The 72,089-nt window shown below is 44.4% G+C and overlaps 1 long non-coding RNA gene across 1 annotated transcript; it reads right to left on the bottom strand.

Moving 5' to 3' along the window:
• Positions 1 to 27,385: 27,385 nt before the first annotated feature.
• On the bottom strand, positions 27,386 to 43,953 carry LOC133249418 (uncharacterized). Its single transcript, XR_009736945.1, has 5 exons — positions 43,707 to 43,953; positions 35,803 to 36,167; positions 29,540 to 29,707; positions 29,356 to 29,406; positions 27,386 to 27,885 (listed from the first exon to the last, which is right to left on the bottom strand). It is a non-coding gene; the product is annotated as an uncharacterized LOC133249418 (long non-coding RNA).
• Between the last annotated feature and the right edge of the window lie 28,136 nt (positions 43,954 to 72,089).

The following is a 72,089-nucleotide window of genomic DNA, read 5'->3' as shown; positions in this document are numbered from 1 at the left end:
AAAAGCAGAATTGAATGATCTGATTCCCCAGCCTCCCATGCTCTTTCTACCTCCCAATCTCCCTTCCAGCCTTTACAACCTGGGTGGAGGCTCTGGGGGTGGGGATAGGGGTGCAGATTGGGAAGGAGCTCTGTAAAACCCCTGGGATTTCTGAGTTGTGGCCTGCAAAACTGAATCAGTCCTCATATTCAGAAAAAAAGAAGAAAAATACATTTATTGAAGATTTCTATTATAAAAGGAATCTATGGCTGTTGTGGAAATTGTGACATTTCCAAAAAAGGAGGGAAGTTACTGTCAGTGAATAGTCACTATGACGAGTTTGGGTGCTTTTCACTCTAGTTGTTTTTTCACACCCAGAGGTTTTTTGTTGGTTTTTAATTTTTGCCTGGGTCTGTGTGCCACCAGTGAAGACACCTTCCCCATGCATATGGAAGGGGGCGGCAGGACTGGGCCTGCGTTATATAGTACAGTGAAGTCGCTCAGTCGTGTCTGACTTTTTGCCACCCCATGGAGGCTCCTCCGTCCATGGGATTTTCTAGGGAAGAGTGCTGGAGTGGATTGCCATTTCCTTCTCCAGGGGATCTTCCCGACCCAGGAATCGCACCCGGGTCTCCCGCATTGCGGGCAGACGCAGCCTGTGTTAGAGCTGCACAGACTTCCATCCATGCTGCGCTGATTCCACAGACCTGGCTCCATTCCGTTTGGAATCACAATCATCCTTTTTGGTGACCTCACTGTTTACCATGGATGAGCATAAGCTGCAGACTCAGGGCCTTTGGGAGAGATTTTGATGGGAAAGCAGGTACTACACTTAGCCCCAAGTAAGCCCAGAGCTAAAGCCACCACATGGATGTCCAAGCGTTCAGCCACAAGTCAAGGGAGAGCAGGCAGGCACACTCCAGTGGCAGACTGCAGACCACTGGAGGGCTTTAGCATTTTTTGTTTGAGTAAGTGAGCAAAGATCTCTAACTCCCCCTGCCTTCTCCTCAGCTAACAATACCATCTAATCTTTATTAGAGGGTCTAATCTTTATTAGATCCTCTCCCCTCCCTCTTCTGCCCTGCTCCAGGACAGCTCTCCCAGTCATCCTCCTCATTGACCTCTCATCTCCCTCTACTGTCCCATTTCTCTTTCTCACCTTTTAGTAAATTCCTTCAGTCATCCAGACCCTGTCTTTACTTCTCTCCTCCATCCCAGTCTCTCTGGAACCCATTCTAACCAGGTTTTGGCCCCCTATATGTCACCAAAAGTACTTTATCAAGGTCCCCATTGCTTTCCATGTTGCTAATCTCATTTTCAGTGCTTGGTTGCCTCACTCAATCTTGTGATAGCATTTTTGAGGCACACGATCTCTCTCTCTGATTCAAATACTTTTCACTGCTCAGCTTCTTAATGTTCCTCTTACATCACTCCTTCTCATGAGTTGCTTGTTGGATTTCTTTCCTAAACTTTATACCTCAAAGTGCCCCAGGGATCAGTCTTCAGTTCTCTTTCACTCAGCCCTTAGCTAAATGACCTTCAAACTTTTGACCATGACTCTCAGACAGTAAAGAATCTAACTGCAATGTGGGAGACCCAGGTTCAATCCATGTGTTGGGAAGATCCCCCGGAGAAGCGAATGGCTACCCACTCCAATATTCTTGCTTGGAGAATCCCATGGACAGAGGAGCCTGGTGGGACACAGTCCGTGAGGTTGCAAAGAGTCAGACATGACTGAGCGACTAACACACTTTCACTTTCACAGTAAGAAATACATTTTACATCCGGACCCAGTTTGTGCGTGTACATAAACACAACTGAAATCAAATATTTCACAAAACAATGACCACATACTATGTATAACACACTGTGAAATTTCTATTTTACTCACTTTTTTTTAATGCTGGTCAGGATTACCACTGGGGCATAGGTCATTAAATGCCTTTAAATGCCCTCACTCTGCTGACAACTCCCAAATATTTATTTCCAGTCTGGAACTATCTGAGTTTCAGACATGAATTTCCAACTGCTTCTCAACAGTTCCTGTCATAGGTATATCCCACCAGCCTTTCAAACTTGACATGACCTAAATTCCACTCCTGACTCCCCCAGCCTTCCTGATGTTAGTAATGAGTTACTCAGTTGTTCACATTAAAAACTTTAGAGCATAACATTAGAAAGACACAATACCTATCCTTACCAAATTATTTTTTTAAATTGAAGAGGAAGGAAAGCTTACAAACTCATCCTATGAGGCCAGCATTACCCTGATGGCAAAATCAGACAAAGACACCACCAAAAAAAATAAATAAATAAAATTGAATGCCAATATCCTGGATAAAAAAAATAGTTGGAAAAACAAATCCTCAATAAAATATTACCAAACTGAATTCAATAATACTTTAAAAGGAGTATACACCATGATCACATGGACTTTATGCCAAGAGTGTAAGATGATTGAATATTCATAAGTCAACATGAGTCATCACATTAACAAAATGAAAGATAAAAATCATATAACCATCTCAATATATGCAGAAAAAACATTTGACAAAGTTCAACATCCACTTACAATAAAAACTCACAACAAAGTGAGTGCAGAAGAAACACACCTCAGCATACTAAAGACCATTTATGACAAACCCACAGCTAACATCACACTCAATAGTAAAAAGTTGGGAGCTTTTCCTCCAAGAACAGGAATAAGACAAAGATGCCCATCTCACCACTTTCATGCAGCATAGCATTGTAAGTCCTAGCTACAGCAATCATAGAAGAAAAATAAGCGAAAGCCATTCAAATCGGAAGGGGAGAAGTAAACCTATCACTAGTGGTAGGTGGTACTATATATAGAAAACTCTAAAGACTCTACCAAAAAACTCAGTAAAACTGCAGGGTACAAAATTAATATATACAGCTTGCTGTACACCTGAAACTAACACAATATTGTTCATCAATTATATACCAATATAGAAGAAAAATAAAATAAAAATTAATATACAGAAATATGTTACATTTCTATACACAGATAATAAACTATCAGAAAGAGAAATGAAACAACATCATTTATAATTACATCAAAAAAAAAAAGAATAAAATACCTAGGAATAAATTTAATGAAGGACGTAAAAGATCTGTACTCTGAAAACTATAAAACAATAATAAAAGAAATTGAAGACAACAAAAGTAAATGGAAAGATATTCCATACTCATGTTAAAATGCTTATATTACCCTCAAACTATCTACAGACTCAACACAATCCCTATAAAAAATAGCCATGAAATTTTCTAGAAAACTAGATCAAATAATTCTAAAATAGAACTGCAAAAGACCCAAAATAGTCAAAGCAATCTTGAAAAGGAATAACAAAGCTGAAACCATTACATTTCCTGATTCCAAATTATACTACAGAGTTGTAGTAATCAAGATAGTATAGTACTGGCACAAAAGAGACACATAGATGAATGGAGCAGAACAGAGAGCTTAGAAATAAACCTACACTTATACAGTCAATCTATATGGACTCTCTATTCTGTTCCATTCTTCTAAGGTTTTATTTTTGTGCAGAACCTGCCTGCAGTGCAGGAGACCCAGCTTTGTTCCCTGGATTGGGAAGGTCCCCTGGAGAAGGGAATGGAAACCACTCCAGTATTCTTGCCTGGAGAATTCCATGGACAGAGGAGACTGCTGGGCTACAGTCCGTGGGGGTCACAAAGAGTCAGACTTAGCAACTGACTCTTTCACCCGTGGTCAATCTATGACAAAGGAGACAAGAATATACAATGAGGAAAAAGTTTCTTTAATAAATGATGCCGGGAAAACTAGACAGCCACACACAAAGAATGAAATTAGACCACCTTCTTACACCATACACAAAAACACATTCAAATGGACTAAAGACTTAAATACAAGACCTGAAACATAATACCTTTAGAAGACAACATAAGGAGTAGGTAAACCTTTTGACATTGGTCTTAGCTGTATCTTTTTGGATCTTTCTCCTCAGGCAAAGGCAACAAGGCAAAAATAAACAAATTGGACTATATCAAACCAAAAGGCCTACAGCAAGACCGTAGGTGCTGGAGCCATTGCTGTGTGGCCCTGGAGCAGCTGTGAGGAGATAGTCCACGCCCAAGGGCAAAGGAGAAGCCCCAGCAAGATGGTAGGAGGGGCGAATTCACATTTGGAATCAAACCCCATTTCCACCAGAGATGTTCAGAGGACTCAAACAAACCTTGTGCACACCAGGACCCAGGGACCCCACAGAGACTGAGACAGACTGTGTTTGAGCACCTCCTGTGGAGATATATGTCAGCAGTGGACTGCCACAGGAACAGGGGCTCTGGGTGCAGCAGGCTTGGGTATGGCATATACCCTCTGGGAGGAGGTGCCATTAACCCCACCATAGAGCTGCCAGAACTTACACAGGACTGGGAAATAGACTCTTGGAGGGCACAAACAGAACCTTGTGTGCACCAAGACCCAGGAGAAAGAAGCAGTGACCCCACAAGAGACTGACCCAGACTTGCCCGGGAGTGTCCAGGAGTCTCCAGTGGAGGCGTAGGTCCATGGCAGCCTGCTGCTGGGCTGCGGGCATTTGTAGCAGTGCATGCATGGGACCCTTTGAAGGAGGTCCCCATTATCTTCATTAACTCTACCATAGTTTGAAGTGAAGTCGTTCAGTCGTGTCTGACTCTTTGCTACCCCATAGACTGTAGCCCACCAGGCTTCTCTGTCCATAGAATTCTCCAGGCAAGAGTACTGGAGCGGGTTGCCATTCCCTTCTCCAGGAGATCTTCCCCACCCAGTAATTGAACCTGGGTCTCCCGCTTTAGTTTGGCCACAGGTAAATAGCAGGGAGGGGACACAGCTCCACCTATCAACAGAAAATTGGATTAAAGATTTACTGAGCATGCCCCCGCCCATCAGAACAAGACCCAGTTTCCCCCTCAGTCAGTCTCGCCCATCAGGAAACTGCCAGAAGCCTCTTATCCTTCTCCATCAGAGGGCAGACAGGCTGAAAACCACAATCACAGAAAACTAACCAATCAGATCACATGGACCACAGCCTTGTCTAACTCAATGGAACTATGAGCCATGCCATGTGGTGCCACCCAAGATGGATGGGTCATGGTGGATAAGTCTGACAGAATGTGGTCCACTAGAGAAGGGAATGGCAAACCACTTCAGTATTACTGCCTTGAGAACCCCATGAGCAGTATGAATAGGCAAAAAGATAGCACACTGAAGGATGAACTCCCCAGGTCAGTAGATGCCCCATATGCTACTGGAGATCAATGGAGAAATAACTCCAGAAAGAATGAAGAGATGGAGCCAAAGCAAAAACAACACCCAGTTATGGATGTGACCAGTGATAGAAGCAAAGTCTGATGCTGTAATGAATAATATTGCATAGGAACCTGGAATGTTAGGTAGGTCCATGAATCAAGGCAAAAAGGAGATGGCAAGAGTGAACGTTGGTGTTTTAGGAATCAGTGAACTAAAATGCACTGGAATGGGTGAATTTAACTCAGATGACCCTTATATCTATTACTGTGGGCAAGAATCCCTTAGAGGAAATGGAGTAGCCCTCATAGTCAACAAAAGAGTCTGAAGTGCAGTATTTGGATGCAATCTCAAAAATGATAGAATGATCTCTGTTCGTTTCCATTCAGTATAACAATAATCCAAGTCTATGCCCCAACCAGTAATGCTGAAGAAGCTGGAGTTGAATGGTTCTGTGAAGACCTACAAGACCTTCTAGAACTAACACTCCAAAAAGACATCCTTTTCATTTTAGAGGACTGGAATGCAAAAGTAGGAAGTCAAGAAACACTTGGAGTAAAAGGTAAATTTGGCCTTGGAGTAAAGAATGAAGCAGGGCAAAGGCTAATAGATTTTTGCCAAGAGCATGCACTAGTCATAGCAAACACCCTCTTCCAACAACACAAGAGAAGACTCTACACATGGACATCACCAGATGGTCAATACTGAAATCGGATTGATTATATTCTTTGCAGCCAACGATGGAGAAGCTCTATAAAGTCAGCAAAAACAAGACCAGAAACTGACTGTGACTCAGATCATGAACTCCTTATTACAAAATTCAGACTTAAATTGAAGAGAGTAGGGGAAACCACTAGACCATTCAGGTAGGACCTAAATCAAGGCCCTTACAATTATACAGTGGAAGTGAGAAATAGATTTAAGGGATTATATCTGATAAACAGAGTGCCTGATGAACTATGGATGGAGGTTCATGACATTGTACAGGAGACAGGGATCAACACCATCCTCAAGAAAAAGAAATGCAAAAAAGCAAAATGGCTGTGTGAGGAGGCCTTACAAATAGCTGTGAAAAGAAGAGAAGCAAAAAGCAAAGAACAAGAAAGATATACACATTTGAATGCAGAGTTCCAAAGAATAGCAAGGAGAGATAAGAAAGCCTTCCTCAGTGATCAGTGCAAAGAAATAGATGAAAACAATAGAATGGGGAAAGACTAGAGATCTCTTCAAGAAAATTAGAGATATCAAGGGAACTTTTCATTCAAAGATGGGCTCAATAAAGGACAAAAATGGTATGGACCTAACAGAAGCAGAAGATATTAAGAAGAGGTGACAAGAATGCACAGAAGAACTGTACAAAAAAGATCTTCATGACCCAGATAATCATGATGGTGTGATCACTCACCTAGAGCCAGACATCCTGGAATGAATGTGAAGTCAAGCGGGCCTTAGAAAGTATCACTACAAACAAAGCTAGTGAAGGTGATGGAATTCCAGTTGAGCTATTTCAAATCCTAAAAGATAATGCTGTGAAATGCTGCACGCAATATGCCAGCAAAGTGACTTAGCAGCAGCAGCAGTGGCCACAGGACTGGAAAAAGTCAGCGTTCATTCCAACCCAAAGAAAGGCAATGCCAAAGAATGCTCAAACTACCGCACAATTCCACTCATCTCACACAGCAGTAAAGTAGTGTTCAAAATTCTCTAAGCCAGGCTTCAACAATACATGAACTGTGAAATTCCAGATGTTCAAGCTGGTTTTAGAAAAGAAAGAGGAATCAGAGACCAAATTGCCAACATCTGCTGGATTATCGAAAAAGCAAGAGAGTTCCAGAAAAACATCTACTTCTGCTTTATTGACTATGCCAGAGCCTTTGCCTGTGTGGATCACCACAAACTGTGGAAAATTCTGAAAGAGATGGGAATACCAGACCACCTGACCTGCCTCTTGAGAAATCTGTATGCAGATCAGGAAGAAACAGTTAGAACTGGACATGGAACAACAGACTGGTTCCAAATAGGGAAAGGAGTACATCAAGGCTGTATATTGTCACCCTGCTTATTTAACTCATATGCAGAGTACATCATGAAAAATGCTGGGCTGGAAGAAGCACAAGCTAGAATCAAGATTGCTGGGAGAAATATCAATAACCTCAGATATGCAGATGATACCACCCTTTTGGCAGAAAGCAAAGAAAAACTAAAGAACCTCTTGATGAAAGTGAAAGAGGAGAGTGAAAAAGTTGGCTTAAAGCTCAACATTCAGAAAATGAAGATCATGGCATCTGGTCCCATCACTTCATGGGAAATAGATGGTGAAACAGTAGAAACAGTGACAGACTTTATTTTCTTGGGCTCCAAAATCACTGCAGATGGTGACTGCAGCCATGAAATTAAAAGATGCTTGCTCCTTGGAAGAAAAGTTATAACCAACCTAGACAGCATTTAAAAAAGCAGAGACATCACCCTGCCAACAAAAGTATATCTAGTCAAGGCTATGGTTTTCCCAGTATTCATGTATGGATGTGAGAGTTGGACTATAAAGAAAGCTGAGTGCCGAAGAAATAATGCTTTTGAACTGTGGTGTTGGAGAAGACTCTTGAGAGTCCTTGGACTGCAAGGAGATCCAACTAGTCCATCCTAAAGGAAATCAGTCCTGAATATTCATTGGAAGGACTGATGCTGAAGCTGAAACTCCAATACTTTGGCCTCGTGATGTGAAGAACTGACTCATTTGAAAAGACTCTGATGCTGGGAAAGATTGAAGCCTGGAGAAGGGGATGACAGAGGATAAGATGGTTGGATGGCATCACTGACTCAATGGACATGAGTTTGAGTAAACTCCAGAAGTTAGTGATGGACAGGGAGACTTGCTGTGCTGCAGTTCATGGGGTCGGAGAGAGTGGGACATGACTGAGTGACTGAGCTGAACTGAACTGAACCCAGAAATTTTAATTTAAAATAATGATTGCATAATTGATGTAGATTTTTGTGAACTTAAATTGAAATTTTATTCAGTTTTTAAACCATATCAGAACACTTAAGAGTACTTAAAATTCATTATTTTAAGGTTTAATTTGTTAGATTCATAAAAATGAGGTAACTATCTAGTTATTATATTCGATAATCACAATGACTTAAAGAAACCAAATATATTGAAAGTGCAAATGAAGTTTAAAATGTAAATAAAGTGATTTTTAAATTAGTTGTTCAAACTTTGGTAGGTTTATACATAGTAAAAAGATATTTTAAAACTGAATTTAAGATGAAGTGAGAAGGGAAATTCCCTGGTGGGCCAGTGGCTAGGACTCTGTGCTTTCACTGCTGAGGGCATGGCTTAAAAAAAAAGATGAAGGGAGAAGTAGAGGTTTTAAAAATTGAAACTTAAATCTTTATAGAATAATCCTTTCCATAAGGGATTATCTTTTCAGAATAATCCTTTTCATAAAAGAATCCTTTCTAAAAGCCAATCTCCAGGGCACACAAAAGATAAACAAACAAAAAAATATCCATTTGACAGCTGGGTTGAACCTGAATGAAGTTTTTCAGAGTAGGTGGATTTGTGCATTTTTCTAAAGAGTGGGTCTGATCTTTTTTCACATCTACAAATGTCCTTCATCCCAAAAGCTTAAAAATCTTTTTCTGTGGATGGAGTGACTTATACCTCTCTCTGCCCAGCCCCATGGGTCCTAAAGCTGCCCTGGAGCCTCACTTGGACCTCCCACTAGTGCCCCACATGCAACAGTCTGCAAAACCATTTTATGAGTGTGCATGCATGCTAAGTCTCTTCAGTCATGTCCAACTCTGTGTGACCTCATGGACCGTAGCCCACCAGCCTCCTCTGTCCATGGGATTCTCCGGGCAAGAATACTGGCAGAGTGGGTTGCCATTCCCTTCTCCAGGGGATCTTCCTGGCCCAGGGATCAAACCCACATCTCTTGGGTCTCCTACATTGTCAGGCAGGTTCCTTTACCCCTAGCACCACCTGGGAAGCTCATTATTTTACGAGAAGGACCCTCCCAAACCAGTCCCTCCCACAGAGATGCCTCTCCAACCTGCAACCCAGAGGCTCTCAGCTATCAAAGCCCTTCTTCTTTGCCAAAAAATCTAACCAATGTCTTAATTCTATTGCTCTCTCTACTGGCTTTCCCTGTGTTATTGATTTCTGCAATTGCCTAAACTATTGATCAATTCTAATTGATTCTATTGGAGATCAATAGAATTAGGCAACTGGTTGGTTATTTCCTTCCCCTTTGCCACAAAGATCCAAATTTCCCCCAAGCCCTAGTAATTCTCCCCTCTGAGTATTCACCATGTTTTCCTTTCTCCCAGTACTCAGAGAAGCATCAGTGCTGCAGCAGACTGATGGTTCTCCCCACCACCCTGAATGACGTTCCCCACCACCCTGAATGACGTTCCCCCCAAAAGCCCTCAGGTATGTTGCTCTAGAGCCTTCCATGGTTCCTGGCTACCTCTGTGGAGGTCTCATCGCCCAGGCAATGGTGACTTTATGCAAACTCTGAAAGTCATGCCAAGGACAGATCACTGAGTGTAGCTGTTCCTGCCTTCATCCTCCACATGCAGGGAATGCCCTTGGAGTGTCCTTAATTTTGCCTCTGGAAATCCCATTTTCCTTCAGGACTTAACCTACTCAGGGGCCCTCTTTTCCTTTAAATGATTCAAATAACAACCACAGGTCCTCCTTCTGTTGCTGTGTTCTCCAGCCCCTAAGTACTTAAAGCCTCTGGAGGGTGGAAACCATGGCTTCTGCCAATTTGAAATCTGTGAAGGGAAGCCTTGTTTCCACTTATTTCTTGAGCACCAACTGTTTGCCAGGCACTGTTCTAGGTGTTGGGGAGAATGAGGGAAAGAAAGTTCCTACTATCAAGGAGTTTACGTCTTAGGGGAGTAGAGAGGTGAAAGCCAATCAACAAACATATATACACACACAATTGTTTAAGTGGTGACTCGTACATGAGGAGAATAAAACAGAGTTATGGGATAAAATGTGACAGTTTGGGGGGGGGTGTGGTGGTGGCACTTGAGATCTGGGTGGTAGGAGAGCCCTTTCTGAGATGGTGACATTTGCACCAAGACTGGAATGGTGAGAAGCAAGCCCCATGTGGAGACCCGGGGACAGCATCCTGGGAAGAGGGGGACAGTGAAGGCAGATGTGTGTGGGGTGAGGGGACTTGTCATAATGAGATGGTGGTTCCAGAGGAAGTGCTATAGCAGAGAGGCCAAGTGAGGCCACAGCCCATCACATGAGGCCTCGAGAGGACATGCTGGGGGGAGCTGTGGGTTTAGGGGCATCAGAGGGTCTCAAGCAGAGGGTGCCATCCGAGTCAGCTGTTTGAAGGCTCACCCCGCTGCAGTGTGGAGCATGGCCGTGGGTGCAGAGTGAAGGAGGGAGATCAGCTAGAGAGTACGAAGTTGTGCGTATCAGACAAGTGTGGCCAAAGCAGAGTAGGGTGACCGACTGCCCCTGTTGGCCTGGGACTAAGGGGTTTCCTGGGACATGGGACATTTAGTTCTAAAATGGAAAAATCCCTGGCCTGGGTGGTTGGTTATCAGGTTGGTTATCATAGGCCACCACGCTTGGAGGCAAGACCATCTGACTCGCTGATGGATGGGATGGAAGGAAAAAAAGGAAATCTACAGAGAATGATGGGAGTTAGCTTGAACAGCTGGGTAGGTAGTGGTGCCATTTACTGGTGGATGAGAGAGAAACAAGTTCAAGGATCAGATCAAGAGTTTGACTTTCTGAGTGCCCCAAAATGAGCTCCATAAATCTACCAAGTGGTGAAGTCACGATATAAATTGGGAGGGCGTTACTGCTATCCTACAAGGACAGAGGACTAAAGGGTTAGTCACTCAGCTGTGTCTGGCTATTTGTGACCCCGTGGACTGTGGCCCACCAGGCTCCTCTGGCCATGGGATTCTCCAGGCAAGAATACTGGAGTGAGTAGCCATTCCCTTCTCCAAGGGATCTTCCCAACCTAGGGATGGAGCCCAGGTCTCTTGCCCTGCAGGTGGATTCTTTACCATCTGAGCCAACAGGGAGAAAAACAAGTTCAGGAATAAAACCAAGAGTTCAAATTTATGAGTGCCCCAAAATGAGCTCCATAAATCTCCACCAAGTGGCAAAGCCACTATAATAACCTGGGAGAGCATTACCATTATCCCAAAAGTAGTGAGAACTAAAGTGGATACAAAAATAGGCATTCGGTCAATAGCAAAATCACTCTGGAACCTCTTAATTGCTAACAGTCACAGAGGAGCCAACCTTCCCAGAAAGAGTGGATGAATCCATTTCCTGCAGATGTGATGTTAATGAAATCCAGAAGTGGACCACGGACCACACAGACCCTGGCCTCTGCAGTCTTGTGACAGGCTTCACTCCCAGCAATTTGTGATGGTTGGAAATGTAATTTAAGATGAAGATGGAAAGTCACAAAGAGGCTTCACATGGAGTTCCTGCAGTAGCATCCTTCTCTGTCTCCTCTCTTGCATCCAAAATCCTCCACCAGGCTCCAATTCAGTGCTCCTTCCTGTGTTACACAATAGCTTTCCCTTTCCTCTGCTTTCAGCTGCCAGTGAAACCCTGACTGCAGCCTGTACAGTAAATGGAGTTTTTGAAGCATTTCTCAACAGAGATGTCCTCTCTCCCACTGATGTTAAGAGAAAACGCTCTCTTGTCTCCTGTTCCGGCCTTCCTCTCAAAGTCTTCCCCTTGCTAGCCATGCAGGTTTCTGGGAGAGAATACCACCTCTTAGAATTACTCTAAACTCAGCAATTCCTTCTGCTTTGCAGCAGCTGTTCCTACTTCGGAGAAGGCAATGGCACCCCACTCCAGTACTCTTGCTTGGAAAATCCCATGGATGGAGGACCCTGGTAGGCTACAGTCCATGGGGTCGCTAAGAGTCAGACACGACTGAGCAACTTCACTTTCACTTTTCACTTTCATGCATTGGAGAAGGAAATGGCAACCCACTCCAGTGTTCTTGCCTGGAGAATCCCAGGGACGGGGGAGCCTGGTGGGCTGCCGTCTATGGGGTCGCACAGAGGTGGACACGACTGAAGCGACTTAGCAGCATTCCTACTTCTCCCAGAGATTGCTCAAAGCTAAGGAAAACCAGGATAGACCCCTGGGTCCCAACTGGTGGGAGGAAGAGAGGCCAGCCTCCCTGTCTCCACTGACCAGCCTGAGACGCTTCATGATTTTGCCTCATTGTGACACGTTCTCATGGCATGAGGAGGGGAGTGGTGACCCACACAGGAATTGACTCTTTAAATTTTGTTATTTTGTTCATCATGACTATTTTACATTAATTTTTGTTATTTTTAAAATACTGCCTTAAAATGTAATTTCTCTTGATTACTGAGTGTTTGGGCATCCACTTAAATTTTGGGCCCCAGGCAAGTACCTTACTCATTTCATCCTGATCTGGACCTTCTCCTTTGCCCTTTTCTGGGAGGTGGATCTTTCCATTTTAAAACTAGGGTGGTCCCGGGCAAATCAGTTAGAGTTGGTGTCACCCCTGGACTGCCAGATATCACATCTTGGTGTGGCTGCTCTGTGGTTGGGGGACAGCCTCTCTGTGCTCCCATGCCCCCATCTACACAGCAGGAATGGAGCAGCAGCCACCTCAGAGAGGGGCTATTGTGAGTCTGTCTGCAGTGAGCTTGGTACAGTGCCTGGCCCATAGCAAGTGCTTCACAACATTAGCAGTGATGGTGATTTACTGAGTGTCTGCCACCTGCCAACTTCTGTGCCAGGACAGGGCATCCAGTGGTGCTGGTGACAGACACACCTTGCCCTCCAGGGGGCCATGTTCTCGTGAGAGGGTCAGGCTGTGAACGGGTGATATCAAGGGTTGTTTGTGTTTGACAGACTCTAGTTTCACCTACAACTCTACAAATGCCCCAGTTTTGTTCCTTTTTATGGCTGAATAATTTTCCATTTTATATATGTACCACATCTTCTTTATCTCTTCATCTGTTGATGGACATTTAGGTTGCTTCCATGTCCTGGTTATTGTAAATAGTGCTGCAATGAACGTTGGGATACATGTGTCTTTTTGAATTATGGTTTTCTCAGGGTATATCCCACAGAGAAGGCAATGGCACCCCACTCCAGTACTCTTGCCTGGAAGATCCCATGGATGGAGGACCCTGGTAGGCTGCAGTCCATGGGGTCGCTAGGAGTCGGACATGACTGAGCGACTTCACTTTCACTTTTCACTACCATGCATTGGAGAAGGAAATGGCAACCCACTCCAGTGTTCTTGCCTGGAGAACCCCAGGGACGGGGGAGCCTGGTGGGCTGCTGTTTATGGGGTTGCACAGAGTCGAACATGACTGAAGCACTTTAACAGCAGCAGCAGCAGCAGGGTATATCCCAAGAGTGGGATTTCTGGGTTGTATGTAATTTTGTACAGGGTGAGGTAAGTAAAAAAGAGGAAAACAAATATTGTATATTAATACGTATATATGGAATCTAGGAAAATAGTACAGAGGAACTGGCTTGCAGGCTAAGGATAGAGACGCAGACGCAGAGGACAGACACATGGACACCAAGGGGAAAGGAGAGGGTAGAATGCATTGGAAGATTAGGACTGACATATGTATACTCTGCATGTAGAGTAAATAGCTAGTGGGAACCTGCTGTATAATGCAGGGAACTCAGCTAGTGTTCTGTGATGACTTAGATGAGTGGGACAGGGGTTGAGGGTGGGAGGAGGGTCCAAGACAGAGGGGATAAGTGTATACATATGGATGGCTGATTCACTTCATTGTACAGCAGAAACTAACACATCACTGTAAGTCAAATATACTCCAACTATATATATATATACACACACATATTAAAGACTGGTTCCAAACAGGAAAAGGAGTACATCAAGGCTGTATATTGTCACCCTGCTTATTTAACTTATATGTAGAGTACATCATGAGAAATGCTGGGCTGGAAGAAGCACAAGCTGGAATCAAGATTGCTGGGAGAAATACCAATAACCTCAGATATGTAGATGACACCACCCTTATGGCAGAAAGTGAAGAAGAACTAAAGAGCCTCTTGATGAAAGTGAAAGAGGAGAGTGAAAAAGTTGGCTTAAAGCTCAACATTCAGAAAACGAAGATCATGGCATCTGGTCCCATCACTTCATAGGAAATAGATGGGGAAACAGTGTCAAACTTTATTTTGGGGGCTCCAAAATCACTGCAGATGGTGATTGCAGCCATGAAATTAAAAGACGCTTATTCCTTGGAAGGAAAGTTATGACCAATCTAGATAGCATATTCAAAAGCAGAGACATTACTTTGCCAACAAAGGTCCATCTAGTCAAGGCTATGGTTTTTCCAGTGGTCATGTATGGATATGAGAGTTGGACTGTGAAGAAAGCTGAGTGCCAAAGAATTGATGTTTTTCAACTGTGGTGTTGGAGAAGACTCTTGAGAGTCCCTTGGACTGCAAGGAGATCCAACCAGTCCATCCTAAAGGAGATCAGCCCTGGATGTTCTTTGGAAGGACTGATACTAAAGCTGAAATTCCAGTACTTTGGCCATGTCATGCGAAGAGTTGACTCACTGGAAAAGACTCTGATGCTGGGAGGGATTGGGGGCAGGAGGAGAAGGGGATGCCAGGGGATGAGATGGCTGGATGGCATCACTGACTCGAAAAACGTGAGTTTGAGTGAACTCTGGGAGTTGGTGATGGACAGGGAGGCCTGGCGTGCTGCAATTCATGGGGTAGCAAAGAGTCAGACACGACTGAATGAGTGAACTGAACTGAACTGAAAGAATTATTTGTGTAATACACATGCCCCAGAATGTACTGAGGATGCATGTGATGTTGCGTAACCCTCTCAACCTGCTTGTAAAGGAGGTTCTCTCACTGCTCCCAGGTCTTGAAGACTGGGCCAGTCAGTGCGAGACCAGGACTTGGCTGAGATCCTACAAGGAGCGAGAGACAGCCTCCAGGTTCCACACCTGCCCTCAGAGCCGATCTTCCGCCCACTGCCTCCCGGCAGCTCTGGGAGGTATCTGGAGCAGCTAGGGCTCAGGAGGAATGAATGCCAGCTAACACTGTCTTACAGAAAATTCCTGACACCAACAGTAACCCGTGCTCATCAGGCAGATTCTCCCCTCGAGAAAGCAAATTACCCATTAGCACTGACTGCTTTTACATGATGGAGCTGGCTGCCTGGGGAGGGGTGGGGGCGGGGGACAAAAAACACTGTGCTGTCTACCCTTCTCACTTTTGAACTTTGAGCCATCTGAATATAATTATTACCTATTTTAAAATAAATGCTAATATTAAAGTTCAAAAAGAAAAGAGAGACTTACGAATTATCTTCAGGAGAATCCTGGAGTGGATTAGCCCCTAAATATGTTCAGTTTCAGCAAAACCTCAGTGGATGCCCTAGTATGGTCTGACTGGCTGGGGAGGGGAGCCAGTCTCTCCTGGGTGAATTCACCCTTGGGATCACATTCTAGATTCTCCGGATGTCCAAATTTCTATTTCTCTCAGATAGACCTGGAGTGACATTGGGCCTGCAAGATTTTCCTCAGAGCCTCAAATGATCCAGACACAAGAATAGGCTTCACAGGACAGCTCCTGAAGCATGTAGAGGAGTTGTAACTGGCCTGGACCACTATCTCGGTTCATTGAAGAGGAGAAAGAAACACTACAGTCAATAACTCACATTTGGAAATAACTATAGAACCCAAGGGGCTTCCCAGGTGTGCTGGAGGTAAGGAACCCGCCTACCAAGGCAGGAGACATAAGAGACGCAGGTTTGATCCCTGGGTCAGGAAGATCCCCTGGAGAAAGGCATGGCAACCCACTCCAGTATTCTTGCCTGCAGAATCCCCATGGACAGAGGAGCCTGACGACTGAGCTAAGCACAGCACACACATAGAATCCAAGGTGACATCAAACCCACAGCCCTTCTGAGGGAAGATCATATCCTTCCCTGTACTTGGGTGAGAAGCTCAGAATAAAGCATTATTCTAAAATGAAACACAGGAGATAGTGTATGAGGTGAGGAGTGTCCCAGGCAAAGAACCCAGAGACCAGTCGGCAGGCCCGAGCTCTGTCACCAACCCAGGGAGGGCGCTGAGGAAGGCTCCACATCCCCGGGGCTGTGAGTCTGCGGTGAGGGAGCTGGGCTGATGTCCCTCAGGCCCCTCCTGAGTTCTAACCCCTCATTCTGGGCTCCAACTCTCTCCTCCGTCCCTGGATTCACTGCCTCAGACCCCAGGAACCAGAGTCCCAGCTACCTGCCTGTGTGTCGGGGCACAGCTGCCTAGGGCAGAGTCATGCCTTCATTCACTTTGTACATCTTCTCACAGAACACACAGTCCCAAATTCTTCTCATACCCCTCCCCTTCCCTCCTCCTCCGATATCTCCAGGGCTGCCTCAGCCAATTCGGGGTCACTCCTGCCTCTGGTCTCATGGGACACGTGTTCTGTCATATCTGTCCTGCTGAGCTGCGAGGGTCTCTGAAGACTTTTGATACTGGGAATGACCCCAGACTAGGCCAGCTCTCACCTAGGTGGGTATGGAGATGTCAAAGCATTGAACCACGATTGCGGGTAGTTTAATACAGGCAACGACTTACAAATTCCACCCATATTCTAGGACAAGTTCCCAAGCCTGTCCTGCAAATTGCTCCATTCTCCCAAATCACATTGGTGGTGTTCAGATCGTCTCCTCACCACCAGCCCCGCTCCGCCCTCCCCAGCCTCAATTGATTGGAGCAAAGTAGACAACTGACCTGAGCTGGACCAATCAGTTCCTTGTCTGGAAAACGGAAACTGTGCTAAGAGATTCAGCCCAGCTGTGGCTGGTGTGTGTTAGCCACTCAGTTATATCGTACTCTTTGAGACCCCATCGACTGCAGCCCGCCAGGCTCCTCTGTCCGTGGAATTCTCCAGGCAAGAATACTGGAATGGAGTTGCCATTTCCATCTCTAGGGGATCTTCCTGACCCAGGGATTGAACCTGGGTCTCCTGCATTGCAGGCAGATTCTTTTACCACTGAACCACCTGGGAAGCCCCCCAGTCAACAAATCTTGAGGCTGTGGCCAGCCACTTTCTACCTGATGCAAAGAAAGTCAGTTTTCAGGGAAAGAGAGAGAAATGAATGAAGCAGAAATATAAAGAGGGCTCAAAAAATGGGAGTGGGAGACAGTCTCAGGGGCAATCCTGTCCCTGGTCAGTTCATGGTCAAGAGCTGGCAAAGAGCAGGTTTATGTGCTTTCACGATCCAGTGCCCATCGCCTTCCAAATTAAGTCTTTGTTTCCTTTGGAGGAGTGACCTCTCTCCTCTGTGAGTCACTGCAGGGATAAGTCATTCCAGGCACGGTCTCACTGTGTTAGTGGGGAAACAAGATCCTTCTGCCCACCTCAGGGACCTCCACTTACAGGCTTTATGTCCGGAGCTGAACAAACACAATTGCAAGTGGCTGACCAGGGACGGTTCACCCATGTCGACTGAACAGCTGCTGCCTGCCCAGGCTGCTGGTGCTCAGCCCTCCTCCTTTTGTTTTCCAGGCACCCTGGGGCCTCACCCTATCTGCAATTGGCCATGCGTGCGCCCCCATCACTCTTCCTTTACACTTCTTTTCATTTCTTTTAAAACAGGAGTGGCATTCTCTTGTTCACAAGTAAGAAGTCCTGGTTGATATTCACAGTTACAGCATATGCTAGGGTTCCATGCGACAGCAGGTATCCATCAGCCTTCAGCGAGATGGTGTGGATTTCCGTTTCTCATGACCAAGAGTCCTTACAGGTTGGGGTGGCTCCTAGACAAACTGTTTAACCTCTCTAAGCCGGTTTCCTCTTCCTGAAAATGGTGTCACTGATTCCTGCTGTACAGACAAACTGGAAGGATAAAATAGCAACAATAATGAAGTCACAGAGGCTAACTTTTAGCTACTGCTTAAAATGTTCCATTACCTGTCCAAAGAGCCTACACAGAGTAACTCATTCACAACAACCCCATGAAATAAACCCTTTTACTCATTTTAAAGGTTAGGAAACTGTGAATCAGAGAGGCTAAGTAATTTCTCCAAAGTTGCACAGCTAACAAATGCCAGAGGGCCTCATACTTGTTTTGTTGTGGGATAGCTGTTATGTGTGTTAATCAAAGGATTTTAACGAGCCCCACAAAGTCAGTGTATGACTTAGGTAGCATTCCATATGCGGGGAAGGGTTGTGCAGGTCTCCACCCAAGGCAGCTGCAAAATTCGAAACAACAGTCTGTCTCTCTCTCCATTCACACAATCCTCCCACTGACCTCACCACTCCCATGGCTTCAACTGGACTCTCTAACCACGCTCCCCACCCCACCCAGCTGTCTGTCAGGCACTTCTGCATCAGTAGCCCATGGGTGGCCCAAACTCAGCACGGCCAATGATAAACATTCCATTTTCACCCCAAGCCTAGTCTGCCTGCAGAGCTTCCTGCTTCACTGAATGGTGTCGCCATCTGTAAAGCTTCTTAAACCACCTGCCCAGGGTTCACTTCTCTTCCTCCCTCACCCCAAATCCATTCAATCCACCTCGAAGCCCGGTGCATCCTGCCTGGATAATCCTCATCTCTCCACTCACTACAGCAGCCCACATTCACTGTTGCCCCATCACATGACTGTTGGTCGCCAACCTCCTCCTCCCACTCCAGACTCATCCTACATCACAGCCAAAGTGATGCTTTTAGAACACAAATCTGGGACCTCCCTGGTGGCCCAGTGGTTAAGAATTTGCCTGCTAAGGCAGAGGACACAGATTCGATCCCTGGTCCAGGAAGATTCCACATGCCAAGGAGCACTTGAGCCCCTGTGCTACAGCTATTAAGCCTGCACACCACTAGAAAGTCACCCCTGCTCACCACAACCGGAGAAAGCCTGCTTGCAGTAACAAAGACCCAGTGCAGCCATAAATAAATGAATAAGTAAAACTTAAAAATAACAACAAAGCATAAATAAAGCTCAAATCTGGTCAGTTGTTGCTCGGCCTAATTTTTAGTGGCTTCCCCTTGACCCCAAGATAAAGTCCAAGCCTTTTTTTATGGTCTATGGGACTTCCTGATCTAACCCCTGCCTACCTCTCCATTGTAAATTATGAGATTTTCAGTCCAACACTTCCTGCTTCAGACGTGCTAAACTTTCCCCTGGGGTTTTCACCATTCACTCACTTACTAATTCAACAGATTTACTGAACCTTTGCCATGAGCCAGGCACTGGGAGGTCAATAAGATAAACATGATTTTGTTCTCAGGAGGCTTGTGCTGGTCTGGTTGATTTCTTTTCATCATTGAGATCTCAGCTTTCCCCCCACCTCCCCTGGTAGTGCCACATGGCTTGTGGGATCTTACTTCCTTGACCTCGAAGTCCTAACCGCTAGACCCCCAGGTAATTCCCTGAAATCAGTTTTTACATGAGTTCCTCCAGGAAATGCTCCCTCTCCCCTAACTAGGGTAAGTCCCTTAATCTGTGTCCCTGGGATACCTTATTCTCTGTTTAACATACACCACACCTTACTATTATTTAACCTCTCTCTTTCCCGCCATACTGTCAACCCCATGGGGATGGGCACTGGCTCATCTTGCTTACTTCTGTATCCCCAAGCCTGGTACATAATAGACTCAAAAATAGCTGATGAATGAGTGAATACATGAGTGAATAGCATTATTATACTCAGCACATACTCATACTTCTGATTTTCCTACAAGATTGTAAGCCTTTTTTTTTTTTTTTAAATAGAATAGATCATGTCATGTTTATATTTTTCTCCCAATGGCTTCTACATTAGTGCTCAAGGAGTTTTGGTTGAATGGATGAACAAGAGTATCTTCATGTACGAAAATGAGAGTTAAAAATGATGGTCAAAGCAGGAAGGCAACATCCTTAAGAAAATGAAGAGTGTGGGGACCTCTGACTTACAATCACATGATCTGATTGATTGTTCTCCAAAGGGGCATGGAGTTCTTTGCTTCTCAGTGCTTGCTGTATGGTGGGTTCACATGGTAAGGTTGACAAAATTCTGATGCCTGGGCCTCTCCTGCAGATTCCAATTCGATGAGTCTGGACTGAAGCTAAGCAATGGGAAAAAATTTTTTCTTTTAAGTTTCCCAAGTGATTCTAATATATAGTTTGGGATGGACAAGTGCGGGGGCCCCCTGGAATCTAATTTGGACGGATCTGTCTGCAGATAAATAGATAATCTGTCAGGGATTCCTGGGATTGGATATGGGCCAAGACTTATGACTCAATCAGAGGTGAATGAATCAAGAATCAAGGGAATGAAAACACGAGAAAGAGTTCAGGACCAATTATTAGTTATCCCTTCTAGATATACACTTATTGATGAATGAGTGGACAGGGAATGAAAGAAATGGGCAGGCAAGAGTAGGTCCTTCAAATTGCTGTGAACTCACTGGGAGTAGCTTTCTTTATGGACACGGAGCTGCTAACTCAGTTCAGTCACTCAGTCGTGTCTGACTCTCTGCTACCCCATGAACTGCAGCACGCCAGGCCTCCCTGTCCATCACCAACTCCCGGAGTTCACTCAGACTCATGTCCATCGAGTCAGTGATGCCATCCAGCCATTTCATCCTCTGTCCTCCCCTTCTCCTCCTGCCCCCAATCCCTCCCAGCATCAGAGTCTTTTCCAATGAGTCAACTCTTTGCATGAGGTGGCCAAAATACTGGAGTTTCAGCTTTAGCATCATTCCTTCCAAAGAAATCCCAGGGCTGATCTCCTTCAGAATGGACTGGTTGGATCTCCTTGCAGTCCAAGGGACTCTCAAGAGTCTTCTCCAACATCAAGTTCAAAAGCATCAATCCTTCGGCGCTCAGCCTTCTTCACAGTCCAACTCTCACATCCATACGTGACCACAGGAAAAACCATAGCCTTGACTAGACAGACCTTTGTTGGCAAAGTAATGTCTCTGCTTTTCAATATGCTATCTAGGTTGGTCATAACTTTCCTTCCAAGGAGTAAGCGTCTTTTAATTTCATGGCTGCAGTCACCATCTGCAGTGATTTTGGAGCCTCAAAAAATAAAGTCTGACACTGTTTCCACTGTTTCCACTGTTTCCCCATCTATTTGCCATGAAGTGATGGGACCAGATGCCATGATCTTCGTTTTCTGAATGTTGAGCTTTAAGCCAACTTTTTCACTCTCCTCTTTCACTTTCATCAAGAGGCTTTTTAGTTCCTCTTCACTTTCTGCTATAAGGGTGGTGTCATCTGCATATCTGAGGTTATTGATAGTTCTCCTGGCAATCTTGATTCCATCTTGTTTCTTCCAGTCCAGCTGCTAACTACTCACAGGCAATTAGGAAAAAAAAATCCTAAAAAGATTAAACAGTATTAAGCTGGTAGAATCTTCTGATATCATAGACCCCCAGGGGCTACAGGGCCATCCACTCAATCCCTATTCACCCATTCAGCAAACATCTACTGAGCATGTACTGTGTGCCAAGCACAGTTCTAGATGCTAGGAAGGATACAATTTGTTTGGGGCTTTGCCTGGAGAATCCCAGGGACAGAGGAGCCTAGTGGGCTGCCGTCTATGGGGTCACACAGAGTCGGACACGACTGAAGCAACTTAGCAGCAGCAGCAGCAGAACTGTTTCCACTCCGATTCACATACTGAAGTCCTAACCCTCAGCATCTTACAGTGTGACTGTATTTGGATGTAGGATTTCTTAAGAGGTTCTGCTTTACTGAATTCCAAAGCCTTGACTGTGTGGATCACAATAAACTGTGGAAAATTCTGAAAGAGATGAGAATACCAGACCACCTGATGTGCCTCTTGAGAAATTTGTATGCAAGTCAGGAAGCAACAGTTAGAACTGGACATGGAACAACAGACTGGTTCCAAATAGAAAAAGGAGTACGTCAAGGCTGTATATTGTCACCCTGCTTATTTAACTTATATGCAGAGTACATCATGAGAAATGCTGGACTGGAAGAAGCACAAGCTGGAATCAAGATTGCTGGGAGAAATATCAATAACCTCAGATATGCAGATGATACCACTCTTATGGCAGAAAGTGAAGAGGAACTAAAAAGCCTCTTGATGAAAGTGAAAGAGGAGAGAGAAAAAGTTGGCTTAAAGCTCAACATTCAGAAAATGAAGATCATGGCATCCGGTCCCATCACTTCATGGCAAATAGATGGGGAAACAGTGGAAACAGTGTCGGACTTTATTTTTTGAGGCTCCAAAATCACTGCAGATGGTGACTGCAGCCATGAAATTAAAAGACGCTTACTCCTTGGAAGGAAAGTTTTGACCAACCTAGATAGTATATTGAAAAGCAGAGACATTACTTTGCCAACAAAGGTCTGTCTAGTCAAGGCTATGGTTTTTCCTGTGGTCACGTATGGATGTAAGAGTTGGACTGTGAAGAAGGCTGAGCACTGAAGAATTGATGCTTTTGAACTGTGGTGTTGGAGAAGACTCTTGAGAGTCCCTTGGACTGCAAGGAGATCCAACCAGTCCATTCTGAAGGAGATCAGCCCTGGGATTTCTTTGGAAGGAATGATGCTAAAGCTGAAACTCCAATACTTTGGCCACCTCATGCGAAGAGTTGACTCACTGGAAAAGACTGATGCTGGGAGGGATTGGGGGCAGGAGGAGAAGGGGACGACAGAGGATGAGATGGCTGAATGGCATCACCGACTCAATGGACATGAGTCTGAGTGAACTCCGGGAGTTGGTGATGGACAGGGAGGCCTGGTATGCTGCAATTCATGGGGTTGCAAAGAGTCGGACACGACTGAGCGATTGAACTGAACTGAACTGAACTGAATATAAATGATGTCATTAGGCTTATCTTAATCCAATATAACTGGTGCCCTTATATGAAGAGGAAATTTGGACACAGACATAGAGGAAAGACCATATAAAGACACAAGTAGAAAATGACCATCTACACGCAAAGGAGAGAGGCCTTAGAAGAGACCAATATGCTGACACCTTGATCTCAGAGCTCCAGCCTCTAGAATTGTGAGAAAATGCGTATGCGTGTGCATGCTCAGTTGTGTCAACTCTTTGCGACCCCATGGACCGTAGCCCTCCAGGCTGCTCAATCACTGGAATTCTCCAGGAAAGAATACTGGAATAGGTTGCCATTTCCTTCTCTAGGGGATCTCCCTGACCCAGGGATGGAACTGCATCTCCCGTGTCTCCTGCATTGGCAGGCAGATTCTTTACCACTGAGCCACCTGGGAAAGCCCTGTAAGAAAACAAAAGTCTATTATTTAACCCATCAAACCTGTGGTACTTTTTTTGCAGCCCTAGAAGACTAAGATTGTATCTGCAAAAGAGACCAAGTCCCTGTTTTCCAATGCATATATCCACCAAGCATTCATTTTTCGAAGGGCTATGTGCATACTTAAGGGGTATTTCTCTATTGCTATTTTTCAAGGCCTTATGGTCAATAGTTGCATTTAATAAAATCCACATTCATTGAAGGAGCTCCTTGACTCTAAGTGGCATTTTGTCATTATATATCTTTTGTACTAGGTAAATTCTCAGTTGGCTGCTAGCGTGTCTTTAGCACCTGTCTTACACTGGCTAAGCTCTCTCGTATACAGAAAGCCTCAGGCTCAGAACTGTCCCCAAGCAGGAATATCTGGCTAGAACTGAATGGCATCACTGTTTTATTTTTTCTATTATATATATTTGCACAGGTACTTGTATTTAATAGCAAGTTTTAATGGCTTTCCATTTGTAGTAATTATAGAATGTTTTCATTTCAGATACATTTTTACGGCAAAAATCAAGTGATTGTACTTTAAGAATGAATATTCAACAAATAAGGGTAATGTCATTTATATATAAGGCAAAAGTCATGATATGTGTGTGTGCTCAGTTACTCAGTCATGCCCAACTTTTTGCGGTCCCATGGACTGTAGCCTCCCAGGCTCCTCCGTCCATTGGATTTCCCAAGCAAGAATACTGAGCAAGTTGCCATTTCCTTCTTCAGGGGATCTTCCTGATCCAGGGATCTAATCTGAATCTCATCTCTTGCATCTCCTGAATTGGCAGGCAGATTCTTTACCTCTGACTAAACCACTCAGGAAGATCTAAAACTCATGACATGGTATGCCAATGACAAAAGATTGGTAAATACTGAGTGAGGTGATTTCATAGAAATAGATAGCTTTATTATTATCATTCATTCTCTCACTTTTTCATTGCATCAATACTGATCACTTCATGGCAAATAGATGGGGAAACAATGGAAACAGTGAAAAAGACTTTATTTTCTTGGGCTCCAAAATCACTGCAGATAGTGACTGTAGCCATGAAATTAAAAGACACTTGCTCCTTGGAAGAAAAGCTGTTTAGTACAATAGACAGTGTATTAAAAAGCAGAGACATTACTTTGCAGACAAAGGTCCATATAATCAAAGCTATGGTTTTTCCAATAGTCATGTATGGATGTGAGAATTGGACCATAAAGCTGAGCACCAAAGAATGATGCTTTTGAACTGGGATGTTGGGGAAGACTCTTGAGAGTCACTTGGACTGCAAGGAGATTAAACCAGTCAATATTAAAGGAAATCAATGCTGAATATTCACGGGAGGGACTGATGCTGAGGATGAAGCTCCGATACTTTGGCCACGTGATGCAGAGAGATGACTCATTGGAAAAGACCCTCATCCTGGGAAAGACTGAAGGCAGGAGGAGAAGGGGACGACAGAGGGTGAGATGGTTGGATGGCATCACTGACTCAGTGGACAAGCTCCAGGTTTGAGCAAGCTCCAGGAGATGGTGAAGGATAGGGAAGCCTGGCATGCTGCAGTCCATGGGGTCTCCAAGAGTCAGATACGACTGAGAGACTGAACAATAATGACAGCACTGATTGAGCACATACTAGCTTCCAGGCATTGTACTAAGCACTTTCTCATAAGATATCTTATTTAACTGCAGAAATTTCAGAGAAGACAGAAACGGTATCTGTCCTGTTCATTGATGCACATCCAGCACCTAGTGAAGTGAAAAAGCACTAAACACTTTTCCTTGGAAAGATACATGTGCATTTTTGAGTCAAGATTCAACCTACTAAAGGATACTATTCAAACCCAAAGTGCCTCCCACTAAGAATTAGTTGGAATGAAGGGCCAGTTTCTGATTTTCTCTACTCCCTCCGTCTATATTCTCTTTTGAAAGAATTATTGTTGTGAGACTATGGTGCTTTCTTGAGACATTAGGTGAGCTGCCCTACAACCTGAAATGGGCCTCTCTTCCCATCTATCCATAATCCACCATCTATCATCCATCCATCCAATGAAGAACCTGTGAAAAAAAAAAAACCTATATCTATCTCTGAAGAGAACTTGATTAGCATCTGCAAAGCAATTAATTAAATTCCATTACGTGCCGGGCACTGGGGAGGAGAGAAACTGACTACCATGACCCCTTTTTCCACCTTCAGGGAGCAGTCCAGTCACCCTCCCCCCCTACCCTTCATGGTGATGCTCCAGGTCATTCAGAGTAAGTTGAATTTTGTGATTATCTTCTATATTTGGAAAGCACAAAACCAAATAACTCATCTTAGTAAAATTTCTAATCCAGATGTCTAAAAACTTTTTTAAGTATGAGTCTCTGTAGAACATTCACACTCAGTGCATACATACATTCATTCAAAAAATATTTATGAGCCCCTGCCATAGACCACGGAGAAGGCAATGGCACCCCACTCCAGTACTCTTGCCTGGAAAATCCCATGGACAGAGGAGCCTGGTGGGCTACAGTCCATGGGGTAGTGAAGAGTCGGACACGACTGAGCGACTTCACTTTCACTTTTCACTTTCATGCATTGGAGAAGGAAATGGCAACCCACCCCAGTGTTCTTGCCTGGAGAATCCCAGGGACGGGGGAGCCTGGTGGGCTGCCGTCTATGGGGTCGCACAGAGTCGGACACGACTGAAGCAACTTAGCAGCAGCAGCAGCAGCCATAGACCAGGAACTGTCCAGTGCGAGAGCACAGAGGGGTGACGAGACAGCTGGGGTCCTTGTTCCACTGGAGTTTACATTCTGGGTGGGGAAATGACCTTAAGCTAGGAAATACTTCAGGGAACAAGGTAAGTTTAGATAAGATGTTAAGTGCTGCAATACATATAAAACTAGATCAGACTGCTGTGTCAGGATTATGGGGTAGACAGTGCCTAGGGTGGGACAGCCATGAAAGGCCTCACCGAGGAGGGACATTGGGAGCCATTCCCATCCCTCATCCCACCCTCTTGGCTCCCAGACATGCCCCTCCCCAGCTGGAAGAATCCTTGTCTCACAGAGCCACTGAGAGACTTCCCTGAGGTGGGGAGAAGAAAACAAAACAACCACATTCTTTGAAGAGGGATTTGCCCAAGCTCGAGTCCTGCTTTCTAGAAGGAAGTTTTTGCAGTACCTGAATTAACACATCTTGCAGTTAATCTGAAGGCTGTCCCAGTATGACCCAGAGTACACATCAGAGACAGGTCATCTGCTCTCAGTGGAGTGGGTTGTTTTATTTCCCTTTGTTTAGCAACCAAGGCTCTGCTCCCCTCCCCTCAACCCAGAAGTTAATAACCAAACAGCGACTGTCACTAACTCAGCAGAAGGATGGGTTCTACACTCAGTCATCCAGAAATTAGCTAGGACCAAGGCTTTTCATGGCCTGACACTTGGACACAAAGCCTGACACTGACAAGCGATCTCTCAACAATTTCTCCAGGGCCAGCAACCATCTCAGTCTGACTCCAACGTGTAATCTGTGATTCCATTCGTGCCCTCTGCCTGCCAACCCTCCCAGGAAGGTCACTTCATTTGCGTCTGGGCACCTGGTTGTGCTGCACTCAGTTGTTTCATTCATGTCCCCCTCTTTGCCATCCCATGGACTGTAGCCTGCCAGGCTCCTCAGTCCATGGGATTCTCCAGGCAGGAATACTGGTTTGGGTTGCTGTGCCCTCCTCCAAGGGGTCTTCCTGACCCAGGAATCGAACCCATATCTCTGGCATTTCCTGCATTGCAGGCTGGTTCTTTACACACTGAGCCACCTGGGAAGCCCTTGGGCACCTGGCATCTTCTTTTAAAGGCCGGTTAAAAAGCTTTCTGGAGAAGACAATGGCAACCCACTCCAGTACTCTTGCCTAGAGAATCCCATGGATGGAGGAGCCCGGTGGGCTACAGTTCATGGGGTCGCGAAGAGTCGGACACGACTGAACAACTTCATTTTCACGCATTGGAGAAGGAAATGGCAACCCACTCCAGTATTCTTGCCTAGAGAATCCCAGGGACGGGAACCTGGTGGGCTGCCATCTGTGGGGTCGCACAGAGTCAAACACGACTGATGTGACTTAGTAGCAGCAGCAGCAAAAAGCTTTCACCTGCTTCCAGTGAGAATGTTGGAGCAGATTCCTGTTTCACTTCACATCCCTCAGGAATGTGTGTAATCCCATTTAAGATGCTTGATTAAGTCTTTAGAACCCAAATCAAGTTGGGGACTTTTCAATGCCAAGAGCATGGCCTGTCATGAGATGGAAACGTTCCTAGTCAAACATTGTCCTGGAGAGAAGTCTGTTTTTTCTGGTTCGAAGCATACAGAGATGAGTTCCTGTAAGAAATAGCAGCCATTGCCACATACGAATTCTTCTAAGCCAACTCAGATCCTTCAGCCAAAGAGGGCACATGTACTGCTAGACAGACTTGGCCTCTGACAGAATCCAGAGAGAATGAGCTGCATCCTCAGACCTCATTTTGCAATGCACTCTCCCCGGCTGCCCAGCCGTGCAGGTGGAAGAACTTAAGAATCAAATATGGGACTTTTCTGGTGGTGCAGTGGCTAGGACTCTGCACTTCTAAAATATGGGACTTTTCTGGTGGTGCAGTGGCTAGGACTCTGCACTTCTAATGCAGGGGGCCCAGGTTCGATCCCTGGTCAGGGCTCTGGATCCCATACGCTGAAACTAAGAGTCTGCATGCTGCAACTAAAGATCCCCCATGCCGTAATGAAAATGAAGAACTCAAGTGCCACAACTAAGACGCAGGGCAGTCAAATAAGTAAATAAATATTTTAAAAATAATTATAATGATAAAAAAGAGAACCAAATGCACTGAGCAATTATTGATATGAAAAGTATGCTACCACATCCTGGAACAAGTCAGTAGGAAAGTCTCCTTGATCTCTCCCTCCAAGTGCAACAGCAGCACCCATCTATAGAAGCTATGAAGCAAGCGGAGATGCTACCAAGGTAAGTAGTCTCAACCCTTGCAGAGCCCATGCCATCTCCCAAAGCCAACCCAAGGAAAGTGCATGGCTTCGAGGTAGCAACCCAAGGCGTCAGAGTCCTCATCGCAACGTGGAGGGAAAGCAGAGGACCTGCTTTAAGACCACATCTGGGTTAACGTGAAAACTGGTGTGTATTTCAACCGGCAAGAATTCACTTGCCAAGTTCTATCAAAGGACTGTTTTTCCTCTGAGAGTACCTGGTGTGATTTGGCATATATGAATACCTGAATAGTTTCCCTCCAACACTGCTGAGCTGGAACTAAAGGGTCTATAAACTGTGAAATGAGAAAGGGACGTGGTGCAGCTTAATGCTAATGACCACTCAGGTGATGGGGCTGGGCTTCCACATCCTTACAGCTCCCAGAACCAGAATCTGATCAGTAACTCTTTTAAGGCTGAATATACAGTCTGCCCCAAATGCTTCTAAATAAAGGGAGTGTTACGGGCTGCCATCAGTCTTTCCCTCCTGTTAATCATTCAAGCATGCACATTGTGCACACAAGGGGACTATTAAGCAATTAACCCTTTAAGGGTATTTTTTTTTTAATTTCAAGATTTGGCTGAACTTGAGGATGATCCTCTTTTCCCCTCCCCATCCCCATTCCTTTTAACTAAGGATCTGAATTCATCTACTACAACAGCGGTCCCCAACCTCAGGGATCTAAGGCCTGATGATCTGAGGTGGAGCTGATGCAATAATAGAAATAAAGTGCACAATAAGTGTAATGTACTTGAATCATCCCCAAACCAACCCCCCTCCCCCCCAGTACCCAGTCCATGGAAAAATTATCTTACACGAAACTGGTCCCGTGTGTCAAAAAGTTTCAGTGACTGCTCCAGTATAGTCTGTTAAAGGTGTAAATAAACAAGTTACTAAATAACCTGGTGATAAAAGCCAGGGAAATTATTTCTATTTTTACAAAACGTATTTGTATTAGGATCACTGCCCTTGATTACAGAACTAGAAGCAATTATAGACCTGAAATTTCCTTTTCTCAAGTTGTGTTGTTTTCATTGCTTCTGGAGTGGAATAGCTGACCTATTTGCTTCATTGTGGAACCTTGCTTTTCAATTCTGTGCATTTCTGCGAAAGAGGTTGGCAATTCTTTTGTGTTTTTGCTTATGTGGTGATTTGGGAGATGGGATCCTGATGGGGAGGAAGGAAAAGCATGATGTAAAAATTGGTAAAGCATTAGTGATACAGAGCTCATCTTATAGCTTTCATTTTAGATTTACTTTACTTTATAGATTTGCAAAATTACTAATAATACATGTAATCTTTCCCCCAAAACTGGCTTTTTTTTTTTTTAATGTATCTGTGTATCTACTCAAAGTCAGAAGCCAATTAGTCATTTTAGGATTTTCTTTCAATTTTAATACCCACCCACCTCAAACCAATTACCAAAGCTAGGTGATTCCACTTCTGAACTCTCCAGGAGAAGAGCCAGGTGCCCTGCTGTCATTCAGGACCCAGTATTGTCTCCCAGGGCAGCGTTCAGTCCCATAGCCAGGCTTCCTAGTACCAGTCTGACCTTCCACACACCCAGCCTCCACACTGTGCCAGTATGATGCCCTAAGAGCCCAACTTTCTACATCTACAAAGCCCCTCCTCAGAACCCATCCATGATCCCTTCTTGCCTCCCCCAGACCAACTAGGGGCCCTTCTTCAAAATGCTCCTCACCCTCCTCCCTTGTAAGGGCTTTCCTGGTGGCTCAGTGGCACCCCACTCCAGTACTCTTGTCTGGAAAATCCCATGGACGGAGGAGCCTGGTAGGCTGAAGTCCATGGGGTCGCTAAGAGTCAGACACAACTGAGCGAATTCACTTTCACTTTTCACTTTCATGCATTGGAGAAGGAAATGGCAACCCACTCCAGTGTTCTTGCCTGGAGAATCCCAGGGATGGTGGAGCCTGGTGGGCTGCCATCTATGGGGTTGCACAGAGTTGGACACGACTGAAGCGACTTAGCAGCAGCAGCAGCAGCAGCAGACCATAAAGGTAAAGAATCCACCTGCAATGCAGGAGACACGGGTTTGATCCCTGGATTGGGAAGATCCCCTGGAGGAGGGTTTGGCAACCCGTTCCAGTATTCTTGCCTGGAGAATCCCATGGACAGAGGAGCCTGGCGAGCTATACAGCCCATTGGGTTGCAAAGAGTTGGACACAACTGAGAAACTAACACTCCTCCCTTGTAAGGGATCACAGTGGAATTTAATTTTGCTTGTAAAACTATCTCCCTCACTAGACTGTGAGCAGTCCAAAGTTGGAACTGTGATTTTTCCCAGGGCCCCACATAGAAAATGCTCCACAGATGCTCGTAAGAAAAGGAAAGGAAGAGGGACGATGGGAACCTTTGAGCTCTGTGTGTTGTGATACCCCAAGATATGGCTTGTCACCCTACTCAGCTAATTGCTTAGAATAAAAAAGGACATGCCAGAGGAGAGGCCATCGTCTGGCATACACACTCCGCTCCCATTTGGGGAGAATCTCCGGGCAGCAGGGCCGACTTTTTGCACACATGCCCTGGCAGTTGTCCAGCACTCCACACTGAGAGGGTCCGTGAAATTGGTTTGATGTTCTATTGTCACATGCCGAAATTCTTAATACATTTTTAACAATGATCCCTATGTTTTTCTTTTGTACGGGGCTTTGCAAATTATATAGCTGGTCCTGCCTGGTGAATATTGAAGTCGGGGACAAGGGCCTGGGGGCTCAGATCCTCCTGCTTTTCATCCCCTGGTGAAGAAAGACCAAGTTCCTGTCCTCTGGTGCACAGACTCACCAAGCATTCATTATCATTTTATAGTCTTTCTGCATATCTGTCTACCTCTATTTTTCAAAGTCATGTAATCATGGATGAATTTAATAAAATACATGTTTATTTAAAAGAGTTCCCTAATTTAAAATGGCATTTTAGCATGAGATGTAGTTTGTACAGGAGAAGGTCACAGTTGGGTTCCAGCATATCTTTACTTTTCTAACAGTCACCATGTTCCTTTGTCTAGGATAGAAAAGTATCTGCAGGCTCAGACTCTTCCTCGAGTTTAATAGAGCTATCTGCTTAGATTTGAACACCGTGTTACTTCCCACCCCTGGGAGCCAGGAGCCCAGGGACACCTCAGCTCCCACCAGGAGACGAGGAGGTGATGAGATTCTCTTGTGGGATGGCCATGATGGTCGATTTCAGTAAAAGAAATAAAGGATACGGCACATCCCTCCCAGCCTCCCCTTCAGCTCCTATCTGTTTCCCCAGCCTGCACCTTCAGGCACCCACTAATTGTGAGAGTCCCCACCAACTCCAATAGATACTCTTTTTATTGAGGCAGTGAGGTTGGGTTGCTACTAGTTGAAACGGGGAGACTTCTTCCTAAAGAACCATAAACATTCAACCACTTTTGCTAGAGCCTCTTTTTCTTTTCACCCACTCACACTCCCAACATCAGACATAGGGACGTTTGCCAATAGACAGCACACCTTCCTCCAGAGCCTCGGCCTTATCCCCAGGCCCACAGGTGGGGCACTTTGCCATATGATGGAATTCAGTATTGTTGTTGGTTTTGCATTCACCTCTCTTCCTCCTCCTGCTCTTCTGAGTAATAACATCTAAGGATTATTTAGTCTGACCAGGTACTCAGTCGGCTCTGAACCCTCTGTGTATCCTGAGAGCAGTATCGTGGAGCAATTGTGAGCTCAGAGTCTGACTCCATACTGTTGGATTAGAACCATATATGTGAGATATAAACAACAAAAAGTACCCGTCTCCAGCACCAGTGTGAAGTTAAATGAGCTGAAGTATATGCTACACTTAGCCCAGTGCCTGGTAAGCAGTGCTTGTGCTTGCTATTATTGTTAATCCTGCATCATTTAACCCCCACAGCAGCCCAATGAGGGACGTTTTATTAGTATCATTATCATTCCTATTTTGTAGATGAGAAAACTGAAGGGCAGAGAAATCAAGAAACTTGCCCAGAGTGACCCTTTAGTAAGTGGTGAGGCCATCACAAATGGCCTGAGATGGTCTCATTCTGGAAGCAAGCTCTCTCACTACTAAGAACCACCACCTTCCCCAAGGGAACACCTAGCTGACTGTGGACCACTGTGACCCCAGATATTTCTCCAGGTCTAACACATTCTTTGCAATCCTATGCCTGGGTCCTATATGCATAAACCTGCCAGCTGATAACAGGGCCTACAGAATTGCCTTTGTTTTTCACCGAGTCCTCTGGCCACCAATCCCCAGTGTGATATGGAGGCTGGGGAAGGAGTTCAGAATGGGGTGAAGGTGGGAGTAAAGGTCTGGCCTGGTGGTGTAGGGGCAGTAAGAGATGATGTGAGGGAACAGTATGGTTCCTGGGAGAAATGTGGTGGATCAGTACTTCCTGTCGTCTCACGGGGCTTCCTCCACTGCAGAGGCTGAAAGTTAAGGTCTGTAATTCCCAGATGCACTTGGGGTTCCTGCAACCAGAAGGAAGCAGTGAGAGAGAGACCACACTTGGGCTGCTTTCACTGTTTCTGCTGGCAAGTACCATTGCTTCGGAGTCTGGAATTTCCATGATGTTTTTCCCATCCAGCTGGTAGTGTCCACTTATAAAAGATAGTAGTGCCTTCTGTGTCCCTGCCATGCTGCAGCACGTTTCTCAGAACTATTCCTGAAAGCTCAGTGTGGTCCCTCCAGCCTCTTGAGTAATTCTGTGGTGGTGGTGGTGGTTCAGTCACTAAGTCGTGTCCAACTCTTGGGAACCCATGGGCTGTAGTCTGCCAGGCTCCTCTGTCCATGGGATTCTCTTGGCAAGAATACTGGAGTGGGTGGCCATTTCCTTCTCCAGCACAGTATTAAATCTCCTTCAGCCTAAACTCACTAGGGAGCTAGAGTGGATTATGTCTCTGCCATTGAATCCTGACTGATACAGCATCTGAGAAGTGGAAAATTGACCATGACTGAGGGGTGACATGTCTCATTATCAAATATTGTATTTTAAAAAAAGCATAGAGAAAAATATGACAAACATCTGTATCCACTACCCAGATTAAGAAAAAAATTAGTTAAAACTGATGATACCCTGTTTCCCCTTTATCATTTGAATCCCCTTCTCCTACCCCAAGGACTTAACAGCATAAAATGCCTATATGTATGTTTACCTTTTCACTCCTTAAGTAGCTCTGTGACAAATATAACATGATTTTTCATGTATCTGTCTACAACGTTCTTGTTTTTGTTTTTCAACATTAAGTTTTTGAGATTTGCCAGTAGTGATACTCAATTGCCTTATTTATTCTTTTAATGACTGGATGGTATTTCATACATGAAGGTATTTCTTGTGTGATTTCAGCACAGTTTACTCTGCTATTGATAAGGAACGTAGTTTAACTTTCTAAGGTCTATGGGGGTGGAACTTCAAATGTCTTCAGAGCAAATGGGTTAGAGAAACACACAAAACGCTCTAGGGATAAGAGGCAGACTAGTGTCCATGAAGACTGAGATGTTTGCATTTACATCTTAAAGCAGTGCCCTGGCTGAGCTAATCTCACCCCGGGGGAGCAGGATCATCATGGGGTTCCACTCTTGTGTCCCCAAGACATGCCACAGAGGCTGTCCACGACAGCCAAGGCCCCACGGCAGACAGAACCAGACTTGCTACCAGGAAATGAAAATTGGGATCAAAGCAGGTAACTGGCTTGTGCAGTCCCTGAAGCCGTGTCCCCTAGGTTCTGGGAAGATGCTGATGAGTTCACTGACCAAACATGAAGAAATTCCAGCACCTTTGCCAGAAATTCTGGATGAAAGGATTCAGGAGCTTTTATCCCCAGGGCTTACAATTGGTTAATTACTCTGTCACCCAAAGTTACTGAATCATAAAAAGTAGACACACATTTGCTATGATTCAGCTCCAGTGAGCAGAACTGGACCCTGTTGTGGGGAAAAGGGAAAAGAGCTGTTTGAAGTGGAACACACATAAACCCCACTTCCTGCCACTTCCTGTGTGTGAACCTGGACAAACGGCTTCCTGCTTCTGAGTATTAGTCACCTTGTCTCTAAAAGTGAGGTGAGAGTGAAGTGTTAGTCCCTCAGTCGTGTCCAACTCTTTGGGACCCCATGGACTGTAGCCTGCCAGGCTCCTCTGTCCATAGGACTTCCCAGGCAAGAATACTGGAGTGGGTTGCCAGTTCCTTCTCTAGGAATTACAGGAAGTCACCAAATTTTTGACAAGAATGAAGGCAATAAAGCAGCTTGTATTGCTTAGAGGTAGGGGGTGGGGGGAAAATAAACAATTCCTAGTAGCATTCCCTGAGTGCTTAGATCAAGTTATACTAAAGGCCAAAACCCCAACTCTGGGGGTTTATAGTTTAATCTGTTTGTCTTGCTTAAGCCAGTTTGAGTGGTGCTTTCTATCACTTGCAGGATAGTAAGCCTTGACCAGTATTGTCTCGCTAGGAAACTGTGAGGATTAATCAAGATGGCACGACATGAACCTACTAAAGATCAGATTTCCTTGCCCTGCCTTGTTCTTGAAAGTGAAAGTCACTCAGTCGTGTCCTACTCTTTGCCATCCCATGGACTGTAGCCTGCCAGGCTTCTCTGTCCATGGATTCTCCAGACCAGAATACTGGAGCCATTCCTTTCTCCAGGGGATCTTTCTTACCAAGCCAGGGATTAAACCCAGGTCTCCCACACTGCAGGCAGATTCTTTACCATCTGAGCCACCAGGGAAGCCAAATCTATCTTAATTTAACTCCTTTTTCTTTTTTTGGCTGCACTACATTGCTTGAAGGCAATGGCACCCTACTCCAGTACTCTTGCCTGGAAAATCCCATGGATGGAGGGGTCTGGTGGGCTGCAGTCCATGGGGTCGCTAGGGGTCGGACATGACTGAGTGACTTCACTTTCACTTTTCACTTTCATGCATTGGAGAAGGAAATGGCAACCCACTCCTGTGTTATTGCCTGGAGAATCCCAGGGACAGAGGAGCCTGGTGGGCTGCCGTGTATGGGGTCGCACAGAGTCGGACACGACTGAAGTGACTCAGCAGCAGCACGTTGCTTGAAGGGGTCTTAGTTCCCTGACCAAGCATTGAACCCAGGCTCTTGGCAGTGAGAAAAAAGAGTCCTAACCACTGAGACACCAGGGAATTTCCTTCATTTAACTCCTTTAAAAATTTTACGTAGTTCTAAAATCATTCTGGGTTTCTGTAAATGTCTCAAAACTATGATATATTAGAAACTTGAAAAAATTAAAAAGCTTACCTTAACCATATGATCTAGCAACCTTCAGTTCAGTTCAGTTCAGTCACTCAGTCATGTCCGACTCTTTGTGACCCCATGAACCACAGCACTCCAGGCCTCCCTGTCCATCACCAACTCCTGGAGTCCACCCAAACCCATGTCCATCGAGACGGTGATGCCATCCAACCATCTCATCCTCTGTCGTCCCCTTCTCCTCCTGTCCTCAGTCTTTCCCAACATCAGGGTCTTTTCCAATGAGTCAGCTCTTCACATCAGGTGGCCAAAGTATTGGAGTTTCAGCTTCAACATCAGTCCTTCCAGTGAACACCTAGGACTGATCTCCTTTAGGATGGACTGGTTGGATCTCCTTGCTAGCAATCTTACTCCTAGGCAAATATACAGAAAAGATGAAAACCCTTCTTTGAAAAAATACATACATCCCAGTGTTCACAGAAGCACTATTTACAATAGCTAAGATGTGGAACCAACTCAAATACCCATCAACAGATGAGTGGTTTAAGATGTAGTATGTAAATACATATACTATTCAGCCATAAAAAAGAATGAAATACTGCTATTTGCAGCAATATGGGTAGACCTAGAGAATATCATAGTAAGTGAAGTAAGTCAGATAGAGAAAGATAAATATTGTATGATATCACTTATTGTGGAATCAGAAAATGATACAGATGAGTCTATATACAAAATAGAAACAGATTCATGGTCATAGAATAGAAGCCTATGGATACCAAAGGGGAAATTCAGGGGTGAGGGATAAATTAGGATTATGGATTAGTAGATAAAACTGCTATACTTAAAACAGACAAGCAACCAGGATATACTATACAGCACAGAGAACTATATTCAATATCAAATAATAACTTTTAATGGAAAATAATCTGAAGTATATATGTATTTATATAATAAGTATTATTATTTATATTTTATGTGTGTGTACTAAATTGCTTCAATCGTGTTCGACTTTTTGTGACTCATACAGACCTATGGACTTTAGCCCTCCAGGCTGCTCTGTCCATGGGCTTCTCCAAGCAAGAATACTGGAGTGGGTTGCCATGCCCTCCTCCAGGGAATCTTCCTGACCCAGGGATTGAACTTGCTTCTTTTATGTCTCTTGCATTGGCAGGCAGGTTCTTTACCACTAGTGCCACCTTGGAAGCCCATTTATATTATATACACACATGTATATCAGATTATTATCCATGTACTATAGATATATTTATGACCAAATCATTTTGCTGTAGGCCTGAAACTAACACAATATTGTAAATCAACTATACCTCCAAAAAATGAAAATTAGAGTTTAAAAGGCGCTTTAGCTTAGAAAAGATTGTTAGGTAAAATAATAGCTTTCTTAAAATACTCTAGGATGTCACAGGGAAAAGAAATAGACGTCAACCTGCAGAGCAGAATTGGGTGACTGGGCAGAAGTCAGAGGATGCATGACTTCCAAATGAGGACAAACTCTAGTAACAAGCTCTGGATTGCACCTCTGAGGGGGAGGTTTCTCATGACAGGAGATGCTTGTGTTGAGAATGGACAGCCTCTGACTGCTGTAGCACAGATTCCTACTTCAAGGGCACAGTTACAGGGTGACCACTAAGCCCCCTCACTTAGGATTCTAAATAAAGTGCCAAATATAACTATTACTTCTGCCTTCAATGTAAGAGTATCTCTGATTTTTCCATTAAAAAGGGATTTTGAACAATTTGAGGATACGAACTTTTAGGAAGGCAGAGGAATAGTTAGATATGCTTTCCTATCTTTAATTTATGATATCAGCTACATAAAGGTTTGCATTGATATATTATGTAAAATTATCATGTGTGAATTTAGAAAAGTTGCTTTATCCATTTTCACATTTAGTGAAATAACATTCAAGCCCTTCACATGTACTTTGGCATTACTTTCTTTTTTATTAGAGTCACTTTTCAGCCATAGAATGTTGGGTTTGTTCAATAATGTTTAACTTTTAGAGCTGTGCCTTTATGACTATAAAAAACAACTCCAAGATAAGCATTCTGGCAGAAAAAAATACCTTTTTTATTGCAAGTCTAACACTTTCCAGCCCCTAACCTCTCTGGTCCTACTGTAAGTGATTTTTTTTAAGTAAGTTTTCTTAGAAATTCAACTATTACAGTTTAGCAGAATAAACCATGCTTAGTAACTAATAGAATATTCTCTGAATAAAGAAAGATACAAAACCACATGTATGATATGGTCCAAGCAAAATATGATGAAAAGTTGGACTAGATATATAGGTGCAAACAAAAATAATAGAAGGAATATAACAGAAAGTTAGCAGCAGCTATCTCTGAAATGTGGTTATTATACACACTATGGTTTCATTTTTCATACTTCTTTGTAGTTCAAAGTTTTATGCAATGGGCATGAGTACCTTTATAATGAGAAAAAAGACCTAGCTATAAAAATGAGTGCCTGAGTGGTATTTATCAAGTATAAACCCTTATTCCAGCTTCTTTGAAGTTTACAAGATGCAGTGGGGTCAGGGGTCACAAACTCAAAAACTTTTATGTAACATAAATAATGAAAGTGGGCCAATTAAAATAATACAGAGTGCTGAGAACTGTGGCAAATGGGAGAATATTTGGCTAATTAAAACAGGGCAGCCTATTATTGTCATGTAGGAATGTGAGCCCAATAGTATCAAATGCTCTGATATTGGATATTTATATAAAATTTCCCCCACTTTGCTTTTTAATAGTGAAGGCCCAACACAATCCTTGTTTCAGTTTGCCCTTGTCTGTGACCTCTAAGTTAGAGTTCCCATTCTCTATGAACTGGTACTCAAACTGGCCTTCCCTGCAAACCATAGGTTTTAATTCCCTGTTCCTCTCCAGTCTTTCCAGCTCTCCAGTATCCTATTTCACCATTCACACCTAGGTCAGAATTTTCCAAAGTGTGTTCCATGGAACACAAGTCCTTTGGGATGTTCTGTGAAGAGAAAAGGGAAGGGTTCCATAATTAAATGTGTCTGAGAAACACTTTTTTGTGTTTCCCACCCAGAGATTCCCAGCATACACTAGTATTTTAAAGTCCCCAGAAGTTCCGTGGTTTACTAAGTAAACTTTGTTTGTCACAGACCTAGACAATGTTTTAAAAAGCTGAGAGATCAATTTGCCAACAAAGGTCTGTATAGTCAAAACTATGATTTTTCCAGATCTGTAGTTATGTACAGATGTTATGACCAACCTAGACAGCATATTAAAAAGCAGAGACATTACTTTGCCAACAAAGGTCCATCCAGTCAAGGCTATGGTTTTTCCAGTGGCCATGTATGGATGTGAGAGTTGGACTATAAAGAAAGCTGAGCACCAGAGAATTGAAGCTTTTGAACTGTGGTGTTGGAGAAGACTCTTGAGAATCCCTTGGACTGCAGGAGATCCAACCAGTCCATTCTAAAGGAGATCAGTCCTGGGTGTTCTTTGGAAGGACTGATGTTGAAGCTGAAACTCCAATACTTTGGCCATCGGATTCGAAGAGCTGACTCATTTGAAAAGACTCTGATACTGGGAAAGATTGAGGGCAGGAGGAGAAGGGGACGACAGAGGATGAGATGGTTGGATGGCATCACCGTCTTGATGGACATGGGTTTGGGTGAACTCTGGGAGTTGGTGATGGACAGGGAGACCTGGTGTGCTGTAGTTCATAGGGTCACAAAGAGTCAGACATGACTGAGCGACCGAAGTGAGCTGAACTGAACAGATGTCAGAGCTGGACCATAAAGAAGGCTGAGCACTGAAGAATTGATGCTTTTGCATTGTGGTGCTAGAGAAGACTGCTGAGAGTCCCTTGGACTGCATGGAGATCAAACCAGTCAATTCTAAAGGAAATCAACCTTGAACATTCACTGGAAGGACTGATGCTGAAGCTGAAGCTCCAATACTTTGACCACCAAGAGCCAACTCAATGAAAAAGACCCTGATGCTGGGAAAGACTGAAGGCAAAAGAAGAAGGATCGACAGCAGATGAGATAGTTAGATAGCATCACTGACTCAATAGAAGAGAATTTGAGCTTTGCTAACTCCGGGAGATAGCAAAGGACAGAGGAGCCTGGAATGCTGCAGTCCATAGGGTTGCAAAAAGTCAGACATGATTTAGCCACTGAACAACAGCAACAACAAATTTTGCTTAGTCTAGCATGTTTCAAACTCTTTTGCCCATGAAATCCTCTATGGACCATAGAACACAGTTTGAGCAACACAGATCTGGGTTATGTGGAGCTTTTGGTGGAGAAAATAGCACAAGCTAAATGAAGGTCAGATTTTTTTTCCTGGATGAAGAAATGCTTAAAGTGTTGCAAAAGAAAAGAGTGAGAGAGGGAGTAAGATGCTAAGTGTATTATGGTTGGTCTATGTACCACATGGTGACTACAAGTGTGGTCCACAAAACCAGATTTCCTGGTTTGGAAGGGTAGGTTCTGCCACTAATTAGTGATGTGACCTTGGGCAAGTTACTTGACTGCACTGTGCTTCAGCTTCCTTGACATAAAATAATGATAATTATAGTGTCTACCTCAAGAATGAATTATTGTGAAATGTATAAACATTCCTGACATTATTGTAGATGCTCAATAAATATTTGTTATGCTCACTTCCCTGTTCACATTTGCTAATACATAGATAATAATAATGGTGATTATTAATGTATCATGATTATTGTATCTTATTAGCTAACATATATTGGAAGCTTAATATATGCCAGGCACAATGCTACATAGATTATCTCCTTACAAAAAACTATATGAGGTAGCACTTTATTATTATTTCCACTCTATACATATATATGGGGGACTGAGGTTTGGAAAGTTGATGCAACTGGCCCTCAATTAAATAACTAGCAATGGGAGAGCTTGTATAAAACCCTATTGGTTGGACTTGGACTCTCACCCTTATAAATGCTATGTTCTGCTTCCTTGAAGTGAAGGCCCAGGACCTCAAAGATGAGTTACAGAAAGTTGACTGGTGCCTCCATAGGAGCAACAGTTAGAACTGGACATGGAACAAGAGCTGGTTCCAAATAGGAAAAGGAGTATGTCAAGGCTGTATATTGTCACCCTGCTTATTTAACTTATATGCAGAGTACATCATGAGAAACGCTGGACCGGAAGAAACACAAGCTGGAACCAAGATTGCTGGGAGAACTATCAATAACCTCAGATATGCAGATGACACCACTCTGGCAGAAAGTGGAAGAGGAACTAAAAAGCCTCTTGATGAAAGTGAAAGTGGAGAGTGAAAAAGTTGGCTTAAAGCTCAACATTCAGAAAATGAAAATCATGGCATCTGGTCCCATTACTTCATGGGAAATAGATGGAGAAACAGTGGAAACAGTATCAGACTTTATTTTTTTGGTCTCCAAAATCACTGCAGATGGTGACTGCAGCCATGAAATTAAAAGACGCTTGCTCCTTGGAAGGAAAGTTATGACCAACCTAGATAGCATGTTCAAAAGCAGAGACATTACTTTGCCAACAAAGGTTCGTCTAGTCAAGGCTATGGTTTTTCCTGTGGTCATGTATGGATGTGAGAGTTGGACTGTGAAGAAGGCTGAGCGCCGAAGAATTGATGCTTCTGAACTGTGGTGTTGGAGAAGACTCTTGAGAGTCCCTTGGACTGCAAGGAGATCCAACCAGTCCATTCTGAAGGAGATCAGCCCTGGGATTTCTTTGGAAGGAATGATGCTAAAGCTGAAACTCCAGTACTTTGGCCACCTCATGCGAAGAGTTGACTCATTGGAAAAGACTCTGATGCTGGGAGGGACTGGGGGCAGGAGGAAAAGGGGAGGACAGAGGATGAAATGGCTGGATGGCATCACTGACTCGATGGACGTGAGTCTGGGTGAACTCCAGGAGTTGGTGATGGACAGGGAGGCCTGGCATGCTGCGATTCATGGGGTCGCAAAGAGTCAGACACGACTGAGCGACTGAACTGAACTGAACTGAAGGTCCAGGGAGGTTGTGTGCCCTACCTGAGGTCAAATAGATGGGATCTGAACTGGGATTAAGGGAGAGAAAAAAGGAGGGAAAGGAGACCCAGAGCATCTTGGGGAAGATGAACTCAAGACTTCTTATCTTGGCCATGAAGGGGATGAGAATACGCCCCCCCAAAAGAAACCACTTTAGCATAAGGATTATTTTGAGTTGAAGGCAACTGAGAGTCAGCAGATGCAGGAAAAGCTCTTTATCTTCCCCCTTTCTGTCTAAAACAGCAGGCATAAATTTCCCTTTTGTGAAGTCTTTACTTTCTTCTTCTGTACTAGGAAGAGGAGATGATTCATTGCTGGAGATGGTATGACTTGAATCTGCATTCAGGAACCTCACTGGAAGAACACTTACCTCCCATTAGTTTCACCCACATGTTTCCCTTCCTGCGAGTTCAGTTCAGTTCAGTTCAGTCGCTCAGTTGTGTCCGACTCTTTGCAACCCCATGAATCGCAGCACGCCAGGCCTCCCTGTCCATCACCAACTCCTGGAGTTCACCCAGACTCACGTCCATCGAGTCAGTGATGCCATCCAGCCATTTCATCCTCTGTCCTCCCCTTTTCCTCCTGCCCCCAGTCCCTCCCAGCATCAGAGTCTTTTCCAATGAGTCAACTCTTCGCATGAGGTGGCCAAAGTACTGGAGTTTCAGCTTTAGCATCATTCCTTCCAAAGAAATCCCAGGGCTGATCTCCTTCAGAATGGACTGGTTGGATCTCCTTGCAGTCCAAGGGACTCTCAAGAGTCTTCTCCAACACCACAGTTCAGAAGCATCAATTCTTCGGCGCTCAGCCTTCTTCACAGTCCAACTCTCACATCCATACATGACCACAGGAAAAACCATAGCCTTGACTAGACGAACCTTTGTTGGCAAAGTAATGTCTCTGCTTTTGAACATGCTATCTAGGTTGGTCATAACTTTCCTTCCAAGGAGTAAGCGTCTTTTAATTTCATGGCTGCAGTCACCATCTGCAGTGATTTACCACCCCTAGAAATCCCAACCCTTTTCATTAATCTTATCACTTCTCTACAAATTGTTACTTTTTGTTAAACTGGTATACAAACTCAGGCTGAACTGTCTTCCTTTTCTTTGAGACCCTTGTGTACAAGTAAAAATCAAAATAGTAACAACAAATAACATTTTTATGGCTTTTCTTCTATTAATCTGTCTTGTGTCAGTTTAATTTGCAGGGTCCTGGGAACTGAACTGAAAAAGGTAGAAGATAGTTTTTTCCTCCCTCATAGCCACATGCAGTTCTAAAAACCTAAAAGTCACCTATAAGAATGGTCAAGAAGTCAGTCAGGTCTTCAAGCCTGAACTCCTGAACTCAGGTGCCAGATTGATCTCCTATCCAGATGCATCTCCTATCCCAGGAGCCCTTTCATCATCCCTCATATCCTACGGAATCTCCACGTCCTAGAGATCTGCCCTCCATAAATCTTGTATAGCATACCCACTTCTCTCCACCCCTTATATCTCTACCCTAAGCAGGTCCACCATCGTCTCTCCTGTGTGTGCCTATGCCGCCAGCCTTCAACTTGGTCTCCCTGACTCCAGGCTTGTCCCTTTCCATTCAGCCTCCATACTATAGCCAGAGCCAGTTTGGCCATGTCCTTCTCCAGCTCAACGATCCTTCTATTACTTTCCTTTGTTCCTCCAGGCATGCTGGTGCCCTCTGTGGCCCCTGCTCAGCTCCCCAATCCCATCTCCAGTTACGTCCCACAGCGTGCCATGGGCTCTTCCTTCTCCCTGCTTTGGCAGATGCTGCCTAGGGTACTCTGTCCTTCCCACCTCCTTCATCCCACTAATTCACATACATGTTTCTGGTTTCCCTCTAGAGACCCTTTCCTGCTCCCACCGCAGGGTGAGTTGCCTCCGAGGGTCCTCATAGCACCTTGTACTTACCTTCATCAAAGTGTTCCTCTTATTGAATTGTAATTGTCTCCACCTACCTGTCTCTCCCAACAGAATAAGGGCAACTTGAGTGCAGGATGCATCTTTGCCCAGTGCCTGGTACATAGTAGGTGGATAAGAAATGTTTTTCGAATGAATTAATGAATAAACAGGCAACTGATACTAATTTATACCATTGCAGTTTGGATTCCTGTCACCTGACCTCACCTGACAATTATTTTTATTAGCACATGTTGGAGGCCTACAGTATGAATGCCAGCTGCATATGTAAGTCAGGATCACCTGCAATCAACTTTCTTGGAATGTGCAGTCTATGACATTTCTACCAAATTTTATATATAGCTGTTTGGCTCGTGTTACTTGGTTCCAGGAAAAAGAATCTTTCTGTGTCCAAATTCTGAGCTCGTAGCATCTCTCTTGGCTGCGTCATTGGTGTACGCCGCCTGGGGCCAGGGAGAGGAGAAACCGGTTTACTCATTCACGCAGGACACGTTCATGGAAAGCCGACTCCGCAGCCAAAAAGACGAGAGGGAGTTGTGTCTGTCCATCTAGGGCAGTTTCAATAAGGGCACCTGAAAACCAATCCTTCTCAGTTGCCTCATCTGACAGGGCTGGATGCCTCCATCCAGCCCACACAGGCTCAACTCAAATGCCCTCCTTTTCGAAGACCTGGTTGTTAGGAACAAGAATCTGGAATGACGGACAAAATATAGGACATTCAGTTAAATGTGAATTTCAAATGAACAATGAATAAATCTAAAGTACAAGTATGTCCCATATACCGCAATGGACATACTTCTGCTAAAAAAGTGACTCACTGTTTTTCTGCAGTTGACATTTTATTAGGCATCCTGCATTTCCGTTTGCTAGATCTGGCAATTTCCAATGAAGTTGTAGGTTGGGATTCTAAAAGGACATGTTTTCCCAGCAGGCCTCTCCGCTAGTAGGCTGCCCAGGGATAATACGTGGATTCGAGGCCTGGAGAAGAGGTTTGAGCAGTCAGAAGTTGTTTCCACTGAGAGTACAGGACTGGGTCATGTGATGTGGGAAACAGAAAGAGGTTCCCAACCTCAGCTGCATGTGAGAACCACAGGAGGGGCTTTAAAAACATCTCAAAGCACAGGCCACATCACATCAGTAAAATCAGAATCACCAAGGTTGGGATACAGGCTTGGGTATTTCTAAGGCCCACTTTGAAAATGCCTTTGTGAAGCCAAGGTTAAGAAACACGGACCTACAATCTTTCCTCCCCTTACACAAGTCACAGGCTAATCTTCTGCCTTCACTGAGTGTGATAATCTGCCATTCAACTAGCAAAGGATCAAGGAGGCTGGTTACCTGAATCAGTGCAGTCTGGTATCTGATGCCAGAAGTGGAGTTGCAACTTGGCTACATACCAGATGTTAAGGCCTGAGCAAGAGGTGATCTTATGGCTCTGAACATCAGCCTCCAGTTTGTAAAATGGAACCGCTAAAGCAGAGCTAACGGTGCCTAGTCTGCCTGCTTTGCAAAAGTGTAGCGTGAAGGTAAGAGTCAGGCAAAAGGTAAGAAGTCACTGAAAGTGCCTGATGAGTTCCAAATTGCTAGAAAAGTCAGTTGTCATCATGCTGAGAACCTTTTGGGCTCAGGAGCAGATCTCAGAGTTGGCATTCAAAAGAACAAAATGAGAAGCAGAACCTGAGTTTCACCAAGGTCCCCAGGTAGTAGTCAAGCAGATTAAAGTCTGAGAGGTATTGAGGATGCAAATCCGGATTCAGTGGGCCTTGAAGGGCCAGGACTCGAGAACATGCACTTCTAGAAAGTTTCCAGCTCATTCCAGGCTAGAGAGTGTGGTCCATACCCTAAGCAGTGAGAATTTAGAACAGTGAGTCTCAGCTCTAGCTGTTCTCTGGGATCACATAGGGGACATATTTGACCTCACTTCAGGCCTACTGAGTCAAAATCTGGGGTGGGCTCTGAGCACAAGCATTTTTAAAAATCTGCCAAAGTGTGATCAGCTACATCTGTTTTCCAGAATTCTGGGAAACCTGAATCAAAACTGTGAAGGCAAAGAGCTGCTTTCTTATCCATGTTCCCAGCATCTAGTTGCCAGGTTGCTTTATGATAGCTCTACAGCCCTCTTCCTTTCCATTGCCAGGTTCTAAAATAGATCCTATCCAGGTCACCCCAGGCCTGAGCCAGCCCTTGGACAATGGCCCCTGAGCCTCTTCTAGCACTCTCTTCTCAATCCATCTCATGCATGGCTTTAAGATCCTTCGCCCTGAAGCATCATGGTTCACTGCCTGAAAAACTTTGAGTGTCTTGCAAGCACTGGTGTGCTGGGAAATGCTTAAAAATTGTCCCTACCTTATCCCTGGAAGGACAGCTCTGTGGTTTATAATGGAACTGTGCTTCTCACATAGGAAGCAGTATCACCATAGTAGCTCTGGTGATTATCACTGTTACAAGTCATATTCTGAGGCTTCCCCATTCCTCCTTCCTTCCTTGAGGGTTCCACAGTCCAGTTACTGATTTGCACACTCCACACTCCCCACACGCCCCAGCCAGTCAGCTTCCTCAATTGGGAAATGGGCTCCGCGTTGCTATAGCCTAATCCTCAGGTTCCTCTACCTCCTCTTTCCAGAACTACAGGGTGGGAAGAACAGGGGTGAATCTTCCTCTGGGACCTAATTAGTATATAGAAAGAGTCCTCTGTGATCCACAGATGAAAGGCCACTCTCCCTGAGATGTCATACAGATGAGGAAAGTTTCCCCATCTGTAAAATGGGCATTGATGAGACTGCTTGTTTACGGAGCTCCTGAGATGAAACAGCTTGTGATGGGACAGGATGCTGATGAGTCTGGCTCAGAGTCGAGTTTGCTGTTGGGGGCAGGTGTGTATTAAGGAGGCTGGGGGTGCCTCCGTCCCCTCTCTCAGTTAGAATCTTGTGCAATACAGGAAATGGGGCAATGAGAGGGGGAAAGCCGAGGCGAGGCTCCTGTGTAAGTGTGTGTGTGCTTGTCAATGTGCATACGAGAGTGTGCATTTGTGTGTGGGAAGAAAGCCGTGTGTGTATGATTGTGTGTGAATGAGTGTATGGTTGCACGTGTGTGTATGATTGTGTTAGTGTGTATATGATTGTGTGTGTGGTGTGTGTATGACTGTGAGCATATGTGTGATTGTGTGTGTGTGTATTCATCACCAGGGTGAACAGATAACGTCCTAGTCTTGAGATCAGGAAGAAATCATGGGTTTCTTTCCCAAATTCTAAGAACTCCTTAAGCAAAAGCTCAAAGTAGTTATCTCTCAGGTGATGGTTCTGTTCTGATATTTACCCAGCAACCTGTGGAGGCCCTCTGAGACTGAATTCCACTGCTGGGGGGAGGGCAAGAGAAGGGGACCAGAGGGTGACCCTCAGCAGCCCCTCCAACCAAAATTGCTCCACATGTACCTGTTTTTACATTAGTGGTTATTCACTAAGTCGTGTCTGACTCTTTGCAACACCGTGGACTGTAGCCCAGCAGGTTCCACTGTCCATGAGATTTTCCAGGCAAGAATACTGGAGTGGGTTGCCATTTCCTTTCCCAGGGGATCTTCCCAACCTAGATATTGAACCTGGGTCTCCTGCACTGCAGGTGGATTCTTTTCCAACTGACTCATGTTTTTACATTAGATTTCCTTAAAGATTTCACATGAAAGGAAGGGTCAATGGCTTACAAATGCTTCAAAAACACAATTTAGGGGCAGGGGCCTAAAGTAAATACAAAGGGCTCTCCCTAGTGTCAGAACAGTATACCATTAAGGAACACAGTCTTTAGGGACAGATGGCCTCGGTCTTGGCTATGTGGTCTTGGGCAAATTGCTTCACATCTCTGTGCTATTTCCTGAACAGTAAAGCATAGCATAGCCCTGTAGCTGCCTCACAGGGTTACTGTGACGATTAAATATGTTTATACATTTAAAGCACTGGGAGTGGCACCTGGCACATGGTGAGGGCTCTGAAGTATCTACCACTCTGACCAAGAGCCCCAATTTCACCTTGTCAGGCTTCTCAGGCACAGTGCCTGATACATCCACATACACTTCTCTATGGCATCTCCTCAATGACCCTCTAAACTAAAACTACCATTGACCCATTTTATAGACCAGGACATTAAGGCTTAGGGAGGTAAGTGGAAGGATCAGAGCTGGAACCCCATCTGGGCACCCCCAAGCCCAGAGCTTCCCGTTGCTGTCCCTAAACAGGAGGGAGGGGCTGTATCTCAGGCAGATATGGTCCCCCAACTCGGGCCTTCTCCATGCTGTCCAACCATTGTCCAACGTACTGTCCATCGAGGCAAGTGGCTGGCTCCAAGGATGAGCTCATCTACCTACAAACAGCAGGACAAGGGGGGCCAGAAGTGACCAGTGTAGCTGATGACTGGCCCCATGTCTACGGGCCCTGGTAGCCAGGAACAGGTTTAAAGTTTTTCTAAGATGGTTGGATGACATCATTGACTGAATGGACATGAATTTGGGTAAACTCGGGGAGTTGGCGATGGACAAGGAGGCCTGACATGCTGCAGTCCATGGGGTCGCAAAGAGTCGGACATGACTGAGCGACTGAACTGAACTGACTGAAGCTATGCCCAGTAGATGTAGGTCAATGTCACCCCAAATGCTTTCTGGGGATCTCTGCTTCAGAACCTCCGGGGATTTCATTAAGATGCAGATGCCTTGGCCCCAAAGAATTGAATCTCAATCTCCAGAGAAGATGCCTGGAATCTGGATTTAACAAGCACTCCAGGGGGTTCTGATGTTCCAAAGGGGAGATCCCTGTGTTCCAGCCCTGTGCAGGATCGGGGCAAAGTGGGTTAGGTGATCTGACCTTCTCCTTGCTTCTGCAGCCCCAGACCCAAGCTCAGCCCCCTCTTAGAACCTTGACCCTGGAGCCATGAGGCCTTTTCCGGCCAGGCACCAGGCCGACTTCTGTCTATAAAACTCTGCTGCTATGAACTCAGGCCCACAAGGCTCCCGTGAGCTGCACTGCTGGAGGCCGGACTCTGCTTCCAAATTCTCTCCTCCCACATGTGATTTTCCCTGTTTCTTCTCCTCCTCTTTGTGGGGCTTAGCCCCCTCCACCTCATGTCATCATAACTGCCCTTTTCTAACCTGTTAAATGGGGGTGTTTCCTCATCTGTAAAATGGGGGCATCAACCTTGTATTTTTCCTGGTCCCTTTCTAGACACAGGGCTGTCCCACCCCCCAGACCACTCCCACACCTTTTCATGAAGTGATTATGGATGTGGGGGGCGGGGAGCTGAAGACAGAGGGGTGATAAATGGAGATAGATGTGTACCTGAGGGGGCTCTCCAAGTCTGGATAAGAGCAGTAAGATTCCCCGGGGGCCAGATTGAGGGTCTCTTCCTCACAGGTGGGTATCATGACCCTGACAGACAGAATCAGAAACATGGACCAGAGGAGAAAGCAATTTCACGGAAAGGGTAAAGAATGTACTGTCTGACAGGACTTTGTTGGGAGGTGTTTTGTAAAAAGAGAAAATGCGAAGATACTTTTCATTCAGTACCTTGTGGTACAAGTCCTAGATCTGTGAGGAGAGCAGAACGTGACCAGCCGAATGCAGGTATGAAGCAGGGGGCGTCTTGAGGACTGGACAGGAGGCAGTACTCAGCAAGGGTCTGGGCTGTGACTTTGGATCCCTCTGGGCTGTCAGTGCAAGCCTGATACAAGCTGTGTGGGTTCAGACAAGGTCTGAGCCTTAAATTTAAGGTTTAGGATTTAAGACCTTAGGTTAAGGTCTTAGCCTTAACCTAAATCTAAAGTTCCAACTGGGCTGTCAGTGCGAGCCTGATACAAGCTGTGTGGGCTCAGACAAAGTCCTTAACCTAAATTTCAAGTCCCCATTTATAAAATGGTGACAGTCACAGCAACACCTGATAGGTTTGCAGTGAAAGCCAAATGAGATTAAGTTTGTACCAGGCTTAGCCCTGCTGAGTGGCATTTATTCTGTGTCTAGTGTTGTATCCCAGAGACCACGATTCCCAGTATCTGATCTGCTCCAAACTGACAGTTCAGGGAGGGTCAGGACTGAGTCACTGACCCGAAGACAACTGCAGGTTCTGGTCCCCAGGTATCAAGGGGAAAAGGAAGATGTGTGATTGTGAACCATGATAATACATTAAATCCCTTACAATAAGGCATAGTAAATAAATATCTGTAGGCTGGGTTTAGGTGTTTTCCTAACAAGTAGCAACTTTGCTTCTGTCCCAAGCCCATTCTCGTGGGAGGCCTCTAAAGCTTAGAGTCTATATCTCCCTCTGTCTACTAATCTTCCAGAGGAAAGTTCAGTTGTTCCCGGAGGAAGGGTCAATTTCACCAACAGTAATATCAACCACATCAGTAGCAGTGACAATGTCCTGGATGAAGCAGTGGTCACTGCTCGTTTCATCCTCAGCAACCTTCTGAAGGCTGTGATTCTCCATCTCCTCTTAGGGCACTGGTGTCTGGAGAGCATCTCTCCAAAGTCACAGAGCAGGCGTGTGATAGCCAGGAAAGGGCTTGAACCTGGGCCTGAGTGGGCCTGTGAGCTCTCCGCCACACGGCCTCCCAACATCAGGCAATCTGTTACATGGCGAAATACTGCCAGGGACAGAGAGAGAAAAGAAGACAAGAGTCTAGAAAACTCTAAGGATTGGATAATAAATAACGAATCCTGAATCATCCACTGTGTCTTTGAAATTAAGACTAAGAGCAACTAAACAGGGATGAGAGAGGGACCAGAAGCTTCGAGTCAGGCTCAGGGTGGCGGTGTCATCTCTCCCAGACATCCTGCTTGTGACCCTTGTGATCTTGGACTCTCCCAAGAAGTCAAACACTTCGCAATCAGATTAAAACTAAACCGAACCTTGCAGGCAGGGAGAAGGTGGAGCTGGCAAGGCCAGGGGATTAAAGTCAAACTCCCAGAGCAAAGTTTGACAGTGACAGCCTGTTTGTCCCAGGCCACTGGTGTATGGATGGAGCAAGGGTAGGGAGGGCAACACATCTTCCCAGGAGGTGCCCCCACCGCCCTGGGGAGCGGGTGATTTTGTGCTGCAAGGGGTTTCTTGAAGTCAGAAGAGGTGATGGCAAAGGATACTAGTTGGAACCTGATCTAAAATGGTAACACAAAACTCAAGTGGCCCAGAAGGGAAGGAAAGGAGTTGCCCCAGATGCAGATGGCAAGGATTAAAAGAAGCCTGGCAGAACTTTCTGCAGAGGACACAGGAATTAGGTATGGAGATGGAAATCAACCTCTACTGACTGACCTCAGCCTGGGTGCTAGGCTCCCTCTCCCACCTCCCAGGAACCCTGAGGTCTCCTCCCAGGACATGCTGATGAATGGGACTTTGACATGATCCTGTGGGAACTGTAAGAAACATGCTGCAAGATAAAGTCCTACAGTTCTAGAAACCAGAGTTTAGAAGATGGAAGGAAGAACGGAGGATGTTTCAAGTTTACACTAAATTATAATGTTTTCTACACTCCCTCCCCCAAAGTGTTCAAATCTATCAGTTTTCTCGAACTAGAAACTATTCTGCCCCACTTAAACATATATTTAGACCTCATGGAGTACATTGGAGAGGGACAAAGAGCCAGCACTTAAAATTCCAGGCATTTGGTAGTCCACACAAGACCACTGAATCTCAAACCAACATACTCATGGTGTGGGCTAATGGGGAGGGGAAAATGTTTAATAATGTCATAAACCAAGGGAAATTTTATTTTAGGGTCAACTTGCAGAACACACACATACATACCCCAAACCCCTAGGGTGGTCAGAGACAAAATATAAGTATGATAAGAAAGATGTAAACTCACAATGAATCATCAAAATTTCCTGAAATTCTTTATGTCCTAGGAATAATTGTCTTTTAATAAACAGTCCTCAGAGCTGCTCTCAGAGCCAGAACAACACACAGTTGCTGAAAGCGCACTGGTTTTACAGTCAGATAGCACCAGGTACAAATTCCAACCTTGCCTTACTATTACCCTCATTGACCTGTGTGAGCATCTTAATCTCTCCAAGGCTCAATGTTCTGAGCTATAAAATAGAGTTCATAGAGTTGGAAGGAATAAAGACAAATATTTATTGAGTACCTATAACATGCCAAGCCCTATTCAAGGCAATGGGGATACAGAATGAATAAAACAAAGGTCTGCCTTCATGAAGTTTAGAACCATGAGGGGCAGGATGAACAAGAAACATGTGATCCAAAAAAGGCAGAGTATATCAGATGGTGATGAGAAGGGGATGAGGCTGAGTGAGAAGGAGGCTATTTGATTTAGGGCCATTAGAAAAGGCTCATGATAAAAGAGACATGAGGTTGTGAGTCATGCAAATGTTGGGGAAGAGGGTTCCTGGCAGAAAGAACAGCAGAGTAGAGGTCCTGAGGCAGAAGCCTGCTTGTTGTGTTCAAGTAACGAGATGGACCTAATTAAAGGAGATGGAGCCAGGTGGGGTAAAGCAGGAGACAAAGACAGAAGGTGTCTGAGTGGGAGGAGGCAGGAAAGATGATCTGGAGTTCAGCCTGGGTGAGCTGGGAAACCAACAGAAGGATGTAACTGGCTTATATTTAGAAAGGATTACATTGCTACAAGAAGATGTGGCAGGAGGGGGTAAAAGTGAAAAGGGGGAAATTAGAAGGCAACTGAAATAGTCTAGACAAGAGATGATGATTGTTTCAGGTTCTTGGGCTGAGTAGTTAGAAACAAGGAGGTGCAACTTACTGAAATGAGGAAAACCAGGAATGGTGGGTTTGCAGAGAAGAAATCAGATCCATTTGGGACATATTGAAGTTTGAGAAGTCTACTGGATAACCAAGTAGGGGATGCTGGGTCACTAGTTGGATATATGTGTGTGGACTTCAGGGGAAGTTTTAATGCTATGGGTTTGGATATGCTTAGTCAGGGACTAAGAACAGATGGAGGAGAGACGAGTCCAAAGACTCCAGGGATTAGAGGTCAAGGAGATGAAAGGAAGAAGCAGAGAAGACTAGGAGTGGCTGGTGTGGGAGAAGGAAAACCAGGGTCCTGAAGGAGTCTACGCCAGTGGTCAGTACGTTTTCTTCATGAAGAGCCTCATAGCAAATAGTTTTGGCTTTGTGGGCCAACTGGTCTCTGTTGCCACCACTCAGTCCTGCCACTCACTCTAGCATGAAAGCAGCCACAGATGATACCTAAATGAATGGCCATGGCTGTGCTTTCATAAAGCTTTATTTATGGGGGCACAGCAAAGTGCTGGATTTGGCCTGAAGGCTGTAGTTTGCCAAACCCTGGTCAAGGCAAATGATGCCCCGGGAGTATAGTGTGGACTGAAGACAGAATGCTCTGGAAGCCAAACGGACAAAGTATTTCAAGGGCTCAGAGTGATAAATGGCATCAAATGCCACTGATAAATTAAGTCAGGTGAAGAATTAGCCATTGGCTATAGGAACACATCAGTCATCAAAGGCCTTAACAAGAGCCTTTTCACTAGAGTGATGAGGGCAAAAGCCTGATTGGAAGGGGTTCAAAAAAGCTGGTAAGAGAGTGTGGGCATAAACAACTCTTTTGAAGAGTTTTAGTTCCTGGCAAAAAGGAAATGTTCAGCATGGTCATTCTTTTTCCGTAAGTGGACCTACGATCCAGCAGTTATTATTTATATAGGACTGAAGAGTTTACATTGGATAAGGAAATGGCAACCCATTCCAGTGTTCTTGCCTGGAGAATCCCAGGGATGGCGGAGCCTGGTGGGCTGCCGTCTGTGGGGTCGCACAGAGTCGGACACGACTGAAGTGACTTAGCAGCAGTAGCAGCAGCAGAAGAATTTACAAGGCACATGCACAGAGCATTTTCACATTAGTTTAAAGTAAGTCAATTAGCTATTCAGATTCACAAGAAAAACAGAAACTTGGGGTCTAGGGTTGAGTTAGAAGCCACCAAAATATGGCTTGAGTTTGATGGAGTGGTGCATTATCCCCAGAGACTAGTGTATTACACATCCCAAACGTGGCTGTCTGCCATTCATCTACACTCTACCCCACGATGAAAGAGACGAGAGAGTATCTGCATCATGGTTAAGTCCCAGTCCGCGTTTGGTCAAAATACTCCATTCTAAACTCAGATAGCCACCTGCACAGTCTACACAGGCCAAATGAATTTTTCATTATCTGGGGTGAGTTATTGGCATGGGGTCCATCCAGTGAAAACATCTAAATTTATGCCACACTTTGTTTCCCGGGGAGCCCAAACTATTTCTTATAAATTACCTCATTGATCTCCAAAGCCCTTGCATAAGATTTAGAATTATTATTTCTTTTCATCTTGACACCCAGTCTGTAGGAGGGCAATAAATATTATGTTCTGATGTTTATGATGTGGGCCTGAGGACTCTTGTCAGTGAAATTCGTGTTGCGGCTTTAACCTCTGAGAGAAGCCATGAAGCAGGGAGATGAAGTTTGTTCTAACAGACTGTCCAGGCGTGTTTCCCAGGCCCACCCACTTGCAGCTCCTGCTTGCATGAAGGACTACATTTTGTGCCCTAGGAGCCTGCTTCCTTCTGCCTTCTCCTTCACCAACCACAACTCACTGGACTCGGAAAGGATCCCACTCCCAGAGCAGTCAATCTGCTGGCTGACCTAAGCCTATGTCTGTGCCTGGCATGACATGATGATCTGGGCCAATGCCAGCCTCTCCTGGGAAGGATTTCTCCACCAGACACAAGTAGACAGAGAGGAATAGACACAGAAGAAAAGACCCACCGCATTCATGGGGCAATTCCAAAGTGCAGATCCTCAAATGTCTACATGCCAGAGGTCCCTGGCACATCTTGGATACCAGTGCCTGACAGGTCCATTCTCAGGAACCTGGATCCTATTGTAGCCCCACTTCTTATTTTTCCAGGAGAGTCTATCCTCATCAACACTACACAGACAGGCCTGAGCCCAGCTGTCTTTGTTTTCTGGGGGGTATTCCAGGGGATCCTTTTTTCCTGTAGCCAAACATGCTCAACTCAAACCTTGATAAAGCTGACTCACATTGGCCAAGGCTTGGGAACCCCAAATAAGAAACTATCCAAATAGGCCATTGCTCTTGAACTTCTGTCTGCTTACAAACAAACCCCAGGTGGAGGGGGCAGAAAGGTGCCTAGGGGCCCTCTCCTTTTGTCTTTCTTCTCCCCAAAGTTCTGCACTCTTCTAGGCCATCTCTATTCTTCAGACTCAGAGACTCACACTGCCCCAGGTCATCGCTGATTCACGTATTCAATAAACATTCGCTGGGTGCTTCCTAGGAGCTCACCACCCCAGGCACTAGGGCTGCTGCTGCTGCTAAGTCACTTCAGTCGTGTCCGACTCTGAGCGACCCCATGGACTGCAGCCTTCCAGGCTCCTCCACCCATGGGATTTTCCAGGCAAGAGTACTGGAGTGGGGTGCCAGGCACTAGGGCTACAGCAGTGAAAAAGACAGACTTAATCCCTGTCCTGGAGGGTTACCATCTGGAAGGAGAAACAAACCATTAAACAAGTAAGTACATTCAATGCCCATGTAGTCTAAGTGTGGGTGGAGGAAATCACAGGCAGGTGAAGCAAACGCCCACCTTGGAGAAATCATGGAGGGCTTCCTAGAGAAAGTGACACCTAAGCTGACACTAACAGGGAGCTGGTGTTACTCAAAGTGGTGACAGAAGGGTGTTCAAAGCAGAGGAAGTTACACCTGCAAAGAAAGGCCAGGCCACACCAGGGTCCCTCGAGCAATCAGATTAAGGTGAGACACAGTTTAGTTTCCCCCACAAGGATGCCCTAGTGAGAGACTAGATTTGTCACACTCCCAAGTTCCTGCTCGTCCATACGAGCCTTGACTCTAGGGGAAGGGCACAGTCTGGGTCTACCTCAGGGCTGACCTAAATTTCCATCCTAGACCCAGAGGATCTTTCAGTCAGAAGCTAGAGCAAACACCAAGGCAGTCCCACCCGTGGGCCAGCCCCCACAGCAGGGAACAGAGTGCAGCCCGTGGACTTGGGCTCATCTTCTGCCAGCATTGGAGGGCACAGCAGGGGCACGGTTGCTTGAGGGGCTGTGGGCACCCTCCCCTGGGAGAGGGAAGATGGTACACTTTTCCAAGGGCCTTCCTCCCACCTCAGTATGTCTAGGGTTTGATCCCACACATCTCTTCAGCCCAGAATGGAGACACAAGATCTTGACTTCGTGTACCCAGGATGTACGTGGTAGAGAATTCAGCTTCAACTCTGCTCAGCCCTGCTCTAGGGAAAACCGCTTCCCCTTTACTTCCTGCCACGATGTGAAGAGTGACATGAGCTGACTATTATAAAAGTCCAGCATTTCTAGTGTAGGTTAGCGAGGGGAAGATGGCCCAGGAGCCACCCTAGGCTATAGGCCATTGACTACAACTCACGCCTAGAAAACAAGTGTTCGCCACGTCCACGTGAGTACTTTTATCATCATCCCCCTTTACAGGCGAGGAAACTGAGGCCCAGAGAGAGAAAGTAACTTGCCCAAGGTCACCCAGGTAGGAAGTGGGGAAGCCAAGATATGGATTCTGCTAATCTGCTCCCAGGTCAAGGTTTAGAAGTCAGGTGCTCTATCTATTTCATTTCCTCTGCGGTGCCCTTATCTCAACCCAGTTGGGAGTCCTAGACACACACCTTGTAAGCAGGTTTTAATGAAGACCTGAAAACTAGATAGCTTTTCGCTTCTGCATCGATAGCTCTACCTTTGTGACGATAAGGTTCTGAACAAACTTTAACAGCTTAAACTGGAAATGTTTGCTGAACAAAACAATGAGTAAATCAGGGTTTGTTTGGACTTCCTTTTCCTTCCCTGTCTATCTCTTCCCTTGCCTGCTCTCTCAAAGCATCATTTTCCCCAGGACACTTCTTACTTTCACAGATCGTCTTCATTTCTGCTTTCTGTCAAATTCCATCATCCAACACTTCTTCCCCTCTCCCTCCTTGCCACAATCCCCAGCCCCAGCTGAGCTCTGGGTTAAAATCATGGCAATGCTACTCACTAGCTTTGTGATGGGGCAGAACTGTCATAACCTCTCTGAGTCTCTGCTTTCTTATCTGTTAAAAAGGAGATCGTAGCCCTAAACTCTTATAGCAGTGGATCAAAAAAAAAAAAAAAATAAGGTAGAAAAATCACTCGACAGTACCTGGCCCATAGTAGGTGCTCAAAGGGTATTTGTCCTGAAGTATAAATCTCTGGATATTCCCTCTATCACTCCATCTATTCAAGGATAATTTCTTTTCTCAAAATATCTGGAAGGAAGATGATTGATCTTGGCTTCAAACCAGTTCTAAGCTACCACACAGTTGCAAAGCCATAAAACAATTAGCAATAACTGTTATCAAGCAATTAATTATGGGGATTGTAAACAGGTGCTCAGGACTCCAATTCACATAATCCACAGGCTAATAAGAGGGTATAGAAGTGTTCAGTTCTTTGAGGGCTTGAACCAAATGGTTTGCTGGAAACCAGAACGGCAAGGAAACACAGCTAGAGGCTACATCTCTCTGGAGGCCAAGATGCCAGGAAGTGGTCAATAGGATGGGGGCCCCAAAAAGTCAGTTCTAATGATTGACATGTGAGGCTTCTGATTCCCCAGGGATGAAAGCTCCCTAGAGAGTTGGAGGGACAAGGACTGGAATGTGGGTGCCAGGACATTTGGAGAGACTAAGAGCCCCGCAGAATCAGGAAACAGACTTCCAGAGTTCCAGTTTTCAAACTTTGGCCCAAGCTGCATGACCACAAGAGAAGTCAACAAGTCTGTGTTCTGAGAACGCCTTACTGGTCAGATGGTAAGACTTTCAGTTCTTCCTTCATCTCTCTGCCAACCAAGAGTTTTTTCAGATCAGCAGTAGAAATACTGGAAGGACTCTCTCCCTTCTGTTTCTAAGACCCTTCAGAATATCTTGGCAAATGCTTTGATTCAGATGATTTGCCAAGAAGGATGCTTTCCTTGCCCAAGAAAGACCCTTTACCCAACACTAAATATTTGAATCAAACCTGAAGAGAAATGGAGATGTTTGGGAAGTTAAGAGACGACTTAGAATGTTTTGGTTCCACTCAATTTCTCTTAAGGATCAACTCTTTGAATTCTAAAGCAAATACACTTGTATTTTGTAATATATTAGTCTTATGTAATATCTCTAGGTTGGAGATAAGGTAAATGGTTTCTATTTACTGCAATTTAATGATACAAAGTTCAACTAGAAAGAAGTAAGGGTGACTTTTAAACACTCCAAAGCTTTCACAATAGGATGAGTGTTGGCTTTGGAGTGATTATCCTCTGAGACTATGTTCCAATTTGAAAAGTGTTGTTATAACCCAAAATACATTCTGCAATTCCTCTTAAACAACTGCCTTCAAGGCCAATTTGCAAGATACATAAAAACCTGCTTTTGACCCCAAGTAGCCTTACAAGATTTGTGTTTTCTATATTAGTCTCAAGATTTGACCACAAATGGTTTGTGTCTCTTCCTAAAAGTCAAAACCACCTTCAAAAGATTAAGATTGGCCACCCACAAGGATGCACTGTAATTAAAAAGTGTACTGCAGGCTCTTCAAGATAATTCTCAAGAAAGGGTTTCTAAAATGGGAATCAGAAGAGCATTGTTTGAAAGCAAAACTTTCTAAGGCAGTGACTTTTAGACCACATACCTCATTTGTATGCACCGAATTGCAGAACCTAGAAGAGGCCGTGAAGATGAGCCTGGGACTAGGGTGATGAATCTCCAGTGAGCACTCCTTGGAATCTGTGGCCCAGGTGTCTTACTCTGCTCATCCTAGTCCCCGGCCCTGGATCAAGAGTTTCTAGCATAAGTTTAGGCTGCCTTCCTCTGCTCCATGGCTTTGTTAAAAGCATCATTCATGCTACTTTGAACTCACATCTTGGGAATAGGGCTCTAAAATGCTAACAGGAGCTGAAGGAGGAAACCACTGAGTGGGGTTTTGTTGGATTTAGTGCCCCCCACAGCCTGGTGGATTATCTATAATGATATAATGAACTGGGCACAAGATGCAGTATTGAGAAATATATTTTAACTAAGAAATATACTGTCCTTGTTGTCAATGCCAGGGTTAACCATCGGTCCCACCATTCTACCTTGCAGATCATGCTGTGAATTACAAAAGCAATGCTATTAAACCACCACAAATGGGTAATTTTAAAATACTTTTTAAACTTAAACTGTTACTAGTATTCATTTGCCTAACACCGGCTCATTATTAAACATTGTAAAGTACTCTGCTCCATAGATTAGCATTAAAGTACAATCCTTGCCTAGTCATAGGGAGAGGAAATAATAAACTGTGTTTTGCCAGAGACTTGTAGCAGTCAGGTGAAGGGAGGGTTTGAGGCAAATCTTAGAGATGAACTGATCAAAAACAGAATTGCCAACCACATGTGGCAGTGAGTTGGCCATTCTGGAAGTATTCAGGTGGAGGCAAGTGGGATGACCCCTTTAGGGGGATGGCAGAGAGCCTCTGCATGGAGCCCCCTGCTCCCTCACTGTGACTGGGTTTCTGGAATTCTGTAACATCAGCTTGTAGGATAATGATCTTCATAATACAAAAGTTAGTACGTTCCGTGTGGGTGTGTGCTCAGTCATGTCTGACTTTTGTGACCCCAAGGAGTGTAGCCCACCAGGCTCCTCTGTCTATGGAGTTTTCCAGGCAAGAATACTGGAGCAGGTTGCCATTTCCTACTCCAGGGGATCTTCCTGACTCAGGGATCAAACCCCTGTCTCTGGCATTTCCTGCATTGGCAGGCGGGCTCTTCACTACTAGTGCCACCTGGGAAGCTGATTCCTTAATACATTATTAATTTATTTAATGATTAATGATGTATTTAATGAGTAATCAATTTACTTAATGATTAATCTACTCAATACATTTCTCAAATAAATCATATCCTCTGTCTTTTTCCTGTTTCAATAAAGTTTCTTTGGCAGGTTTTTTTTTTTTTTTTTTAAATAAAAAGTCTAAGCCTTCTTGTTGTAAAGAGCCTTCCTGATTTGCCAAGGGAGATATTGACTTCATATCTACTCCCCACCTCAATCAGGACAGTCGTTTGTCTTTGCAGAAATATTTCTGAACAGCAGTAGAGGTATAGGGCACAGAACTAGCATCTTGGTAAGTCTTCACACGTATTCTGTGAAGCAAAAATTTGGATCCCTGCTTCATAAATGAAGAAACTGGAGTCCTAGGAGGGTCTGGTTGCTTCACAACTGGCAAAAAACAAAGTGGATGTTCCCAGCCAGGTAGGCTGGCCCCAGAGCATACGTTCTTTCCATTATATAATGGGTATAATGGTACCCATTATAGCAGGGTACACGCTGTGTCCGTGCGTGCATAAATGTTGTACTGAGTCATCAATCCACGCGTTGTTATTGTTATTTCACTTTCCATGGATGTCCTTCCAGTCTTCACAATACATTTCAACAAAACCAACTAAAACTTATCAAGCGGCAGCATCTTACAGGCACAATTCCAGGAGCTTATCCTTAACAAACTCGTTGCCCTAGAGAATAGATACTATTATTACTCCATTTTTTAGATAAAGAAACTGAGGTATAGGGGAATTTAAGTGACTTGTACAAGTCACACAGCCAGTAAATAGTAAAACCAGGGTTTAAAGCTAGAATTTGTGTCACCAGTAAACAATATCACCCCCGACCCATAATCACTAAGCCACACTGCCTCTATCTACTGAAGGGAGAAGAGTCACCTCACACTTCTTTAAATCATCTGTAGCAATTGAAATAGTTCTGTATTCACAGTAGGAAATTAATAAATATTGTAATAACTGGTAAATATGAGAGGGGTCATGGGAAGAAAGGAAATGACTAATTTCTAAGTGGGCAGTTAGCTAGAATGGCCTGCTGGATGGTCAAAAATGAAAGATGTCTCAGGGCCATTCAAGACTAGTGGAGGGTACAGATTCTTTGAGAAAAGCTGAAATGCAGTGTGGCCTTTCCATCCCAGAAATCTAGGCACAGGGGCTGGAAAGATGGAAGATCCCTTAGGATCCCCATCATCTGAAAAACTGACCCTGCCTGTTTGTTTGGATGCCTTTGAAGGATTAAGTCAGTGAATTTTTCAAGCATTTATTCAATAAACAGTTCAGTTCAGTTCAGTCGCTTAGTCGTGTCCAACTCTTTGCAACCCTGTGAATCCCAGCGCGCCAGGGCTCCCTGTCCATCACCAACTCCCGGAGTTCACTCAGACTCACGTCCATTGAGTCGGTGATGCCATCCAGCCATCTCATTCTCTGTCATCCCCTTCTCCTGCCCTCAATCCCTTCCAGCATCAGGGTCTTTTCCAATGAGTCAACTCTTCACATGAGGTGGCCAAAGTATTGGAGTTTCAGCTTTAGCATCAGTCCTTCCAAAGAAATCCCAGGGCTGATCTCCTTTAGAATGGACTGGTTGGATCTTCTTGCAGTCCAAGGGACTCTCAAGAGTCTTCTCCAACACCACAGTTCAAAAGCATCAATTCTCCCGTGCTCAGCTTTCTTCACAGTTCAACTCTCACATCCATACATGACCACTGGAAAAACCATAGCCTTGACTAGATGGACCTTTGTTGGCAAAGTAATATCTCTGCTTTTGAATATACTATCTAGGTTGGTCGTAACTTTTCTTCCAAGGAGTAAGCGTCTTTTAATTTTATGGCTGCAATCACCATCTGTAGTGATTTTGGAGCCCCCCAAAATAAAATCTGACACCGTTTACACTGTTTCCCCATCTATTTCCCATGAAGTGATGGGACCAGATGCCATGATCTTCATTTTCTGAATGTTGAGCTTTAAGTCAATTTTTTCACTCTCCACTTTCACTTTCATCAAAAGGCTTTTTAGTTGCTCTTCACTTTCTGCCATAAGGGTGGTGTCATCTGCATATCTGAGGTTATTGATATTTTTCCCAGCAATCTTGATTTCAGCTTGTACTTCATCCAGCCCAGTGTTTCTCATGATGTACTCTGCATATAAGTTAAATGAGCAGGGTGACAATATACAGCCTTCACGAACTCCTTTTCCTATTTGGAACCAGTCTGTTGTTCCATGTCCAGTTCTAACTGTTGCTTCCTGACCAGCATGCAGGTTTCTCAAGAGGCAGGTCAGGCAGTCTGGTATTCCCACCTCTTTCAGAATTTTCCAGTTTATTGTGATCCACACAGTCAAAGGCTTTGGTATAGTCAATAAAGCAGAAATAGATGTTTTTCTGGAACTCTCTTGCTTTTCGATGATCCAGCAGATGTTGGCAATATGTTCTCTGGTTCCTCTGCCTTTTCTAAAACCAGCTTGAACATCTGAAAGTTCACAGTTCACGTATTGCTGAAGCCTGGCTTGGAGAATTTTGAGCATTACTTTACTAGCGTGTGAGATGAGTGCAATTGTGTGGTAGTTTGAGCATTCTTTGGCGTTGTCTTTCTTTGGGATTGAAATGAAAACTGACCTTTTCCAGTCCTGTGGCCACTGCTAAATTTTCCAAATTTGCTGGCATATTGAGTGCAGCACTTTCACAGCATCATCTTTCAGGATTGGACATAGCTCAACTGGAATTCCACCACCTCCACTAGCTTTGTTCATAGTGATGCTTCCTAAGGCCCACTTGACTTCACATTCCAGGATGTCTGTCTCTAGGTGAGTGATCACACCATCGTGGTTATCTTGGTCATAAAGATCTTTTTTGTACAGTTCTTCTGTGTATTCTTGCCACCTCTTCTTAATATCTTCTGCTTCTGCTAGGTCCATACCATTTCTGTCCTTTATCAAGCCCATCTTTGCATGAAATCTTGCCTTGGTATCTTGAATTTTCTTGAAGAGATCTCTAGTCTTTCCCATTCTGTTGTTTTCCTCTATTTCTTTGCACTGATCACTAAGGATGGCTTTCTTACTGAGAAAGAACTCCATTCCAGGCACTGAGGACAAGCAAAGTCCCTGCCCCAAGGGAGTTTAAATTCTAGTGGGAAGGATCAGAGGAGTAACGAGCAATATATAATATGTTAGGTGGAGCTAAATGCTCTGAAGTTAAATGAAACAAGAGTGAAAGTGATGGGCAGGCGGTAGGGTGAGGTGGTTGGGTGTGTTTTAAATGGAGTAGTCAGAGAAGTCATCTCGAACAAGAGCTCTGAGCAGACACTGAATGACACGAGAGGACATTCAATGTATATAGATATGTACTATAGATGTATTTGGGAAAAAGTGTTGAAGCAGCTGTGCAAAGGTCCTGGGTTGGTTCAAGCAAGAGTTGGGAGGCCTGTGAAACTGTAGCATGAGTACTAACTATTTTGCTGAGACCAATCAGAGTCATAAGAAATTTAAAAGTTGCTATGTGGCTTTCCAAACTTTGTCAGGGCAGACCCAATCAATTTTTCTGCCTTATGGGGAAAAAATGTACATGATTAAGAATAGCTTATATCTATATAGTATTTTATAGTCTTAAAGTGCTTCAACATAACGATCTCATGGGTCCCCACAACCTGGCAAGGTAAGCACAGAGCACCTTTCCTACACTAAAAAACAGAGGTGAATTGAGGTGAATTAAGCTGAAATGACTTGCCCAAGGTCACACAGGTATATGGCAGGTCCAAATCCGGGCCTCTTTCTTGGATCATCTTCCCTCTTCAAAGCTGGGGCTCATCGTCTCCCTATTTACTGTAATTACCATCCAGCCTAGGACCTGCCATAGCCCTCTAAACCCACAATAAATGCCTCTTGATGTCGCTGCTGAAGGCTGTTGTAAAGGGTGCCAAGGGGGACTTCTCAGAAGAGATGAGGTAGGGAGAGCAACTAGAATACGGCAGGATGTTGAATCTATTCTTGGCATCTTATAGATGGAAATTCTAAGACCCGAAGAGGAAAGTGACCTGTTGCCAGAGTGAACAGAGGTCTTAGCAACTGATGCCCAGTTCTTTTGTTTTCTTCCCCAAAAAAGAATACATATGTATGTATATAGCTGTCTATCTATACATATCTATCTAGGTATCAAGATAATGAATATAAATATTTCTTTACTTGAAAAGGCATGAAGCAAAGCAATAAGAATTTAAGAACTTGATTCCAAAGCCAGGCAACCAGCCCTCAATCTGAAACCAGACTACTTTCTCTCTGTGTGGCTCAAGTAGAAACACACTCTTTTAAGACTCCGTTTCAATTTTTTAACAATTTTTTTAGACAAGGTTTTGCTTTACAACAAAACTGAGAGAAAAGAACAGAAATTTTTTACATATCTCTGTCACCTACACATGTATGCGTGCTAAGTCAAGTTGGACTCTCTGCAACCCTTTGGACTATAGCCCACCAGGCTCCTCTGTCCATGGGATTCTCCAGGCAAGAATACTGGAGTGGGTAGCCATGCCCTCCTCCAAGGTATCTTCCCAACCCGGGGATCAAACCCAGGTCTCTTACATCTCTCCTGCATTGGCAGGCAGGTTCTTTACCACTAGCACCTCCTGGGAAGCCTCCTACACGTGTTTAGCCTCTCCCATTATTAGCATCAATCACCAGAATGGTGTTTTGTTTTTTTTTTTTAACTAAGGATGAACCTACACTGACTCATCATAACCACCCACAGTCCATTGGTTACCTGAGGGTTCACCGCTGGTGTGGCACATTCCATGGTTTGGACAAAGGTACAATGATGTGTATTCATCATTACTGTACCATGCAGAACAGTTTCAGTGCTCTGAGAATCCTCTCACTGCATCCCACTGCCCCACCCCTGGAAACCACTAATCTTTTCACTGTCTCCACAGTTTTACCTTTTCCATAATGTCATATGGTTGGAATCATATGGTGTGTTGCCTTTTCAGATTGGCTTCTTTTACTTTGTAATAAACACTTAAGTTTTCTCCATGTCTTTTCATGGCTTGATAGCTCATATCTTTTGGATACAATTGCTGTGAGTAATATTCCACTGTCTAAATGTACCACAGTTTATCTATCCATTCATTTACTGAAGGACATCTTGGTTGCTTCCAAGTTTCAGCAATTATGAATGAAGCTGCTATAAACATCCATGGCCAAGTTTCTGAGTGGACATAAGCTTTCAACTCATTTGAATAAACACCAAGGAGTACAATCACTGGATTGTAAAGTAAGAGTATGCTCAGTTTTGTAATAAATTGCCAAACTGTCATCCAAAGGAATTGTACCATTTTGCATTTCCACCAGCAATAAAGGAGAGTTGCTGCTGTTCCACGTCCTTGCCAGCATTTGGTATTGTCAGATGTTCTGGATTTGGGCTATATTCTAACAGGTTAAGACTCAGTTTTCACCTCTGTAAAGCAGAACTAGCAACAGTGCCTAATTTTTATCCATCCATCCATCAGTGGACACTAGGGTTGCTCCCACCTTATGGTTATTGTGAATGACACTGCTGTGAACTTGAGTCTACGAATGTGCTGTGCTGTGCTTGGCACTCAGTAGTGTCTGATTCTTTGTGACTCCCTGGACTGTAGCCTGCCAGGCTCCTCATCCATGGGGATTCCCCAGGCAAGAATACCGGAGTGGGTTGCCAGGTCCTCCTCCCAGGATCTCCGTGACCCAGGGATTGAACCCACATCTCTTTGTATCTCCCGCATTGGCAGGTGGGTTCTTTACTGTCTGACCCACCAGGGAAGCAAGCCTATGAATACCTCAACTCTTTTGGCTATATACCCAAAGTGGAATTACTGGATTATATAGTGATTCTAATTTCAACTTTTTGAGGACTGCATCAGGGACTTGACATGAACTATTCTAGTTCCTACCACAGATTCTGCAATGAGGGCACTGTCATACCTATTTTGCAGATGAGCTGAGGCCTGCCACCACCCAGCAAATTGAGAGCCTGAGCTCAGATCTAAACGTGCCCAGCTTGAAAGCTCCAGCTCTTTCCTTGCGGCAGCTCTGTCTCTCACCATAGGTTTGTGATGGGTATTTTGAGAATTTGGCTTCCACTCTTAACTCACCAGTGAAACCAAAGCACAACCTTGAGTGAATCCTTTATCACTTTGAATTTCAGGGTCTCAGTCCATTCCGGCTGCTGTAACAGACTCCTATAAACAGGGTGACTCTAACAACAAACATCTTTTAGGGATCTGCTTGCAAAAGAAAGAAAGAAAGAAAACTGTCTTATTTGCCAAATCAACATGTTTGTGTGTTCATGAGTGACTTTGGGGTGGCCAGAACCAGATTATTCTGCAGAAGTTCAAAAACCTCATTTGCAGCTTCCTTCATACAGTCTGGCATTACACACTTAAGGAGCGGAATGGATTCAAATGGCCCACCACACCTCCTTCTGGGTTAGGTGCATGGAATACTTCAGTTGACAATTCTATGTCAATGCCTTTGCTCAAAGCTGGAGCAATTGGTTCTGAACTTCAGGAACAATGATGTGAAATAGGTTGTCCTTGCTCTAGAGACTATGTCCCAAACAGACTTACTCTCGGCTTCACACAGCATCCTCCCCGGCCAGGTTCTGCAGGCCAGCTTAACAGGGGTGGTCCTGCCATCGTTGAGCACATATCTGGCCCCTCCATCCCCTGCTCCTCTACAGATATCTCATCTCTCCCTAACTGGCCAGGGAAGTTGGTAGCACACACCCTCAACCTTTGCATCCAGGTAGCAGATACCTCTTCTAGTAGGTTGGGAATTGGTCCCTAGGTAATGTTTCCAAAAACATGGAAGGTGAACAGCATCATGGGGTCAGAGGCTGAGCTCCAGACTCAGTGTCTGGGGTTGAGTTTTGGCTTAGTCTTCCACCAGTTGGAGTCCTTATGCACAATTGAATGTCCCTATGTGTGGTGGCAGTAGTGGTAAAGAACCCACCTGCTAATGCCAGACACTTAAGAGATGTGAGTGTGATCCTGAGTTGGGAAGATCTGCTGGAGAAGGGCATGGCAACCCACTCCAGTATTCTTGCCTAGAGGATCCATGGACAGAGGACCCCAGCAGGCCACAGTCCATAGGGTCGCAAAGAGTCGGACAAGATTGAAGCAATTTAGCATGCATGCACATGGGTGCCTCCACCTCCCCATCTGTAAAATGAAAATAACGTTTGTTTTTATCTTCTTCCCAGCAGATACAGTTCTGAGCACTTTCCATATATCAACCAGCTAACTCTCACACAAGTCAGTACTGCCATTAACCTCCTTCTCCTCCTCCCCTGACTAACCGTGAGGATTAAATAAATTTACACCCAGGAAGGAAGCGACTGGAACAGTTCCTGGCCCACAACACTCAATAAATCTTAGCTATTTTCACATGAGATGACTCTAAAGGTCACATGGATAGCATTTTTGTGTTCATAGAGTGCATTCATAAAATTAAACGCATATTAGAAAGAAACCACATCTTTTGCCCAAGAGTTCATTGCTGTTATTGCCTAAATTAAAGACAAGAATGGTATTTAAATAAAAATATAGAGTCAATTTAAAAAAAGATTGAGTAAACAATAGCATAGACTCTAAAGTGATTGCAGTAAAAACCACTAAGGCGGAACATAAATGCCCAAACTTTGAGAAATACTTCTCTAGACCCAAAACTGTGTCTGTTTTTAGCAGCTGTCTTCCCTAATCTCCTTTATTCCAAATGCCCACTTCTGTCTAGTTCCCTAGTCAAGAAAGAAGTCCTATTATCTCCCTAAAACAGCCTGTCCTTTTCAGCTCCTGCTGTTTCCAGGGTCAAATCCATGCCTTCAGGAAGAGGCAAAGGGTGTCTCCCACTCTAATGAGGTGAACTGGAGGGAGCTCCCCTTAGACCACACCTGTCAGGCAGGTGAAGATAATTACATGGGTGAAGAGATACCCTGTCCCACTAATGACAGGACACTGGCCAGCCATAAGCCTTAATGGCTCCTCTGGCCCTTTAACTCCACTCCTCATTTAACCCATAACAAGTCCCTTCTCCAGGAAATTGGAAGGCACTTGAGCTGTTGACAAGTGCTCTTGAAGACAGAGGGAAGGGCTTGGCTGGGCTGGCAAAGCTGTCTAGGCAATATTTACAAACAGGTAACCCTTTAGCTTTTCATTAAGATGTTGAATCAGGAGGGAGCTGTTGAGGCTCTGGTAGGTCTACGGAAAGAAGTCTTGGTCACGTATTTGCTTTCTTGTGAAGAAAAGCACATGTCTGTCCCAGTCAGCTCAGACTTCCTTGTGGACTGACCAGGAAACCAGGGTGGGTAGCTGGATTTCCTGGGACCTGCCTAGCCTTGTAGCTGCCAGACTGCTCTCTTTCAAATGCATTCAACATCACCTTCACAGATTTAGTTTCATTCCCAGAGGAAAACATGTATTGAGAAACAGAAATAGCTTTATTTTTAAATGTTTCCAAACCTTGTGCCCCCAAAACTAGAATCCCTGGTCTCTTTGGTCTGCAGTCTCCCCGTGCTTTGCTATTGTTTTCCCTTCTCCCAGGGGCACTACTGTGATTCCTCTGAGTGATTACTCTGCCTTCAGTAGTCCCTGTGTCTTAAAATTCAGACCCATGTGTTGGCAGCTTATGAGATACCAAAGACTCTGCTAAGAGCTTTTCAAACATCATCTTATGCAAGCTTCACAATGACCCTGTGAGTTTGGGTTTATTTTTTTCTGTGTTATAGGAAGTCACTTAATAGGAAGTCTGGAGTTAAAGTCAGGGCTGGTTCAGTGGTTCCAGCTGTCATCTGTCTTCCTAGTTTTCCATCTTTGCTCACTGCCATCCTTCTCCAAGGAAACAGAGGTTCAAAGCGTTTAAGCCAGGGCTCCCAACCTCTAGGCCACAGACCAGAGCCAGTCTGGGGCCTGTTAAGGAACCAGGACGCACAGCAAGAGGTGAGAAGCAGGCAAGCAGGCAAGCTAGCGAAGCTTCATCTGCCGTTCCCCATCACTTCATTACCACCTGAATCCCCCACCCCCATGCCTTTCATGGAAAAATTGTCTTCCAGTCCTTCCAGTGCCAAAAAGGCTGGGGACCACTAGTTTAAGTAATTTGCCACCAATCACAAAGCTAGTTAAAAGAAGGGATGGGATTTGAACCCATTACTTCCTACCTCCAAAATTCTTTTCTGGAATTTCCCTAGGGATGGAGTAGGGGAGGGGATGACAGGGATATATCTGCCCAGCCCCAGCTCAAGTCCCCCACACAGGGAGGATTTCGACCAGCAGCTGTTAATAGGAGCTGGTAGACACTGGAGGAGAAGCATTTGGGACCCTCACCTCCTGGGCATCGGCTCCACCTCTGCCTGATGCCACTCCTGTTCTTGCAACTCTTAACAACCTCCTCACCCAGGACTTCAACCTCCACACCCTCCTCATGCAGAGCTGTCAGATTTAGGGAAAAAACAAGACAAAACAGAATGCTCAGTTAAATTTGAATTTCAGATACATGAAGAAGAATTTTGTAGTGTAAGTAATAGACATCTATTCAACAGAATAACAGGCAGGTTGGCAAAGATGATTCATTAAAATAATAATATCACAGTTCTCTGATCTCCCTAGAAACAAACTATGTAAGCATAAAACATTATGACTAATATACTATTATCATTTTATGCTTATATTTGAGATTACCCTAATCTTAATACTAAAATGATATAGGTGTTTACCAAAGACATAAGTATTAATATTAGACACAGAGGGTGAGATTTTAAAGACCATAACACAGATAAGTTATTTTGCAGTACAGCACTAAGAAACAAAGCCAGCATAAATACATATTCTTTTTCGCATTATGATTTACTGCAGCTGGAAGGATAAAACAAAGTGTTTGAAGTTATCTTATAAAACATTCTTAAATATCAAAATTTGAACAAAAAGGTGTTAAATGTGATCAACCTCACCAGTACCAAAAAATTAGAACAAAAATTATTTCTTTTTATTTATTAGATGAATACATGAATCAAAAAATTGAATAAACCATGCTGACAATGGCTGGTGTTGTGATGGAGGTGGGTAGAATGTGGCAGGGTTCTCACATTCAACCCTAAAAGGAGAAAATATCTCTACTTTTCTCAACAGCAGTTCAGCAAAATACATCAAAAGTCTTCAAAATGGGCATACACTCTGACTCAAAGTTTCTTCTAGGAATTTGTCCTAAGAAAATAACTTCGGTGGGTGCAAAGATTTCACTACAAACACATCCACTGTAGCGCTGTTCATGTGGACATACTATTGAGTTGGCTAAAAAGTTCCTTCAGTTAATGAATACACTGTTCAGTAAAGTTCTGGGTGAAAATGAAAGATGTGTCTTTTATTTTTTACTAAAATTGAACAAACTTTTTGGCCAACCCAGTATTATATACCATTACAGTTTAATTATAGGGCTTCCCAGGTTGCTCAACAGTAAAGAATCTACCTGCCAATGCAGGAGACGCAGAAGACCTGGGTTCAATTTCTGGGTCCATAAGATCCCCTGGAGGAGGGCATGGCAACCCACTCCAGTATTCTTGTCTGGAGAATCCCATGGACAGAGGAGCCTGGTGGGCTACAGTCCATGGGAAAGCAAAGAGTCGGACACGACTGAGCACACACACATACGCCTATATGGTTTAATCATATATGCTATTATTAGTAATATATATACACATATATATGTGTAAATCTACATGCACACAAATGAGGGAAGAGAGAAATAAATTTTGGCATATGTATTCAAAGGCAGGCATTTTAAGTGATGTTATAAAGAATATTTCAAGATTAAAAAGTGTTCATGAGTACCTTCCTTCTTCCTTGTGTGGACATGAGGCTAGAGGTGAAATAGCATCTTGCAGCCATGAGGTGATAAGCATGAGAACCAAAGGCACCCACTCAGGGCGGAGAGGAGGAGAGATGAAGGACCAGAAACGCTAACAGCTGTGGAGCCGTTACACCAGGCTGAGCTTCAACCCCAAACTCCTTATGAAGTGATTTGCCCTTTCGCACTTGGAGCTTTTATTTCTCCTTTCAACAAAAAGTATTGCATACCTAGGATATTAATAACTTTAAAATGTACAAAATATATGTAAAGAAAACATTTTAATTTTATTGAAGGACACAAAGACTTGAATTTATATTTTCACCCAGTCTTCACAAAGATGCTTCGGATGGGTATTATTTCATCTTTTTACACCTGGAGATCAGCTAAGTGGCTCCAGTCCCCAGAGTGGCAGAGCTCAAGTTCAAACCTGGGTCAGCCAGAGTCTCACATTGATTCTCTGTATGGTTATTTACACTGGCTGGAAGGAACTGATTAAGAAAATAACAAAATGTGATTTCAAGTCTTCCTTTACCCCAAATTATTCCATCATGCACACGAACAGTGACAGGCTCACAATTAACAGGAGGTTTCCCTTTTGGTTGTAAACACAATATGAATCTTATATTTGCGACAAGAACCATCCAACGCTGAAAGGAAATTTAAAGGTTTTTAGAGTTAATGTTGATAAGACTCTAAAAGGATGATTGATAAAGAAGTTTCTCAGGACCTTTGCACTTGCCCTTCTCTCTATCTGGAAAGATTTCCTCCTAGATGTTGGTATCACTAGCTTCTTAACTTCTTCAAGACTTTGTTTAAACATTGCCTTCACAAAGAGTTCTTCCCTGATCATCCATTTAAAACCATAACTTCTCCTGACTTTACTAGACAGTGTATTAAAAAGCAGAGACATCACTTTGCTGACAAAGGTCCGTATAGTCAAAGCTATGGTTTTCCCTGTAGTCATGTATGGATATGAGAGTAGGACCATAAAGAAGGCTAAGCGCCAAAGAATTGATGTTTTCAAATTTTGGCGCTGGAGAAGACTCTTGAGAGTCCCTTGGACAGCAAGGAGATCAAATCAGTCAATCCTAAAGGAAATCAACCCTGAATATTCATTGGAAGGATTGATGCTGAAGCTGAAGCTCCAATACTTTGGCCACCTGATTCGAAGAATCGACTCACTGGAAAAGACCCTGATGCTGGGAAAGATTGAGGGCAGGAGGAGAAGGGGACAGCAGAGGATGAGATGGTTTGATGGCATCAGATGGCATCACTGAATCAAGAGACATGAGCTTGAGCAAACTCCAGGAGGTAGTGAAGGACAGGGCAGCCTGACCTGCTATATAGTCCACGGTGTTTCAAAGAGTTGGGCATGACTTAGTGACTAACCAGCAACAACAATTAGTTCTTATCACCCTCTATTATACTATACAATTTACATGTTTATTTTACTTTATTGTCTCCTCCTTCCCCTCATCCACCCCCCAAAATATTAGCTCCAGATTAGAAGCAAGATTTTTGTCTGTTTTGCCATCAGCACCAACAACAGTGCTTTGCATGCAGTTGGCACTCAATGTTTGTTGAATTAATGTATGAACAAATGAAACCAGAAACACACAGTGTAAGTACCACTCAAGTGCTGGCAAATTAAAATCTTG

Source organism: Bos javanicus, chromosome 6, assembly GCF_032452875.1.
Source record: "Bos javanicus breed banteng chromosome 6, ARS-OSU_banteng_1.0, whole genome shotgun sequence".
NCBI lineage: Eukaryota > Metazoa > Chordata > Mammalia > Artiodactyla > Bovidae > Bos > Bos javanicus.
Note: the sequence above shows the minus strand (reverse complement) of the source record. Positions and strands in the feature narration are given on the sequence as shown.